The sequence below is a fragment of the Drosophila ananassae genome, chromosome 3R (genome assembly GCF_017639315.1).
Source record: "Drosophila ananassae strain 14024-0371.13 chromosome 3R, ASM1763931v2, whole genome shotgun sequence".
NCBI lineage: Eukaryota > Metazoa > Arthropoda > Insecta > Diptera > Drosophilidae > Drosophila > Drosophila ananassae.
The window spans coordinates 6,811,971-6,880,741 of record NC_057930.1 but is presented as its reverse complement, the minus strand read 5'-3'; the positions used below and the strand labels follow the sequence as shown (position 1 = coordinate 6,880,741).

General features: G+C 37.3%; 11 protein-coding genes and 1 long non-coding RNA gene across 14 annotated transcripts; 3 read left to right on the top strand and 9 right to left on the bottom strand.

Annotated features, from left to right (window-relative positions):
- Nucleotides 1-13,743: 13,743 nt before the first annotated feature.
- LOC6503302 (probable cytochrome P450 309a1) lies at nt 13,744-19,959 on the bottom strand. The gene is made up of 6 exons (XM_032453282.2): nt 19,696-19,959; nt 14,973-15,324; nt 14,499-14,918; nt 14,311-14,434; nt 13,988-14,251; nt 13,744-13,921 (listed from the first exon to the last, which is right to left on the bottom strand). The coding sequence occupies exons 1-6, from the start codon at nt 19,893-19,895 to the stop codon at nt 13,761-13,763; spliced, it is 1,521 nt and encodes a 506-aa protein (XP_032309173.1). The 5' UTR covers nt 19,896-19,959; the 3' UTR covers nt 13,744-13,760.
- Nucleotides 19,960-20,212: 253 nt separating this feature from the next.
- Nucleotides 20,213-34,592, bottom strand: LOC6503301 (probable cytochrome P450 309a2). Its single transcript, XM_001967535.4, has 7 exons — nt 34,513-34,592; nt 34,286-34,436; nt 33,872-34,220; nt 27,632-28,054; nt 27,444-27,567; nt 21,421-21,684; nt 20,213-21,348 (listed from the first exon to the last, which is right to left on the bottom strand). Coding segments are annotated over exons 1-7 (1,476 nt in total). The 5' UTR covers nt 34,514-34,592; the 3' UTR covers nt 20,213-21,184.
- A 554-nt stretch (nt 34,593-35,146) lies between these two features.
- Nucleotides 35,147-36,122, bottom strand: LOC6503300 (cell cycle checkpoint protein RAD1). The gene is made up of 2 exons (XM_001967534.4): nt 35,981-36,122; nt 35,147-35,890 (listed from the first exon to the last, which is right to left on the bottom strand). Exons 1-2 carry the CDS (start codon nt 36,077-36,079, stop codon nt 35,171-35,173), a joined length of 819 nt encoding a protein of 272 aa, XP_001967570.1. The 5' UTR covers nt 36,080-36,122; the 3' UTR covers nt 35,147-35,170.
- On the bottom strand, nt 36,089-36,837 carry LOC26513817. The gene is made up of 2 exons (XM_014903631.3): nt 36,578-36,837; nt 36,089-36,522 (listed from the first exon to the last, which is right to left on the bottom strand). Exons 1-2 carry the CDS (start codon nt 36,681-36,683, stop codon nt 36,089-36,091), a joined length of 540 nt encoding a protein of 179 aa, XP_014759117.1. The 5' UTR covers nt 36,684-36,837.
- Nucleotides 36,838-37,663: 826 nt separating this feature from the next.
- On the bottom strand, nt 37,664-39,469 carry LOC6503299 (protein insensitive). Its single transcript, XM_001967533.4, has 2 exons — nt 39,032-39,469; nt 37,664-38,968 (listed from the first exon to the last, which is right to left on the bottom strand). The coding sequence occupies exons 1-2, from the start codon at nt 39,038-39,040 to the stop codon at nt 37,889-37,891; spliced, it is 1,089 nt and encodes a 362-aa protein (XP_001967569.1). The 5' UTR covers nt 39,041-39,469; the 3' UTR covers nt 37,664-37,888.
- A 5,080-nt stretch (nt 39,470-44,549) lies between these two features.
- Nucleotides 44,550-46,066, top strand: LOC6503292 (early boundary activity protein 2). Its single transcript, XM_001967532.4, has one exon. The coding sequence runs from the start codon at nt 44,730-44,732 to the stop codon at nt 45,870-45,872; it is 1,143 nt and encodes a 380-aa protein (XP_001967568.1). The 5' UTR covers nt 44,550-44,729; the 3' UTR covers nt 45,873-46,066.
- Nucleotides 46,067-46,177: 111 nt separating this feature from the next.
- LOC6503298 (probable NADH dehydrogenase [ubiquinone] 1 alpha subcomplex subunit 12) lies at nt 46,178-47,181 on the bottom strand. The gene is made up of 5 exons (XM_001967531.4): nt 47,041-47,181; nt 46,885-46,980; nt 46,649-46,826; nt 46,509-46,593; nt 46,178-46,449 (listed from the first exon to the last, which is right to left on the bottom strand). The coding sequence occupies exons 2-5, from the start codon at nt 46,977-46,979 to the stop codon at nt 46,379-46,381; spliced, it is 429 nt and encodes a 142-aa protein (XP_001967567.1). The 5' UTR covers nt 46,980; nt 47,041-47,181; the 3' UTR covers nt 46,178-46,378.
- Nucleotides 47,182-47,330: 149 nt separating this feature from the next.
- Nucleotides 47,331-48,185, top strand: LOC6503293 (actin-related protein 2/3 complex subunit 5). The gene is made up of 2 exons (XM_001967530.4): nt 47,331-47,635; nt 47,694-48,185. Exons 1-2 carry the CDS (start codon nt 47,423-47,425, stop codon nt 47,934-47,936), a joined length of 456 nt encoding a protein of 151 aa, XP_001967566.1. The 5' UTR covers nt 47,331-47,422; the 3' UTR covers nt 47,937-48,185.
- A 538-nt stretch (nt 48,186-48,723) lies between these two features.
- LOC6503297 (dynamin-1-like protein) lies at nt 48,724-52,655 on the bottom strand. Of its 2 annotated transcripts, XM_001967529.4 has the most exons (8): nt 52,373-52,655; nt 51,414-51,558; nt 50,692-51,356; nt 49,941-50,392; nt 49,570-49,882; nt 49,277-49,505; nt 49,009-49,220; nt 48,724-48,943 (listed from the first exon to the last, which is right to left on the bottom strand). In XM_001967529.4, the coding sequence occupies exons 1-8, from the start codon at nt 52,472-52,474 to the stop codon at nt 48,887-48,889; spliced, it is 2,175 nt and encodes a 724-aa protein (XP_001967565.1). In that variant the 5' UTR covers nt 52,475-52,655; the 3' UTR covers nt 48,724-48,886. The 2 variants fall into 2 exon arrangements, with proteins under 2 accessions (XP_001967565.1, XP_014759115.1); XM_014903629.3 differs by lacking the exons at nt 50,692-51,356; nt 51,414-51,558; nt 52,373-52,655 and adding an exon at nt 50,468-50,506.
- Nucleotides 52,656-58,074: 5,419 nt separating this feature from the next.
- On the bottom strand, nt 58,075-58,792 carry LOC6503296. The gene is made up of 4 exons (XM_001967528.2): nt 58,733-58,792; nt 58,519-58,674; nt 58,291-58,458; nt 58,075-58,230 (listed from the first exon to the last, which is right to left on the bottom strand). The coding sequence occupies exons 1-4, from the start codon at nt 58,790-58,792 to the stop codon at nt 58,075-58,077; spliced, it is 540 nt and encodes a 179-aa protein (XP_001967564.2).
- A 6,344-nt stretch (nt 58,793-65,136) lies between these two features.
- On the bottom strand, nt 65,137-67,138 carry LOC116655424. The gene is made up of 3 exons (XR_004310517.2): nt 67,042-67,138; nt 65,668-65,819; nt 65,137-65,591 (listed from the first exon to the last, which is right to left on the bottom strand). It is a non-coding gene; the product is annotated as an uncharacterized LOC116655424 (long non-coding RNA).
- On the top strand, nt 65,904-67,237 carry LOC6503294. 2 transcript variants are annotated; one of them, XR_006507436.1, is made up of 4 exons: nt 65,904-66,008; nt 66,181-66,919; nt 66,980-67,045; nt 67,103-67,237. XR_006507436.1 is itself a non-coding variant. In XM_044716265.1 (3 exons), the coding sequence occupies exons 1-3, from the start codon at nt 65,982-65,984 to the stop codon at nt 66,991-66,993; spliced, it is 780 nt and encodes a 259-aa protein (XP_044572200.1). In that variant the 5' UTR covers nt 65,904-65,981; the 3' UTR covers nt 66,994-67,047. The 2 variants fall into 2 exon arrangements, 1 of the variants encoding a protein (XP_044572200.1); XM_044716265.1 differs by lacking the exon at nt 67,103-67,237 and having other exon boundaries at nt 66,980-67,047.
- The last annotated feature ends 1,534 nt before the right edge of the window (nt 67,238-68,771 follow it).

Genomic DNA, 68,771 nt, shown 5'->3' with positions numbered 1-68,771 from the left:
ATTATAATACCCTCTGCAAGGGTATAATTAAACCAAAGCAAGGTGATTAGAAACCCTGACCTCAAGATCCCAAAAGTAGGAGATGTTTCCCGGCCACATGGCCAGCAGTATACCCGTTAAAGTTAATAATTATAAACGTTAAACAAATTTTTGCAATTTGAAGCTATCATTGCCTTTAAAATTACCTCAAGTATGTATCGACTTTATATAAGCAACTATCGTAGAACAGTGGGGTTTGCTGCTAGTTGCTGAGGCTGTGGAAAAATGTAGATTTCCATAGCGACCTCGGACCTAGCCCCTGCGCCACCTTAGAGCGCTCGGTGCCTTTGAAAACTGTGGCAGCCGTAGCAACTTTACATCGAGCTGGCCGCGCGGCAAATGTAATTGTAATGTAAGCGGAAATAAGCCCGGCGAATACACGCTATGCTCTGTGGTCCGACTGAAGCTGAGGCAGGGGCTGATACTCTTGCTTTTGTTTTTGTTGCCGCTGATGATGGCGTCGCATTTTAATTAAAATTTATAAGCCTCGGTCGGGGATTTGGCAGCCGGCCTGTGAAGCAAGGAGGAACCCAAATGCCAGGCCGGGATCGCGAGGATACCAGTCGGCGCAGGATGGCGTGGCGTTTTAAGCTTTTAAGTTGCGGTGGATTTGCGAGGCTGCGAATCGGATTTAATGTGAAAATCAACTGCGGTTGGCATAAATTAAAAATCACCCCGCCCAGTGCAAACAAAATATGTATGGCACTCTGGTGGGGCGCATTATTTGTAATTAATTTGCCGTATTAGCTTGGTTTCCCCACTTCTTTTGAATGTACATGTTTCCATTGAAGCCAGGTGAAAAACAATCGGAAAAATTTCTCCACAATTTGCGCATTTGCGGCTTTGATTGGCAAATTAAATTAATTTTATTTAAACAGATACTCTTTTTTATTATTGTTGTACGTTTTAATAGCTATTGGCGTAATTGTTTTTGATCAAATGCTATTAATATTTTCAATCATTGTTATTTATTACTAGTAAAAATGAATCGAAAAAAAAAATTGAGGGAGAGCAAAATTATGGACAAATTAAGCACCTAACTAAACAAAAAAAAAATATATTTATATATCCCAATCAACATGAAATTAGATACGTTTATGGGTTTCTTTTATTTGAAAGATCTAAAAATCCGAAACCAAACTTTTTTATTTTATACGCTTGCAGAGAGTATTATAATTTTGGTCAAAAGTGTGCAACGCAGTGAAGGAAGACATCTTCGACCCTATAAAGTAGGGTCGAATATTGTTGATCTGGATCACCTCCTGAGTCGATATAAGCATATCCAGCAAATTTACCACGTGTGAAAAGTCTTAACCCTCTAACTTAAAAACACAACAACACAAAGTTATGGCATTTTCGATCAATCAGTTATATGGCAGCTATAAGATTTGTTTGCCTGCAAACAAAAGAAGAATGTGTGCAATGTTTCAACTTGACAGCTTTAAAACTGAGAGACTAATTTGCGTAGAAACAGACAGACCAACAGTCGGACAGACGGACATGCTCATATTAACTCAGGAGGTGATCCTGATCACGAATATATATACTTTATAGGGTCGCGGATGTCTCCTTCACTGTGTTGCACACTTTTGACCAAAATTATAATACCCTCTGCAAGGGATAAAAAGACAAGTACTAAGACTGTTTTTTATTTTTACAAAAGTGAATCTAATAGATCTTAACAAGTTTTATAATTGGTGCAAATATAAATTTTGGTTGACTTTTTGTTTTTAGAATATTCAAAAAAAAATTGGGCTGTCGCAAGCGACACAGACAGAAGTTACTTTTTCAAAAACCATTTCAAACGCTGATTTCAACGAAATCCGATGGACAATTTTTTTACAGTTCATTTCAAACGTCATTATTTAATTGATCTTAGTAATTCTTTTGTTTCACTTACAAATTTTTGGTAGTTTTTTTTAAATTCAATTTTACTCACTGTCGCACGCTTCCATCACACTTTTTATGTCATTTGAACTTTATAAATAATTAAAATTAATTAGAGCTAACCGTAATAAATATAGAAAATATACTTTTCAAGCTAAAAAAGTTTATATTTTTTATCAATTTCGAACGCGACAATGAAAGAAACTGCTACTCTGAACCGATACTCTGATAAGAAATTCGCAACATTTAGCAATAGCATACTTAGTCATTGGTTATCAGCCGACATTAAAAATAGTGAATATCAATGCATTTTAACTCTTTTCTCCGAAAATTATTTAAAACAAATCATGCCACTGAAATGTTCAAAACTGAACTTTCGCACTATTGCGACTTTGAATTCAAATATTTTAATTTGTTATAAGTAAATTTAAAATGTATTAAATTTAAATTATTCAAAATTTTTCCCTATTAAAATATGAGAAAGAAACATACTTTTATTGAATTTGAATTTTTTGGTTGTGGTTGACCTTTCTGGAGAATTACCCATATAAAATTATCATACGTTATTATGGATGTATTTTCGTTAATTTGGGAACAATAAATTGAAAATCATTTAATTTTAAATAATTCCTTATTTTTTTGAATACCCTCTTAACTGTGCTTTCCAACAGTACTTGTATAATCGAAAATAATCATCATTTCAGGCTACCATAAGATCCACCCACCTCCTAGCCACCTCCGTTGCCATTTCGTCCAGCCAGGAACTGTCCTTGTTCGGCTTATCGCAGGACCACACTCAGCTGTGGACGAATTCGGAGCCACAAACGGGGGGCCATTAATTGCCGCCTTTCGATTAGCCGGAATGATAGTTTGGGGACGAATGTACCAGGAATATTTGGTCAGGATTTCTGTTGCCGTTTGCCGAAGCTCTGTTTATTGATATTTTATGTTCCGCTTGGCGCTCCAATTGTACTAATTGCAATTTTAGGCACGTTCCCTGGCCATTTGCAGAAACATGAATTTGCCATTTAATTGTCCAAAAGCTGCACAAAATTGCAAAAAATACATTCAAATTTTGGCACATGTCCTACGATGTAGCGGATGAGGTGATTAAAAAAATTGAATTATAAATTTGTTGGCTGGCCGCAATTTAATTCCATCATGTAGGGCCAAATCAAAAGTGCTCCGAATCGACAAAATGGATTTTTGGTGTTAACCCAAAGTGCAGTTTGTTGTCAAGTTTTGTATAAATTTCTCAAAAGAGTATAAATTTTACAGTCACACGGCTGGCTTCAAAAAAAGGGAGGATGAGGGCTTCGACTTTTTGGGGCCTGCCTCGTGAAGTGTTGAGTTTATTACAGAGCCTGACTGGGGACTCGACCGGGCCCATTGGACTTCGCCAAGGATAAAGTGTCAAAATGGCAGCGCAGATAAAAATTTGTGCAAATTTTTCAATCACGGCGGCTGCAAATGCTAGCTAACGGGTGTGTGTCCGTAAATCCTGGGAACAGTGCTTTAGTCAAGCTTCCCCGACTTTCCAGGACCCTGGGCGCCCTCAGCTGCAACAAAAACAATAACTACGGGCCAACAACAATTGCAGCCTCACATGCCAGGAGGCAAAGTGAGTCGAAACCAAAGCCAAAGTTCAAACACAATTCCTCAAATATGCACAGGCATGTATAGTCTGGGCTTTAGGTTTGCAGATAGATTTCGAATGACACTGAGCGAAAATTAAAATGAATTTAATCTGACATGTAGTTGTTATTTTACTACTAAAATTTTAAGTGATTAATTTTATTTTTTTTCGAACAAAATATTAATAAAGGCAAAACAAAAAATTTATGGAAATAAAATTTAGTTTTAATTATGAATTTATTGAAAATAATTTTAATACATAGAAATATATTTGTTTCTGTAATACATAAAGCAGTCCGACAAGACTAAACTTTTATTTAGCAGCTGAAATAATTATATACTATGTTTTAAACAAAATTTTTAAATAAAAGGAAATATTGGTATCCATCATTGCCATTCTTGAGCTTAGAGAAGTTGTGAGGTTTTTCTTTTGCTTTATTGCTCTAATCAATATTTACATTTGTTTCTTTACAAGGTATTATGGTATCTTCCTTAAAGTTTGTACCTACTTTATAAAGCCTTACTTAAGATATATAGGTCTATAGCAAGTTCAGTTTAAAATTTCTGTCCTGTCAAAAGATTTTGTTCATCCTTGTCTTACTATCAGTGGTTCGTTAAAATTTATTATATTTTTTTGTTTACCCTCTTACACTATTTTTTTCTTTATGTAGGCATGCATTTGGCCGTAGGAACGCGTAAATGTGTTGGACGCGTTTCTCGTGCGTTGCTCAGAAGCTGCCTTGCACCTCCGGAATTGAATGGTCTCCGGCCACTCCCTTTCAAGCCGTAAAAGAAGATAAATGACAGAAGTGAGCCATATCAGACACAGCCAGAGAAGGCCAGCTTTGCATTTACCACTGCAAGGGGAGTAATAGAAGTGGTGGTATCCAGGCGGCGGCCAGCACAATTTGCCATCTTGAGGCTGCAGACGTCAGCCGTCATCGGCCGCCCCCGTTGCCATTAAGCAAGGTTCTTTGGTCAACTTTGCATTTGATTAAAAGCGGATAGCCGCCCCTGATGAATTGCACATGTGGCATCTCTTGCGCTTCCATTCTGACGTAGCCATTATCAGGCAAAGCCAGAGCAGACTTGCGAATACGTAGTACACGTACTCCCCAGAGTCCTTCGCTCCATCCGCGACAGGTCTAGGGCGCCCACAATCTCAGTGGGCAGAAAGAGGAAAAAATTAATTTAATATTCATATGACTGTGAAACGGCACAAAAGTCACAAAAACGAAACGGACAGAAAATGCTCGTTAAATAAACCAAAAAAGTTTAACAAGAAAATAACTGCGAGTGCATGAAATAAAAGCCAAAGCCGTACGTACGCTTCCCCAAGCCGAAAAAGAAAACACACTTTTTTGTGCTCGCAATGGAAGCCTACATATATCTAAATAATTGAAGACAGGGACTGGCAGTGTTTTTCTGCTAATGGTAATATTTATTTAAAAACTAGAGAATTCAGTTAAAATCTAGCCCGCTTCTCTTTGCTTATACAAACCGATCTGCGACTCCCAGAGAGTAATACCCCGTCAGTACGCCTTTAAAATTATTTCCCTAAATCTTTCGTACAGAAATATGACACAGAGCTACAAAGGTGTGTTTTAGTGCAGGAGGGTATGAAAGTAGGATTGCGCTCCCCCGCATAACGTCATACAAAGTAAACACTCTCGGCACTCGACTCTGACAGTGGGCATGAAAATTTATTGCTTTCGCCTTGAACCCCCGGAGTCGCATCCACTCCCCCACTCTCAGCCGGTCCGTGTACTACGGGCATCCGCCTGGCAGGCGTTGGAGTTTCAGTTCCGAACCCGAATTGGAGTCCGCGGCGCATTAAATTTTGGAGGCATGGCTTTGATATAAGTGGGAAATGCTGGCCATGGCATGGATCCTCTGCGAGCTGGAAAAGAATTGCAGTTGCAAATGAAAATACAGGCGAATAAACTGCAGGGAAACAATTTCGAGGACTTCCTGTCTTGTATTTTGTAGATTTATTCATTGGAATTGCACACAAAGGCAGAGATACCTCACATTGGTACTCAAACTTTTATATAATAGCATATAAAAGATTTATATCTAATTTCATTGTTTTCACATTGATTCTGTGGAATTTTTCCGTCTGATTTCAAAGGGAAAAGGGTATTATATTACATATATGTATGTATTTTCGTGTATACATAAATAATCCATATACCCTCATATGGCTACATACTCATATTTATTTTTTGGCAAAAGCTGCAAATTAAAAACCAACTGGCAAAAAAGTTAAGAAGTAAAGCAGCTTGTGTATCTGAGCAGGCCCTGAATTTTATGCTGCGCCACCGTTATTTTGGGTCCTTTTGGTCCTGGGACTCTGGTTTTTGTATATTTTTGTTGTTGTTGCGAATGTGTGATGTGATGACAGCTCTCCAGTGCTCATGACAAACTTCGGAAGGGTGTGAGCCTGTTTTTGCCTATGACAGCTCGTCCCGCGAGGTCCTTGTCAGTTTGCCAATAATATTTTCCTTATTGGGAAGGAACAGAAAGGGATGCATATTAATGCTTAATATTTATTCAAGTAAATAATGAATAAAATTTACTAAAAATACTTTTTGAACTTTTTGGATTATTTACATTATTTTATAGACAAATCAAAATGTTTGAGTAACACTTACTTACTTCATTTTACATATATATACATATAATATATATAGTATATGACATTCGTTGATGTTTTTCATCAAGTGCTGCAACCTCCTAGAACTTAATCAAATTGCGCTCCGTGTATTAACCAGTTACAACTTTTTCCCGACTAGATATAGTCTACTATCTATGTATGGGATTGTCTCTAATATCTTCTGACTGGCTCGCTTAAGGTCAAACAGAGCTTTTATTATCCATTCCAAGGACGACAAAACTTCATCTATACTCCCCAAATAGGATAAATCCCACACTACTGCATCCGTACGTATTTAATGATTGCGAAACAAATATTGACAAGGCCAGAGAGGGCATTGGACATCTTTTCTCTGGCCCTTCTTCTCGAGGAATTCCTTCAGTTGCTAGTGGCAAGTTGGCTCTTTTCAGACTTCATTTTAAATTAAAGGTTTCTTTAAACCATTTTTCCATTTTTTTTTAACCAACGAAATAATCAGCTTACTTTTTTGTTTTTGTTTTTTTATTATCTTACCTAACAAATAGGTCCAATAAAAGAAATTTTTTATAAATATTTTAATACATTTTTTTATAAAAATACATCCTCTATTTATTTTATCATCACTATCGGACAGTCCATAGAGAGACTTCTCCTACTTTTTCGGTCTGCCATATCCGATATCATGTTTCATGTTGACGCACTGGCAGAAAAGCTAAAATTATATTTAAAACGCCCCTTCCCTCACTTACTTCTCTATGTCCAGCCATTTTTTGGGCTTTCCTGGCTTTTTGGGAAGACGGCATGTTATTTACTTTTGTGGTCATTGTGCGCCAGCCTCAGAGGCCCAAAAGCCCCAAAGTTATAATTCTTTAAGTTTTTATCTTACAACACACACCCATACATTCTCAGGGGATTCGGAAGGGGGGAAGAGCGGTGAGAATTACAGCTGGTCTGGTGGGCCAGCTGCTCAAGTATGACAGAGATATGCCCGCTCAACCCACTATTTTTGCATATTAATGATTTATGATGTCAATGGGAGAAGGCAGCAAGAATTAACAGCGAGGCGTTGTCTATTTTCATTTAGAATCCGCTTAATTTTCATTTGCTTCTCTAATGAAAACATTGGACGCTGCCTCCTTTCAGAAGTGAAAAGTGAAAATTCTGTAAAGTAAAGGCGCCTGGCTTTTAGGAACACTTTCAATTTTAAGAATGAGTTGAAACCTACGGAACCTCCACTTTTGTTCTTCTTCAATTGGGTCTTGTGCTTACTCTTGGACGATTTATGGCCAAGCAACAAATTTGTTAAGCTAATGATGCCATTTTTCCTGCCCAAATTACATGGTCCGGCCCACCGGGCAGATCATTTCCCACCCATTTCCCAGAAACACACACAAAAAAAAAATCAAATCGCAGACAGAATGTGATGTGGCTCTCATAAGCAGGCTCTTCTCTTCGGAACTTCTACCACCAGCTCTTACGTCAAACACTATTGATATTGGGGCCGAAGAAGTTGTGGCGACTCAGCAAAAATATTTAATAGGGCTCACCGAGACAAGTACCTGCCATAAAAGAGGAAGATACTTTACCTGTGATGTTCCTTATCCGCTGTTTTGCCACGCTTGCCCGAGATGAGTAGTAACGCCGCACGTTGATGGCCAAGAACTTGGCCGAATTTCCGTTTAATTAGATGGCACGTTTGTCAAGACAAATCAGAGAGGGGCAATCAGGGAAAATCATCTGGGAGATCTGGGCCAACAGCGGCCACAGAAGAAATGCAGTGAAAGCAAACCAAAGTCTATTAAGCAAGGCAAAGCCAAAATGGCAACGAAGCTTCGATTTAATGCCAATAAACCGCGTTAGGGCACCAATATCCCCGTCGCCGTAATAGAACCAACCAGCAGGCACCCGATTCCAAGGGGTCTCGGGGGAGCAAAACCTCAGACCAAGCCCTGGAACGGGACTCCAAACAATGCCCAATAGGGGAAAACAGACAAAGGAAAAAAGAGTTATCTGGAAACTGAATGTGCAACATGCCAATGCACATGATGTGTTTAATGGTTATATTGTTGCTAATTCATTCCATTAGCCGCTTGCTGGACTGCATTTGTCTCTACCTCTTTGGTTGATTACACAAAGGAAAATTTAGTGCCTAGAGGTTGTGCTGTAATTGATTAAATAAAACTGTTTCAATATTTGTTACGTATGTTTTTTTTTTGCTCCGCTTTGTATTAAAACATAAATCTCTAAAAAAAGATATTCTTTCTTAGTTTAAGTGTGAGGTTAAGAGCTATAATAAGCATAATAAGAAGACTGCAATTGTTTATATGGACATTTAAGGAGGGCTCAATAAAAATTAATTTCAGATTCATTTAGGATACAAATATAAATTTGTATGATAAGAAAATAAATATATTTTATTTTCCAAAGGAAGCTGTCTTTAAACTTTTTTGATTTATTGACACGTTATGATCAAGTTATTAATAATAATATTCAATTAAAAATTTATCTCACTAAGAGAAAAGTCCTGCACAACTAAGGACACTATGACAAAAATCGACCTAAACATATTTATATAGCTTTTTGCCAAGTGTAACCGATTGTAAGGACCTGTTTTTGTATGTAACAGAGTGTCTGGGTGTCTGGTGGTTTGTTGCTATGTTTGTGGCCAAAGTGTTGCAATGCCGGCAGCTCCAACGAGCCAAACAGAAGACCATCCAGATCCGAAAGGCGACCCGCTGGCAAATGGAACGTGCACAAATTAATGTTACGTTGACGCAATGTTGGCAAGGCTCGAGTACCGTGACCCCCTGCCCTTGGCAGTTCGCTTTCCCCCTTACCCTGACCGGCCTAATATCACACCCACCCGTTTCAAATTTGGCACATTGGTTGCCAGGGTGTGCAGATTTGTCAAACGTGTTTCGGGCTGTTTTTGAGGAACAGGGCCGGGGCGGCGGCGGAGATATTTGAGTATCGGAGCTGATTGGAAATGCCATAGATTTTGGACCACTTACCCACGACCATTTGCAACACATTTTGCAATGGCTTAGCTTTTAGGGCCGGAAGAAATTAGCTTGTTTAAGTTACCAGTAAACAGGCTTTTCATGTAACGTTCACTTTAACTGGCAAGTTGATTGGTTTTCAGGAGTGTGTCACAAAGTGCTAAAAGCGCCTTTTTTAATTTTTAAATTATTTTTCTATGGAAACTGCTTATTTTTCTCTTAGAAAAAAGTAAAGTTCCATGAATTTTAATCTTGTAAGCAAATTAAGAAATAAATAATGTGTTAGGTGACACATTATTTTTCCATTAAAAGAATTGACCTTAAAAATCAGGTGGCTCCAGCTGGCCATAAAGAGATTTGAAAATTTCGGTTATAATGCCCCAAGTAGTGTCAACTTGTTAAATCCGTTCATGTATTTACAACTTTGGCGTCAAATACTCCCTCATACCATTCTGGCCATGGCTGCGGGAATTAAAAGGCCCCCCTCTTAAATGATTTAACCCAGAAAACCCCAAAACAGGGAGGCGCATTAAATTTGTTTAGTATCTGCACTAAAGTAAAAGCGACAGGGCATCAAGTCGCGCAAATGGTTATGGGCTCCCAACCTGGGCTAGACTTGGCCCTGCGCCTCCCCCTCCGCTTCATTCAGTTAACACATCGCAGTGGCGTAGTTGGCACTTTTCTATTTATTTGCCCATTAACGCTCATTTGCGGTTATCAGGTAAATTGGATAAAAGCCAACATAGCATGAAGCCGGGCATGGCAGCTTCTACTAAGCCCCGTTTCACGGTGTACCTGCGAAATACCCTGTTTTCACCGAGCTTGCCTCCAGCGTTCTTTCCGCGTCCTTGCCTCTTCTGGCACTGCTTATCTTCGAGTGTTGTTGCAACTAGAAATGAGGCCTTGCTTTGAATTCGGTTCCGCCCGTGTCGCACTCGAAAAAATCTACAAAATATTTGATTAGCTATAAAGATATTTAATAAAAAAACGAAGGGCAAATGTGACATATTGTATGTATGTCATTTTCGAATGTTATTTTCTCAATGTAAATCGTAACTATATATGTACGAATTTCCATTCTGTTTATTTCCTGCTTTACTTATTTCCTGCTTTAACTACCACAAAGTTGTGTATTATTCGAAACTTAGTTCATTCCATGTATTTAAAATATTTTATATAAATGTAATAAATAAAAGAAAACAAACCATGCGTATAGGTATTTTATTTGGACTTTTGTAAACCGTTGCGCCGTTCATTAACTTTTTAGGTCAGTTTTGATCCTGATTCCTAAGCCACACACTAATCTATCAAAATTATAATCGAATCCAAAAATTTGCGGTAGCAGCAAGGAGTCTTACTTTTTGGAGTGCCATCCGCAATTCGGTTAGACCAATAATGAAACGTTCAGAGCCTCCTTTGTGGGCAACATCGTATTTCTTATCCACAGGGGAATACAAATTTTTCCCTTCGACAAGCAAACTTTATGCAGTTGCAGGAAGGCAACGGTGGCGGATGAGAGAAAAATTTAAATGCGCCATATTGCAAGCTCAAATGAAATTTTGTGGCTTGTTGCAAAACAAAAAGCTGCAGCAAAAAAAAACCGATGTAAATAACGGTAAAAAAATGAAAAGATGGGCCAGTGCCTGAAACACAATACTCACGCACACGCGGCGGCATTGTGGCTGGGGATCGGTGTTGTCCTTTGTCGGTCGTCCTTCGCCCAATGCATGCGGTCGCTCAATATTAAAGTGCATAGTCTAAAGACTCAGTGGTGTACTTAAAAAAATAAAAAATAATTTTATTATTTAAAAATACACATTCCTAATCAAAATAATTGCATTCCTACAAGTTCTGAAATAACTATGGTTTCAGACACATTTGCAATTTTATTAAATATAAATAAACGATTTTACAGTATGAAATATCTGTGCAGTGTGAAAATAGAAATGAATTTATAAATTTTAAGTGTAGGAGACCAAGAAAAGAAACAAAAAGTGGGCGGATGAAAGCGGGAGTGTCAGTTGGTCCGCGGTCGGATTGCGCTAAATTAAATTTCGTCGCGGTTGCCCCAAAAGTCCAGTACACTTGCAACACCAAGCACTCACCAACACGAGCACAGACATACACTACTGGCCAAAATAATAAGTACACAGATATAATGTTTATTTGTTTCGATATAACTCGATTTTTATGCAATGCACACCCGTAAATTTTTTTATATTGATAAGTTACAATGTTACACAATTTATATCATATAAAAAAACCTCTTGACGAGGTAAATTTGCATGAAAAAAAAATATTCTTGTTCGGCACGTGCGAGAACAACAAAAAAAGAGCAGGCACGTGCCGAATAAGAATATTTTTTTTAATGCAAATTTGTACACCTATATAGCATATTTTCGTCACAAAAATTGATCTCAGATATTTCGCATGCAGGTTCGTCACCAGTACTTTACCTCGTCAAGAGGTTTATATGATATCGGTTGTTTTTTTGTATATATTGATTTTCAATTATATGAAATATAACACATAATATATAGAATATTAAAGTAACCTCTGGACAGGCGATTCACAGTTAGCAATACTTTAATTGTAAGTATAAACACCAAAACCATATTTTTTTAACTCCATAGATTTTGACATTCAAGAAGGTGGAATAATTAAAAACCTTTCCAAAGACGTAAAGAATTTTTTCGATAGCTTCAGTGGTTCTGAAGTTATACGTATTTTTAATTTACAAAGGTTTCGGAATTTGGTTAGTTAAAAAATGTTTATAAAAAATTTGCCAAAAATGTATTTAAAATCCAAAATTGTTTCATAGTTTTGGGAAACCAAATTGTTTTAACAAATTAACAGATGAGAGGCCAATCCTTATGAGAGTTTTACTATATAATAAATTATAAAAAAACAAGAAAGGAAAGCTAACTTTGGGCGGAGCCGAAGTTGATATACCCTTGCAGTTGTGCCATTTTCGATCGTTCAGTTATATGGCGGCTATTGGATTTTTGCCCAAAATGGAATCTGCACCGAGTCCCATCTTTCTAACTTAAAAAACACCAAAGTTATGCCAATTCCGATCGTTCTATGACAGCTATAGGATATAGTCGGCCGATCCTTATGAAGTTTTACGTAATATATTTTGGTCAAATATAACATGTGTGGAAAGTCTCAACCCTCTAAGTTAAAAAACACCAAAGTTATGGCATTTCCGATCAATCAGCTATATGGCAGCTATAGGATATAGTCGACCGATCCCAACCGTTCCGACTTATATACTACCTGCAATGAAAAGAAGGATGTGTGCAAAATTTCAACTCGATAGCTTTAAAACTGAGAGACTAGTTTTCGTAGAAACCGACAGACGGACAGACGGACATGCTCATATCGACTCAGGAGGTGATCCTGATCAAGAATATATATACTTTATAGGGTCGGAGATGTCGCCTTCACTGAGTTGCACACTTTTGACCAAAATTATAATACCCTCTGCAAGGGTATAAATATTGAAAACAGCTCCAAGCCGATCAAGAAACAGTTAGCCCAAAATCGTTTGGCATGATCTGGACCAGAGAGTTCAAAAAAGTGGAATTATGTCCTATGGAGCGACGAAACAAAAATAAATCTATTTGGTAACGACTCCAGAAAGAATGTACGACGACCCAAAGGAAAAGAATTCGACGCCCGGTACTCGATAGACCGTTAAACACGGAAGAGGAAACATTATGATTTAAGACTGTTTTTCTTGGCATGGAGTTGTCCCGATTCATCGGATTACCGATACTATGACCCGATTTGGGTATAAAAATATATTGTCTGACATAATCCTGAGGAAGACATGCCCTTGAGATGGGTCTTTCTACAGGACAACGACCCAAAACACACATCAAAGCTGGTCAAGGCTTGGTTCACCGAAAACAAGGTGGACATTATGAAGTGGCCAAGTCAAACTGCAGACTTAAACCCAATAGAAAACCTATTGGGAGAGCTTAATCGTCGGATTGCCACAAACACATTTCAAAATAAAGAAGAATTGCAGCAATTCGAAGAGAAGACAAGGCTTGGAGACGTTCCGTAAATTAAATGCCCAGCATGCCGAAACGGATAATAAAAGTTATACAAAATAAGGGGGGATTTACTGGGAATTAGCATAAGATTACTATAAAAAAAAGAATTGAGAAAATGTTTTTTATTTTTAAGTTAGAGGCTTTGAAGAATTTCTGTACTTATTTTTTTGACCAACCCTTTTTATGTTTTTTAGGTTTAATCTACAATAAATTCTACAGATTTCGTGAAATATTCTTATGTTAGGTATTTTTATAATCAACATTATGCCAGAAAACTAAAAGAAATTAGAATTGGTTCGTTACTGTAATAAAAAAAGATTTTTGTGACAGAGAAGAAATCTTATGAGCGTGTACTTATTATTTTGGCCAGCAGTGTACATGCTCAAACACAAATTACACTTGCGCCAAAATATATAAGTGAAAACCCAACAGCATCCTGCCTCCTAAAGCAATATCTGCAAACAGGACTCGTGCAACACTCCCGTAAATATGGTAACAAATTTATTTTTCCAGTTTTGTATATTTCAACATAACGTCACCATTGAGGAATATTCCCAATCCCGTGTCTGCTCCCAGGGACACCTTGTTCGTCTGTTCCACCAGATAGTTTGAGATTATGTTTAGTATAGCAGTTTTGACAGTCAGTTGTCCAACACGCATACCTACGATTTTTAATTGTTATTCATTGAAACTAATAATTAATGGTGCACTAATTATAAGAAACATACCCAAACAAATACGTGGACCATCGCCAAATGGCAGGAACATTCCACGTTTGTTGAAAACACCCGCGGCTCCATCCTCAAACCTCTTCGGCCGGAACTCGCTTGCCTCCGGGTAGAAGGCTTCGTCGTGATGGTACTGATAAGCGGGCACCAGAACACTTATGCCTGGTTCCAGGTTGAGGGTTTTTTCGTTTCCTAAATCTATCTCAACGGCCTTGGTGCAGATTCGCATGAAGAAACCGATAGGAGTTGTAAGGCGCAAAGATTCTGGAAAGAACGAAGTATTTCTAATTAATTGGGATCCTAACCAACCCGTAGCCACCTACCATTGAAGCATTGGTCCAGATATGGCAGGGCGTTAATCTGCTCGTAGCTTATAGTCTCGTTGAGGGCCAGGGCTTCCAAAATTTCCGAGCGCAACTTTTCCTGTTCTTCGGTATGCTCGCTGAGCTGAAGGAAGACACACCATTAATGGTAACACTGATCCGCATCCGTAATGATGAAATTCACTGACCGAATATAACATGTGATAGAGCACCGCTCCGGAAGTCTCGTATCCGTCCAGGTGGACCGTGAGAGCATGGCCCACAGAGTCGTGGATGGTGTTGCCGCGTTGCTGCAACTGGATCAGGTGGGAAAGGTAATCCGAGCGGCCTTCGCCGCTGCCACCTTGCCGCAGTTTTACTGCGTCCTGGGTCAATTTTAGGAAGAACTCATCCGTGGCCTTGGGAAAGAAACGCATTCCTAAAATTTTGCGAAGGAACGGCGCCACCAGGGACTTGTTAAACTTCATAACTGAGCTAAAAGCACTTGTAGTCCAGTCAGTGGAGGATTTCTGCAACACTCCCACCTCTCCAACTTTCCCACTCAGTGCGTTGGCGTCGATGCCCCAGATAAAGTCGGCCATGGTGGTGGCCGTGAAGCGATAGGCCAGCTAATACGAAAATACTTTATGTACTAATTTTTGTAGATTTTTTGTAATACTCACATCCCTGGTTTCGATTATGTCGCCCTTCTCCCGCCTAGCCCGCTCCATGTATTCGACCAGCCTTCGACCACTTTGCTCCCAAATGTTGAAGGCCATCCTCAGTCGGTTTGGCGTCAATCCAGCCCCGTTTTCAGTGCGCAGCCGCTTCCACTCATCGCCAGCGCTGAAGAACGGAGATCTCATAACATACTTGTCATGAGGATTGTGTCCCACAAAGCTGCTAGTTATCGTGTCCCGAAAGTGACTGAACTTGTCTACCAAGATCTCATGGGCCAGAGCTGGATCCAAAATCAGCAGTTGTGGTTGCCTGGTAATGAAGGTGCCCACAGCGCGGTGCTTTCCTTTGTACTTGCTGCAGGAACATACATATATATGTACATACATACGTATTCTTTCAATCTTAGGTATTTATATATGATTTTAATTTTGTCCAGGCATATTGGATTTATGAATAAATTTATATCACTGTGGACGGAAGTCCACGAGGTGACGACCTGCATGCCTAGGCGTGCGCGAGGAAACTCTATATATAGCCGAAGAATTAAAAATTTTCTGTAGGCAACCGATCTAAATGAATGATATACCAATCGAAAGGTATTGTTTCAATTAGATAATTTTTGTCGAAACATATTCCAAAAGTTATTTGGTTTGGGAGAAATTAGGGTGAAAGTAAAAAAATTGTTTATCACTAAAGTGGGGCTGGTGGACACATTTTAGTCCCCAGATAGAATATTTTATATTTTTATATATTCGCATTCTAGAGCTAAATACGCGTCGATTGGTACCTCAATCGACCCGATCCAACATTTCATTCAGAAGTTATTCGAAAAATTCAATTTTTTCTTCTTCTTCAAAATGAAGCCAGTTTGCGTCGGTTTGTCGGTTTGTCTGTTTGCACTATTTTTATCTTAAAAATCCTGAAAAAAATTGGAAAATGTTTGTTACTATCATATGAGCAACTATTGTTCTACAACTTTTTGAAATACCTTAAGCTTACGTCAAAAAATTAAAAAAACTTTGTTAATGAAAAAAATGCATAACTTTATAATTAAGAAAGATATTCAAAAGAGCTTTACACCGTTGAAAGGGGTTTTTAAATATCTATTTCACTTTCTTTGGGACCAAACGTCTATATAGTACACAAAAAAAAATACACTGAAAATAAACTTTTTTTTTTAAGAAAAAAAATTATTTTTCAAAATTTAGTCGACTGACCCTTTTTTTTTTTTGCACGTGTAGATAGCTTTTGAGATGACGCAACTTTTGACATATCGCTCATATCTGGCAAAATCCGTTAACTCAAGATATAGTCCTGTAAGTGCAGCTACCCATTTTGTGCAGCCTCCTGTGAAGCTTGCATTTACTTATACATGTGTGTGTATTTGATTGGCAACTTTGCTTTTTGGAGTCTGCATATATTTGGTCTATACCCTAAAAAATATGGAGTATATCTTTTCAGATTTTAGATAATTTATTTAAAAATAAAATCCAAATAAAAAAGGGCTTAAAAAAGTAAAACGTAAACATTGACTCAAGTTGGACTCGAACCCAGGCCCTCCGTGTTAGGAACCACGACGCTCTCCACTCAGCTATCCTCGAACTTTGTTGCTTAATGGCAACTTTTGATGTAATTCTACTTTGTGTTTCAGTGTCTCATGTCTTAATGAGAAGACTCAGAAGATTGGTACTTCAACCGACCCGGTCCGACATTTCTTTCAGAAGTTATTCAAGAAATTCGATTTTTACAGTTTTTTTAAAATTAAGCCAGTGGGTTTGTTTGTCTATATTTTTTTCTTTGCAATACTGAATAAAATTGGAGATTTTTGTTAATGTCATATGACTCATATGATATGAGCAATTATTGTTCTACAACTTTTTGAAAAAGCTGTAAAAATCTAATTTCTTGAATAACTTCTGAAAGAAATGTCGGACGGGTCGGTTGAGGTACCAATCTTGAGGTCCCAAAGAAAAACAAGAAAAGAAAGCTAACTTCGGGCGAAGCCGAAGTTGATATATCCTTGCAGTTGTGCCATTTCCGATCGTTCAGTTATATGGCGGCTATTGGATATAGTTGGCCGATCCCTATGAAATTTGGCCACTAAGATTATTTTGCCCAAAATGGAATCTGTACCAAGTCCCATCTTTCTAACTTAAAAAACACCAAAGTTATGCCAATTCGGATCGTTCTATGATAGCTATAGGATATAGTCGGCCCATCCTTATGAAAGTTTGTACATAAGATATTTTCAAATATTTCAAAAATAAAATCCAAATAAAAAAGGGCTTAAAAAGTAAAACGTAAACATTGACTCAACTAGGATTAGAACTCAGGCCCTCCCGTATTAGAAACTCTCCACTCGGCTAATCTCGAACTTTTTTGCTTGATGGGAAATTTTGATGTAATTCTGCTGTATGTTTCAGTGTCTCATGTCTTAATGAGAAGAATGCAAAATTTTATGAGTAGAACGCTTGCATATGCCCCTACTGCATATGCATATGCCCCTACTGAGCATATAATGCATATAAATAAATGCAGCCACCACCGTTTTGGGCCAAATCATGGATTAAAAGCTAAAAAAAAACCAGGCAATACTTTTCTAATATTTATTATTTTATATCGCACACCCAAAATAAATTGTTACATTCAACAATTGGTTTAACTAGAAAAACTGGAAAAACGTAATTTCCATTTTTTTTTAATTTTTTATCTTTGCGCATTTTTTTTAGATATAATACATGTTTATTATATGATTGATCGGATATGCCATAAATTTTTTTTTTGTTATAAGTTAGAAGGAAGGAACTTAGTACAGATTGCATTTTGGGCAATCTTATCCGATTTGCAAAATTTTATTAGGATAATTGGCTTAACTTTGTTGTTTTTGAAGCTAGAATGATGGGACTTTTTATGGTTTCCGTTTTGGGCAATCTAATCCTATGTTCATAATTATCGGCCAACTATATCCTATACCTGCCATATAACTGAACGATCGGAAATGGCACAACCTTTCTATTTTTAAAGATGCTTGGGGTGTTTCCAATATTTTTATTAGAAATTTTGTTGATGGTGAAATTCTCATAAGGATCGGACAACTATATAGGATCCGATATATATAATAATAATATAAGCTTCTGCTTAACTGCAAGGGTATTTCAACTTCGGCTCCGCTTGAAGTTAGCTTTCCTTTTTTGTTTTTTTTTTATAATTTATTATATAGTGGAACTCTCATAAGGATAGGCCTCTCATCTGTTAATTTGTTAAAAAAAATTGGTTTCCCACAACTACGAAAAAATGTTGGATCTTAAATACATTTTTGGGCAAATTTTTAATTAAAATTTTTAAACTAACCAAATTCCAAAACCTTTGTAAATTAAAAATACGTATAACTTCAGAGCCACTGAAGCTATCGAAAAATTCTTTACGTCTTTGGAAAGGTTTTTAAATTTTCCACCTTCTTGAATTTCAAAATCTATAGAGTTAAAAAAAAAAGAGTTTTGATGTTTATCCTTACAATTAAAGTATTGCTAACTGTGTGAATCGCCTGTCCAGAGGTTACTTCCATATATATATATTCTATATATTATGCGTTCTGTTTTAAATAATTGAAGATCAATATATACAAAAAAACAACTGATATCATATAAAAAAACCTCTTGACGAGGTAAAGTACCGGTGACGAACCTGCATGCGAAACCCAAAATATCTGATATCAATTTTAGTGACGATAATATGCTATATAGGTGTACAAAATTGCATATAAAAAATATTCTTGTTCGGCACGTGCAAGAAAAACAAAAAACAAATCAGTCACGTGCCGAACAAGAATATTTTTTATATGCAATTTTGTACACCTATATAGCATATTATCGTCACTAAAATTGATATCAGATATTTTGGGTTTCGCATGCAGGTTCGTCACCGGTACTTTACCTCGTCAAGAGGTTTTTTTATATGATACATCTTTAATGGTAGTCAGGGTAGTTCAGTTCCCAAGTCAGAAAAATTTTAAGATAAAACCAACGATTTCACGCCCAGTTTAATGTTTTTTATTTTGATTTCCCCTTGCTTATCATTTGATGAATACTTAAGACATCTTATGAAATAAATAGTACTTATTGCAATAAAAATAAAACTAAAATAAAAATAATTATTTTTTTATCAAACAATAAAAGTCAGAAAAAATAAGAGACTTAAAAAAAAGAGTTAAATAAACGATCAAACAAAAAAAATGAAAACTATGATATGTGATATAAAACCTTTTTTATAGTTTTAATTTAAATAAAGAATTTTCGTTCTCAAAATCGAACTTAAAGGAAAACAATTCGTACTTAAATGAAAAATATTTTTTTTTAAATTAAGTTAAGTTGTTCTTGCCGACGTCTATGTGTATTCTTACTTGGTTAAAGTAAGAAATTTTTTGTTTTTCTCTGAGCGTTGTTTTATGAGTTATTTTAAGTACTCAAATTACTTACACTATTTAAACACTATTTAAATAAAATAAATATTTAAATTTAAAAAATTACGTCGGAAATGCATAGATAATGATTCAATAAGGAAAATTGTATATGTTATTTCTAGCTCTTTTTTGAATACTATAACTTAATGATTTTTGATTTAAAATATCCCTTTTAAAAACTAATAAATTATACAATTTTAGAGTATATATGTATAAAAACTTGCAGATGATGAAGTGAACGACGAAGTAAAACATTGGACACTTACTCGTAAACATCCTGAACGTCTAGAATGAAACTGCGGCTCTTGTTAACTAGGATACCAGGATAGGTTCCAAAAATAGAAAGAGGTTTTGCGCTCAAAACTCCCCGCTTTTCCCAGTATTTGTGTGACCAAGTCAAGTAGAAGTAGACAACGGCGAAGAAAAAGTGAATAAAGGCCACAAGCAAAGCTACTGCAGTCCACATGGTTGGTCAGAAGTGATCGATGAATCCCGCAGCAGGTTCACTTAGCTACTGTCAGTAAGTGTGCTTGGTAAGACCTATTAAAGCTCTCATGAGAATAAAAATATAAGTATGTATGTACATACATGCACCTCTCTCATAATAATCTTTACTTTACACGAGTATAATCTATTTTAAAAGTTTTTAATTTACGTTCAACTCTCGATTGTGATAAGATTCTATTTAGTTGATGGCGTTGTTTGTTGGAGATGTAAGTTATTGCGGTTGTGCTCCCCGAGCAATCGACTTACTTATCATTTATGTTTTTTATTCCACTTAGAGCGATATTTATTTCCGAAAATAATATTGGTATTTCATCAGGGATCGTAATTTAAATGTTTATAAGTACTATTATAACAGACAATATATGTACATACATATGTATGCACATACAATTAAAATATTAAATGGGAAAGCAAGATGCGCTTAATTGCGACAACTCACGCATATTTTTATACCCTTGCAGAAGGTATTATAATTTTGGTCAAAAGTATGCAACGCAGTGAAGGAGACATCTCCGACCCTATAAAGTATATATTTTTGATCAGGATCACCTCCTGAGTCGATATAAGCATGTCCGTCTGTCTGTTTCTACGCAAACTAGTTTGAGAGCTATCGAGTTGAAACTTTGCACACATCCTGCTTTTGTTTGCAGGCAGTATATAAGTCGGTACGGCCGGGATCGGTCGACTATATCCTATAGCTGCCATATAACTGATTGATCGGAAATGCCATCACTTTGTTGTTTTTCAACTTAGAGGGTTGGGACTTTCCACACATGTTATATTTGACAAACATATATTATTTACAAAATTTCATAAGGGTCGGCCGACTATATCCTATAGCTGTCATAGAACGATCGGAATTGGCATTACTTTGGTGTTTTTTAAGTTAGAAAGATGGGACTTGGTACAGATTCTATTTTGGGAAAAAAAACCTATTGGCTGAATTTCATAAGGATCGGCCGACTATATCATATAGCTGCCATATAATTGAAAGATCGGATTTGGCATAACTTTTGTGTCTTTTAAGCTAGAGTGATGGGACTACGAAGTCTATGTTGGGCATTAGAATTGAACCTGCCAAATTTCATAAGGATCGGCCGACTATATCCTATAGACGACATATAACTGAACGATCGGAAATGGAACAACCTTAACGCAAGGGTATATCAACTTCGGCTCCGCCCGAAGTTAGCTTTCCTGTCTTGTTATATATAACATAGATCTTTGTATGTACATTATTGCGGATTCTCATTGGAAAACTCGACGATATTCCAGATTAATATCCCCCTGCAGTAAAACGCCGAAGCCTGAATCACCCTTGGGGATTAAACGCTCTGATCTCCGCACCACTTCAAAGTCGCACATAATATAAAACAGTGCAGATTTTAATGTCAACAGAGCCAGACGAATTCCTAGAAAGGTTTAAAAAATTATGGTTTTCATATTAAGGAATATATTTTATATAGTATCAAAATAATATTTACCCATACAAACACGGGGCCCATCACTAAAGGGCAGGAATATTCCTTTTCGCATAAGCTCCTGATAAGCGCTGTTATCAAAACGTTCTGGCCTGAAGACTTCGGGGTCTCGAAAATATTGTCTGTCATGATGGAACTGATAATTGGGTATCATGATCGTCATTCCCTTCTCCACTCTGACATTTTTGGTCTCGCTGAGCTTTATATCCGTGGGAGTTGTGCAGACTTTCGTGTATTGTGGTACGATGCTACTTAGTCGAAGGGATTCTAATAATAAATAAAAAATTATCAATCAATTTAAATCAAGAAAGGAAGCGTATCCGAAGTTGAAGCCGAAACCTTGCAGTTAAGGGACCGATTAATTTAAAAGATATATGTACATACATATATCGAAGAGGATGGTTATGAGAATTTCAGGGCGCACTTCCGTCTATGCACTACGCGTATTTTGGGGTGCGTTTTTTGGAAAATAAAATACTTAGTGGGTCAAAATTAAAATGTAATTTTTATACCCTTGCAGAGGATATTATAATTTTGGTCAAAAGTGCGTTGCAGTGAAGGAGACATCTCCGTCCCTATAAAGTATATATTTTTGATCAGGATCACCTCCTGAGTGGATATAAGCATGTCCGTCTGTCTGTCGGTTTCTACGCAACTAGTCTCTCAGTTTTAAAGCTATTGAGTTAAAACTTTGCACGCATCCTTATTTTCCTTGCAGGTAGTATATAAGTCGGAACGGCCGGGATCGGTCGACTATGTCCTATCGGAATTGGCATAACTTTGGTGTTTTTTTAAGTTAGAAAGGTGGGAATTGGCACAGATTCCATTTTCAGCAAAGTAATCTGATTTGCCAAATTTTACTATATCCTATAGCTGCCATATAACTGAACGATCGGAAATGGCACAACCTTGCTATTTTTAAAGATGCCTGGGGTTGTTACAAACATTTTTATTAGAAAATTGATTCGATGATGAAATTTTGATAAGTAGCGGCCAAGTATATACGATCCGATATATATATATAATAATATAAGCGGCTACCCAACTGCAAGGGTATTTAAACTTCGGCTCCGCCAGCTTTAGCTTTTCTTTGTTGTTTTAAATTTTTTTACACAAATCTGATTTGGTGCTTCGGTGCTTTTTGAAAGTTTATCCGAATTTTATTATCAATCGATTTGTTTAAACACTGAACTGATTTTTATGCCAAAAACAGTTTCTGTAAAAAGACCGAAGCTACTATAGGCTTCGACCGTTCAGTTATATGGCAGTTATGGGATATACTAAGACGATCCTAATTCAATTTTTTAGATCGTATTAATTGTCGCAAAATAAAATCCATAGAAAATATTTTTTTACCGTTATAACGTTAATGTTAGCTTAATATGTATCTATTATTTAAAATGTATTAGGAAAATCTACCGACTTTTATAACAATGCTAAAAAAAATGTTTTCTCCCAGCTCCCAGCTTTATTTTTAAGAAGCATGTATGCTTGAAAGCATTGTGATAAAGCCTAACGGTATATTTGCTTAATACATTTTAAAAAATAGATATTGAACTTGCATAAAAGCGTATAACGGTAAAAAAAATTTTTCCCAATATGTAATTATAATGCCGTGAAATATGCCAAAACGGCCGTTTTTTGGACATTTGAATGTGTATATAAAGAGAAATCTTATGACTTAAAAGATGGCATAGATATTTTGTGTATAATTAATGCCCCTTAACCGAAAACAATCAAAAAAGTAACATAAACAACGATTTTGTTAAATTTTGTCGCACAGTGTAATATTTCACAAGCTTGTAATCCGGATCATTTTCTTTGAACTTTTACTTTATCAATTTTTTCGCACATTTTATTTGATTTACACAAAATATAGAGGTGGTCAACTATGATATGTCATTGAGAAGCTTAAGCTGAAAATTATCGAAAGGCGCCACGATCGAATGACAACGTTGTAAAAAATATTTTTTTTTTTGCAAATATCGAGTGGCAAAACGCACGCGAGTTAAATTTTAATTTTCAACACGAACACGCGTGCCACGACGAAAACACGACCCCATGCCCACCTCTATTTTAAACCGAAAGACTAGTTCGCGTAGATCAGGCAAACAGACGGACATGCTAAATCGGGTCAAATGGTGATGATGAAATATATACTTAAAAGGTAGGAAATGTCTCCTTCACTGCGTTGCACACTTATGACCACAACACCCTTGCAGAGGGAATTGCAAGGTTACATAGTTTTTGATCAATATTTATATATATAATATATATAAATATATATTATATATAATATATATATATATATTATATACATATATGAACCGAAAGATACCTTTCAACGGAGGTAAGCTAAAATAGTTTTACGATTATACGAAACCGTAAAGAGATGTTTCATTATAATGATTCATTATCACTGTGGACGGAAGTCCACGAGGTGACGACCTGCATGCCTAGGCGTGCGCGAGGAAACTCTATATATAGCCGAAGAATTAAAAATTTTCTGTAGGCAACCGATCTAAATGAATGATATACCAATCGAAAGGTATTGTTTCAATTAGATAATTTTTGTCGAAACATATTCCAAAAGTTATTTGGTTTGGGAGAAATTAGGGTGAAAGTAAAAAAATTTTTTATCACCAAACTGATGGACACATTTTAGTCCCCAGATAGAATATTTTTATATATTCGCATTCTAGAGCTAAATACGCGTCGATTGGTACCTCAATCGACCCGATCCGACATTTCATTCAGAAGTTATTCGAAAAATTTGATTTTTTCTTCTTCTTCAAAATGAAGCCAGTTGTCGGTTTGTCTGTTTGCACTATTTTTATCTTAAAAATCCTGAAAAAAATTGGAAAATGTTTGTTACTATCATATGAGCAACTATTGTTCTACAACTTTTTGAAATACCTTAAGCTTACGTCAAAAAATTAAAAAAACTTTGTTAATGAAAAAATTCATAACTTTATAATTAAGAAAGATATTAAAAAGAGCTTTACACCGTTGAAATGGTTTTTTAAATATCAATTTCACTTTCTTTGAGACCACATATAGTACACAAAAAAAAATACTCTGAAAATAAACTTTTTTTTTAAGAAAAAAAATTATTTTTCAAAATTTGGTCGACTGATCCTTTTTATATTGCACGTGGAGATAGCTTTTGAGATGACGCAACTTTTGATATATCGCTCATATCTGGCAAAATCCGTTAACTCAAGATATAGCACTTTAAAGCAGCTACCCATTTTGTGCAGCCTCCTGTGAAGCTTGCATTTACTTATACAATGTGTGTGTATTTGATTGGCAACTTTGCTTTTTGGAGTCTGCATATATTTGGTCTATACCCTAAAAAATGGAGTATATCTTTTCAGATTTTAGTTTATATATTTAAAAATAAAATCCAAATAAAAAAGGGCTTGAAAAGTAAACATTGACTCAACTTGGACTCGAACCCAGGCCCTCCGTATTAGAAACCACGACGCTCTCCACTCAGCTAACCTCGAACTTTGTTGCATGATGGCAACTTTTGATGTAATTCTACTTTGTGTTGCAGTGTCCCATGTCTTAATGAGAAGACTCACAAGATTGGTACTTCAACCGACCCGGTCCGACATTTCTTTCAGAAGTTATTCAAGAAATTCGATTTTTACAGTTCTTTCAAAATGAAGCCAGTGGGTCTGTTTGTCTATATTTTTATCTTTGCAATACTGAATAAAATTGGAGATTTTTGTTGTCATATGACTCATATGATATGAGCAATTATTGTTCTACAACTTTAAAAAAAAGCTTTTAAAATCTAATTTCTTGAATAACTTCTGAAAGAAATGTCGGACGGGTCGGTTGAGGTACCAATCTTGAGGTCCCAAAGAAAAACAAGAAAGGAAAGCTAACTTCGGGCGAAGCCGAAGTTGATATACCCTTGCAGTTGTGCCATTTCCGATCGTTCAGTTATATGGCGGCTATTGGATATAGTTGGCCGATACCTATGAAATTTGGCCAATAAGATTATTTTGCCCAAAATGGAATCTGTACCAAGTCCCATCTTTCTAACTTAAAAAACACCAAAGTTATGCCAATTCCGATCGTTCTATGACAGCTATAGGATATAGTCGGCCCATCCTTATGAAAGTTTGTACATAAGATATTTTCAAATATTTCAAAAATAAAATCGAAATAAAAAAGGGCTTAAAAAGTAAAACGTAAATGTTGACTCAACTAGGATTAGAACTCAGGCCCTCCCGTGTTAGAAACCACAACGCTCTCCACTCGGCTAATCTCGAACTTTGTTGCTTGATGGCAAATTTTGATGTAATTCTGCTTTGTGTTTCAGTGTCTCATGTCTTAATAAGAATGCAAATTATGAGTAGAACGCTTTATATGCATATGCCCCCACTGAGCATATAATGCATATAAATAAAACTCTGATTTACTTAAATTACAGCCACCACCGTTTTGGGCCAAATCATGAGTTAAAAGCTAAAAAAAAACCAGGCAATACTGTTCTAATATTTATTATTTTATATCGCACACCCAAAATAAATTGTTACATTCAACAATTGGTTTAACTAGAAAAACTGGAAAAACGTAATTTCCAGTTTTTTTAACTTTTTATCTTTGCGCATTTATTTTAGATATAATACATGTTTATTATATGATTGATCGGATATGCCATAACTTTGTTTTTTTTATAAGTTAGAAGGATGGGACTTAGTACAGATTGCATTTTGGGAAATCGTATCCGATTTGCAAAATTTTATTAGGATAATTGGCTTAACTTTGTTGTTTTTGAAGCTAGAATGATGGGACTATCTATGGTTTCCGTTTTGGGCAATCTAATCCTATGTTTCACAAGAATCGGCCAACTATATCCTATACTTGCCATATAACTGAACGATCGGAAATGGCACAACCTTTCTATTTTTAAAGATGCTTGGGGCTGTTTCCAATATTTTTATTAGAAATTTTGTTGATGGTGAAAGTCTCATAAGGATCGGACAACTATATAGGATCCGATATATATAATAATAATATAAGCTTCTGCTTAACTGCAAGGGTATATAAACTTCGGCTCCGCCCGAAGTTAGCTTTCCTTTCTTGTTTTTTTATAATTTATTATATAGTGGAACTCTCATAAGGATAGGCCTCTCATCTGTTAATTTGTTTAAATAATTTGGTTTCCCACAACTACGAAACAATTTTGGATTTTAAATACATTTTTGGGCAAATTTTTAATTAAAATTTTTAAACCAACCAAATTCCAAAACCTTTGTAAATTAAAAATACGTATAACTTCAGAGACTCTGAAGCTATTGAAAAATTCTTTACGTCTTTGGAAAGGTTTTTAATTATTCCACCTTCTTGAATGTCAAAATCTATAGAGTTAAAAAAAAAAAAGAGTTTTGATGTTTATCCTTACAATTAAAGTATTGCTAACTGTGTGAATCGCCTGTCCAGAGGTTACTTCCATATATATATATTCTATATATTATGCGTTCTGTTTTAAATAATTGAAGATCAATATATACAAAAAAAACAACTGATATCATATAAAAAACCTCTTGACGAGGTAAAGTACCGGTGACGAACCTGCATGCGAAACCCAAAATATCTGATATCAATTTTAGTGACGAAAATATGCTATATAGGTGTATAAAAATGCATATAAAAAATATTCTTGTTCGGCACGTGCAAGAAAAACTAAAAAAAAAAATCTGTCACGTGCCGAACAAGAATATTTTTTATATGCAATTTTGTACACCTATATAGCATATTATCGTCACTAAAATTGATATCAGATATTTTGGGTTTCGCATGCAGGTTCGTCACCGGTACTTCACCTCGTCAAGAGGTTTTTTATATGATAATGATTATAATAATGAAACCGAATGCCTAAGCTTGCGCGAAGAGACACTATATATAGACAAATAATTAAAACTTGTTGTGTCCGATATTCTTTCCCATTGTTTCCACCCAACTTTAAATAAAATTAATTTAAATATTAAATTTAGCAAAGAACTAACCATAGACAACTTGCTCCAGATAAGGTAGGGCACATAATTTGTCAAAGTCAATGCTTCTTTCTGCATCGACGCTAGAAAGGAGTTCCGTGCGTAGTTTTTTTTGAGCTGCAGGACTTTCCGCCAACTAAAGGGTACATTAAATAGAAATGGAATATTAAGTATTATCGAAAGTCAATGCAATCACATACGTAATACAGGGCATGCAGGAGGGCTGTTCCGGTGGTGTCGTAACCATCCAGCAGTACCGTTAAAGCGTGACCCACGAGATCATCGTGAGTAGCCTGCTTCTGCTCCCTAAGTTGGAGTAAATGAGAAAGATAATCCGTTCGGCTGGAGTTTTCACTGCCTTTCAGCCGCATTTCTATTGACTCCTTGGTCAAGTTTGAGAAAAACTCGTCCGTGTCCTTGGGGAAGAAGCGGAACTGCAGTAGCAGGCGAATAGCTGGAGCTACTATCGTGGCCATGAACCACGAAATCATGTAGAAGGCGTAGCTCGTCCACTTGGTGGCCATCTCTTGAATCTTGTTTGGCTGCTTGGGCCGGGAAAGGGTGCCGGCATCGATGCCCCAAATAAAGTCAGCCATCACTTGAGCCGTATAACGAAAACACAGCTGTAGGAAAACATTTATAATTTTTTCAATTGAATTTTATAATTGTAATTTTCGTAAATTACTTAAATATTTCTCGAAAATTCCTCTTACATTAACACAGAAAAATACACGAAAAATAAAAAAATGTTAAATAACAGCAAAAAATTCCACGCATAATTTCACCTGCTCCATAACCTTAGGCTCCCCTGAACCATAGCACAAAACAAACATAGGTTCCATTACCCACAGCTTCCGCGGTTCACCCATTGGAAGAAATTTATCATATTTTACCATATATTGAATTATCTGAGACTGTTTCTAATTAAAAACAAATCTCTCAAAAACTGGTTTAGTAAAGCTTTACAGATTTTGTAGATCTGAGATTTCAACGTTGGATGAGTATTCCAAAGATATGATAACTTCTAGATACCATTTTTTTGTTTTTGTTGATATACATACATTTTAAAAATTATATGTACTAAAACAATGATGGTCAAAGCAATTACACGCCCTACATAATTCAATATATAGTAAAATTTGATCAATTTCTTCTCTTAGGTGTACCACTGTAGGTGACCCATGTTTGTTCTGGCTTCGGAGGAAACGAATTTGAAACTTTCGGCCTGTGTAATTGTTAAAGTAATAATGGAGCTAGAGGCAACAACATTCAAAAATAAATTCTATGTTTGCTCTAATTTCTAATTTTTATACTATCTAGATACTTTTAAGTTTATAATGAAAACATACATAACTCATTCGATCTAAAACAAAAAAAACGGCTATAGTCGAGTTCCCCGACTATATGACACCCGGTATTCATTTTTCCACCCAAACTACACTTTTTAAAGTATTGATTTTTAAACGAAATATTTTTGTTGTTTTCTTTTGTATGATTTCGAATAAACAACTTAATCAAGGCAATGGGAAATGTGAATAAAAAGTCTATAACTACTCTAAAAATTCCGATCTAAAAAGTCCGATTTGGCTAAATTTTATTTTGAAAAAGACAAGCTAGTATTGAAATCAGATTGTAAATGTGTCTGTTCAAGCATTGAACACGATAAAAATTCCAAACATAGAATGTAGGAGATCGGACCCATGTGAATAAGTGATTAACAGCATGGTTTGAAAGACGATCTCCTGCAGTCTAACCAAATGTTTATGTGGTGCACTTGAGGCACTTAAGAAAGGGTCACATAGCATGTCAGCGAGCAGTCCGTTGATAAGTAGTTTTAAATAGATTTAAGATTTTCATGTATCTTTCTTGTAAGAGAAGTGTGTGAAATAAAAACAGTTTTAAAACGAAACTCATTGGAGTATCACGACCATTTTCGGGGCTCCTCTTAACATTTGGTCCATCGAGACACCCTGACGTTTTCCCCCCTGTGGTAAGAGACTCAGGTTTAAAAAACTGGCACCTAGAAGTGGCTGCAGAAAAATTAAAAATTCTCAGCCCAAGGTAGCTAAAAAATAAGGCTGCGATCTGAGTAAAAAAAGAGCTCAGTTTAAAAATCGTAGTCCTCTGTTGTTTCCCCCCAAGAGGTAAGGAACACAGAGAATAAAATAATATAAATGCCAATGAGCATAATCGAATAGAAAGGAAATACAAAAATTAATAAATATTTCCTTCTATCGTGTGTTTTCTGGAACGACACCAGAATAATAAAAATATATATAAAAATTAAAATATAAAAATTTTGTGTTGGCGTATCCGAGGCCCTACATCGGAAAAGTTTAAAACAAGAGTAAACGTGTAAAAGTTTAAAAAGAAGTAAATTGTGGACAAACAAACTTAAAAACATAAAAAAAAAAAAATAAAACATCAGCATAAGCAACATCAACAGAAACGGCGACACCAACATCAACAGAAAATAAGCACCCCAAGCAGAAGCAACATCCGAGCAACATCAGGAGCAATATCGGCCGAAACAAGTCATCCACGCAGAAGCAACATCCGCAGCGACACCAAGGTTAACAGCAACATCAGCCAGCAGCAGTGACAACACCCCAAGAAGAAGCAGCATCAACAGCGCAGCGACAACAAACAACAGCAGAAAATATATTGATCGGCAAGTTTGGTCTTTTAGTTTATAACTTAAATATAATTTTAATTATTTTATTTTAATTAATTAAAAAAAAAAAAAGAAATCCAATATGTCGACAAAAGAAAAAATCGCGATAATAGAAGACCAGGTGCGTCTCACCCGGCAAGTAGATGCGCTTCTCGCAAAAAATTCTTATGTAGAAGAAGATAGGGAATCACTTAAGAACATCGAGCTTAGAGCCTGCACGAACCATAATCATTTGGTTCAACTTGGTGCTGTAGAGCACGAATATTTTACTAAAAAACATTTCGATAGCATGCTATCAAAATTCAAGTCCGCTAAGGAAAAAATTAAAAATATTATTGGCCAGGATGAGCTATTTTCTAGGCTTGAGGGTGCCTTAAAGAATCTCGAGGATTACCTCGAGCAAACTTATATCGAAATCCAGGAAAGGAAAGCTGAAACCTTTCCAATAAGAATTAAAAAATTAAAAATGTTTCTCAGCAGAGTAGAAACAGTGTCCGATCTTATAAATATTGAAGGGCTAAATAATAAATATATGCCCAAAATAATAGAGCTCAGAGAAGATGTGGAAATACACATTGAGCTCATGAACAATAAAATCGAAGTGGGTCGATTAGAAAAGGTAGAAGGTAGTAATCCTAAAATGGACGAACTACCTACCCTACCAAAAATTGAGGTTCCCAGTTTCTTTGGAAACTCCAAAGATTGGGACCATTTTTATGAGTTATTTAAGGAACTTGTGCATTCAAGAATGGATTTAAGTCCATCATTGAAGCTAAGCTACCTTAAAAGTGCTCTAAAAGGGGAAGCACGAAATGTGGTCTCCCATTTATTGCTTGGCTCAGGCAATAATTATGATGCAGCCTGGGAGTTGCTCATAAAAAGGTATGAAAATAATAGAAAGATATTTTCAGACCAATTAAATCGCCTGATTGAGCTTCCAAAAATAAATTTGGACTCATATAGGCATTTAAAAAATACAATTGATTCTATAAATGAATCAATTTATATGATGCGTCTTAAAGCAAATCTGACCGAAGAATCAGATTGCATTTTTGCGCATATTATTTTAAAGAAATTTTCTATTGAGGCTCTGCAACAATATGAGGGCCAAGTTAAAAAGTCAAATGACATTCAAAATTTGAAAGATGTCATAGAATTTTTAGATCAACGGCTTAGTTCGTTGACATCAGTTGGAAATGAATTACCAACTAGAAAAATAGTACAAAAAAATAACATAAATAGCCAAACTTGTCCGATGTGCAAAATGCCCGGGCATCAAATAATTAATTGCTATAAATTTAAAGCACTAAGTCCACAGGAAAAATCAAATATAGTGAAAAGATTGAATGTGTGTTATAGATGTTTAAAGCACAGTTCAAACACAAAATGTACAAGCGAGCTAGTATGCTCGTATTGCCAAAAAGTACACCATAGCATGTTGCATTTTAAAAAAGAGAATGTTAATACATGCATGACCTCTGAACCAGCGTTGTTGGCAACGGCGTATGTTCAGATTAAAGGTCAAGATGGTGAATTCGGGAAATTTAGAGCATTGATTGACAATGGGTCACAAAGCACTCTAATTTCAGAAGAAGCGGCACAAAAACTTAAGTTGCCAAAAATAAAAGCGCACACTCAATTAAATGGAGTTTCAGCAACAGGCGCTTGTGTTTCAAATCACAAATTAAAATTGACAATCAAGAATAATTCCAAATATTCAAAAGAAGTGAGCACAAACGCAATTGTTTTGCCAAAATTAATGAAAAGTCTTCCCACAAATAAAATTTTTATAAATAAGTCGGATTGGAAAGGATTCTATTTAGCGGATCGCAATTTCGACAAACCTGGTCGAATTGACCTGGTAATTGGTGCGGATTTATATCCACAAATTTTGCTGCCGGAGATAACCAAAAAGGGTATGCTTCTTGGGCAAAAAACTATCTTTGGATGGACAGTGTCAGGACGCACGAAATCCAGGGGTAGTAATTCAATCGTAGCAACCAGTATCGTGCTTAAACAAATGGACCGATATTGGGAGGTAGAAAAAAAAGTCAGCAATGACTTAGAAACAAAAATAGATGAAACTAATTTCAAAAAATATACTAAAAAAGATGATAGTTGCCATCCATCGTGGTGGCCTCTACCAAAGGTTGAAGAAGTCCATAAAGGAAAGGACGAAAAAGTCCGAGGTAGGCTTAAGGAGCAAGAGAAATTGGTAACCAGACCATTAAATAAGATATGCCCCCTAGCTAGTGTAAATGATCTAGATGACGCAGAAGCACGTCAAAGTAGATCCAACCCGCCCAAAGTCAAGAATATAGGAGAAATAAACTCCTTATATAGGAGAAATAAACGAGATTCCGAGAATTGCTTGGGACCCTCTAAAGCCTCCTGTTATGAACCATACAGCAGAAATAGCTCACCTGGCCAAACAAATAGAAGACTTGAAAGCACAAAATTTAGAATTAAAAAATATCAACTTTCATCATGTGTCAGGTCATAGCTCGTTAATTTTAATAATTATAATCATAACTGTATTGATTATATCCTATGTAAGAAAACTTAAGTCGAGAAGACAATTGATGGCTATAGCATTGCCAACCCCAATACCCAATGTTTAAAAAAAAAAATGTTTATTTTATATGATTATTGTATAATGTAATGGTTTTATACATATGATTAAGTGATCAATCAAATAAAAAAGAAAAAATATTAATATTATTAATATAATATAATGTAATATTAATAAAAAAAAAAATATTACAGTCCACTAAAATATCGAATGAAAAAAGTTTTCAAGATGTCCACTAAAATATCGAATGAAAAAAGTTTTCAAGATGTCTACTAAAATCAAAAAAAAAAAAATTAAAAATATATATAATATTACAGTCCACTAAGAAATCCACTAACAAAAATAATAATTAATTTAAAAATGTAAACACAAATCTAGCACTTTTGTGGCCCCTTGCAGGATGTTCAAACATTAAGTTGAACATGGGAGCTAATAAAATAACTTAAACAATGTTAAACTATTTAAAAATATGTAATAGAATGATATAATTAACAACATATTGTTATCGAATAATCATAATAATAATATTTTTTAATATTGAAAAAATAAATTTGTAAATTTAATACAAAAGCGGAAATACACATATACATATATAGTCCGCTATCTAGCGTTATCAATGGACAATATAATGAATTTAATATATATAAAATGTACACCTTTTTTGTGGCCCTTTGCAGAATGTTCAAGCATTGAACACGATAAAAATTCCAAACATAGAATGTAGGAGATCGGACCCATGTGAATAAGTGATTAACAGCATGGTTTGAAAGACGATCTCCTGCAGTCTAACCAAATGTTTATGTGGTGCACTTGAGGCACTTAAGAAAGGGTCACATAGCATGTCAGCGAGCAGTCCGTTGATAAGTAGTTTTAAATAGATTTAAGATTTTCATGTATCTTTCTTGTAAGAGAAGTGTGTGAAATAAAAACAGTTTTAAAACAGAACTCATTGGAGTAACACTTATTTGAAGGGCTCCTCTTAACAGTGTCTCTTATTTTTCTACATTTTCGGTGTGGGATCGGAGATGATGATAAGATGGCACCTTCTGCGAGGGTATACCAATAAAGTTGAATTTTTCGACAATAAGAGGCCACAACAATGGTTTTGTAGAAATAAATTGTATTTTAAAACAGTTTACATATTAAGAAAAATAAAAAAATAAATACGTACAAAACATTTATGTATAAACTCACATCTCTCGTCTCAAGGATATTGTTGTGATCCACCTGCTGGGCGATGTAGTAGATCAGCATTTTCCCGCCTTGCTTCCAAATGGCATAGGCGTGTTTAAGGCGAACACCCGAAAGGCCAGCTTGGGCCTCGGAGCGAAGCCTTCGCCAAGATTCGCCAGAGGCCCAAAACGGGTTGAGGCGGGCGTACTTGTCCTGTTTAGCATGCCTTATGTACGAGCTGGTCAGCGAATCCTTGAAACATCGATAATTTCCAACAAGAACGTCGTGAGCCAGCTCCGGATCAAGTATTAGGATCTGAGGTTGGCGCGTCACAAAAACACCTACAGCTCGATGTTTCCCTTTGTACTTGCTGTGGGTGTCGCTTTGAAGTTACCAAAAAAAATGTACACTACGTGCAAAGTGAAAGCAACTCACTCGTAGATTTTCTGGATATCAATAACCAAGTTGCTTTTTCGGGTAAGCAGACCAGGATACGTGCCGAGCACTGTAAGCGGTCGAGCCGTGGTCAGTCCCCGTTTGCTCCAGTACTTGTGGTTCCAGGTCAGGTACAGGTAAATAGGTAGCACTAGCAGGTGGAGAATGACGAGAAACAGTGAAAGCAATATGTACATGTTTCCGCGATCCGCGCTAAAGCAGCTTACTCCTCTGCTTGTCGTCTTGAACTGCAAGCCCAGATGAAAAATCCCTCTGCCGCCAGCATCCGATGGAGAATGTGCGTGATAGTCCAATTCAAATAAATGTGCCGACTTACCGTGTATATTTTTAAATTATCAGCACTGAAAGATTTAGTTGTCTACAACGACAAGCCAATGCACTAGCATCGATCGTCGGAAATTTCCTACCCTTCGAAGCCAACTAATCATAGAAACAAATTATAAAATCTGCTAAGCGATCTGAAAGCGTAAAAGTTTTATTTTATCAATATATTTATTTAAAATGATGCGTATACAAAAATATCGTACCCCGGAATATTTTATATACACATTTAAATAAGTGATGCCTAAAAATATCTGGTTTCTTTAATGCATCATTTAAAACGTTCCAGATTCAAATGTAATTGATAACCTTAGGGCCTTTTGAACATGACAAATTTTTATTGAAACGTAATATTCAGGGTAGTATTATATACAGATGGGAAGGATTTTAACAACAAGTGCAGTTATATTCAATTCCGAAAAGGATATTCCTATTCGCATACGGCTTCACTTGAGTAGGGATATCAGACATTGCGCATCTATGGCGCTATTGTGGCTATACGACTAAAAATGTTTCAAATAGTATTGTACATAATTCTGTTCTTTATTCGGTATTAAGCAATGGAATGATGTAAAACTGCACAAAGATCTCCTCCTGACCGTCACCCTGCATAACCAGGTGAAGCTCTAGCAGACCAATGGAATTCGTTTTAATAGCGACTTTGGTGGCTGACTGCATCGCCTTGTTTGTAAGCCTAATATGATGACTTTTATATCGAGCTTTTACTGTGTTCTTGCAGTTAAACATCATCATCATGGGACTGGTCTTGGCCACCTCAACACTAAAAACCGCTTGCATAATTCCTACGGTAGTGATTTTAAAATGTGGCCTATCCGGTGACGTAATAAACTCGAATTCCTCCGCAGACTTCTCTAATTCGTGAAATACCTTGGAGAGGTTAGATCCACGTACGAAAATAACGTTTAGATCCGGACCCTTTAATTCCAAATCGTAGTCAATTGGCTCTTCGCAATCCATTGTTTGGATTGCACACTCAGTGCTAACGTCCTCATCGTCGTACGGGTATAGTATTATCTTCAGTGGGCTACCCTGGTCGCAGTACATTATCCTCAAACTGCAGTCGGCTGATCCAAAGAGATTGAGGCACTCCGATAACACGTTCATCTTTAGACCAAAACTTTGGAAATCTTGTACGTAAAACTCCTTGAAGGCAGCTGGCGGCATGAACAGAGTGGCCTGGATGGACTTTCCCTGCTCAACAGTGATGCGCAAGCCATCGTCAGAAACATGAAGCATACCATACTGTGAGAAAGAATTATTATAAGATGTAGTAACTAATAAAATACAAAGTAGTTTTTTAGTTTCTAAAAAACGTAGGTGTTATATTCTTACATCATTAAAGCAGATGGACTTAATGGCTTGGTTAAAGATTTTGACATGATCCACACGACCGACGAACTTATAATCGCCATAGGGCGAAGGATTATCCATACTGGTGTACTAGTCCTCAAATATAGAAAGGTAAATCTCTCGAAATTCCGCCGGATAAAGAATCTTTTCGTTAACTTTCTGGTCACTTAGTTTGAGTAACTGTTGCAAGCGTAATCCCAGAACGTGCTGGCATGTGTAGGACTGCCTACTGACCTCGTTCCAACCGGCTAATTCAAACTCTTGGCTAGTAGGTATGTCCGGGTAAAGTAGTCCTGTGGGCAGCTGAAGAACATAACTCTGGAAGAAATCGCACTTGCAATAATTGATCTTTGGCAGTAACCGAAAGTATTCTGTTCCCTTGTAGAGCTCTACCACGCACTGATTTTGTCTGTGTTTGGCATAATAATATGTAAATCTATACACGTCCAACAGTTGAAGTGTACGTCTCACCAACTCTTCTCCAAGCAAGACACTTAAATCGTAAAAAAATTGACTCCGGGTTTCTATAATACATTAATTCATGTTAGAATGTTAGACGGGGGTGTTTGTTTAATGTACCTTTGGTTGGAGTAGTAATTGCCACTTTCCTTTGAAGATTGTCAAAGATTTGATCCACAAGTTGGGGCAAAAAGCAGTTGGTAATTTTTTCCGGTTGGTTATCCATTCAGTGCATATTTAACACAATTTACCACAATTAATAAACATAATAATTTTTAAGAGCGCCAAAAAGCTGTTTTGACGCCATCAGCTGATTTGGTGCCAGGTCTGGCAACCTTCCTATGACTGGTATATTTTCTGGAGAACCTAGAACTATCGCATAAAATGCTGCTACTTCTAAATTAAAAGTGAAATGTTAATTTATAACAATCCCAATTCAAATCAAAGAATTTAAATCTTGCGATATTATAATCTCTCAAGGACACGTTAGTAAAAATAATAGATGGACATATTGTTAATTAGGCAGGCCCGATGAGAGGGGGGGTCAGCCGGGTAATTTTCCCGGGGCCCGCAAAAGGGGCCCGGCAGCGGGGTCTAATTTTTTTTTTCGAAAATTTAGATGGCCAAAATTGAGAAAGAAATCTATGAATGTTTAATTAGAATGAATAAATATTGAAAATGATCGCTGCAGTGTAATTTAAATGAGAGACGAAAACGAAAAAGGGCCCGTGAGGAATCCATACCCCGGGGCCCGACATGGCTCTCGACGGCCCTGTAATTAGGAAGTATATTTAAAATACATATATAGACTAAATATCGAGGCTAAAATTTCCCCACTATCAAAAATTTCTCCCAAACCGCAAGTTTTTTTTTCAATTGTTTGGATAATAATGATATAATTAAAACAATACTTCTCGATTTGTGTTTTACTCATTCAGATCGGGGAAAATTTTCGACTTTATACAAATAGTAGCCGCCTCGCGAATACCAAGGTATGAGGTTATTTACTTACGTGGCGTGATGTCCACAGTGATATCGTTTAATTTAATTAACATTCCGCTGGTTTAATTTAATTAATATTCCACTGGTAAGGGTGTTTCGATCCTTTAATGACATAGACTCAACTCAACAATTTTAATTTTACATGAATTAAAAATTTTGTAACCAAACAAAAATTTTTCCCAATACTAATGAACTAGTAAGAAATCAAAAGTAATATAACACTTTTATTGGTTCGGATTGGAAAAGCTTCTTCCGAGATCTTCAAACTCTACATTTCATTTCGATGTACATAGTTTATAATCCTATTATACTGTTTATATTAAGATATATTTTTAATGAATTTTCTTATTTTTTGGTTCACAAGTGTCTAGGTTAAAATAATATTTAATTAAATAAAAATACAATTAATATCAATAATAGGACTAAATTCTATATCATGTTCTCTTTTTCGTGTTTGACCCCACTGCTCCTCCGCTTCCCGTTCTGGATTTTCATCATCTTGTTCTCATCTGCACATTTTGTTGTGATGGCATTACGCACCTCCTTCTCGGTGGCATTGCACTTGTGAGTTACTGCAAAGATGATGTCCTGGATCTTAAGAGGATCCAGCATCTGTTTTAGCGGCTTATGCTGATCCTTAAATGCGGGAGACGGTTTTCCGGTCATTGAGTGAGTGGCCAAGGTTTCCCGATCAAATATCGATACCAAAAGTTTTCGAGTTGCAAGTGAGGAAACCGACCAATTGATGTTCTCGAACACAACGGCGGGCACACAAGTGTTATTCGGCCCTATGGAAACCATTACATTTTCCATGGGTTTGCTGAGATCCGTAAGGCTGCCGTTATGGACTTTTCTGTTAGCCAGGGGTTTTGCGGGCAATTTAATGTTTTGACGCGGTTTTTCTTCATTGGTATCACACACTTGAATCTCCTGAAGTTTACGCCGCTTTATGAACTGCAATGGTGTGGAGTTGTGCTCCCTTTTTACAGAACCATTCTGATTAGGTTGCTGTTGATTTTCCTCCAAGCATATCTCCAGACGATCGGAATCCGCCGAGGTGCTGAGGCTGTTCAAACTTTCCGCCGCCAATCGAATCTCTATTGCGTCAGCGTCATTGGTAGATGATATAATCTTGTAGTCAACCGTAGTGGTATTGGGAATAACGGGTGCACATATCACCGAGCTGGGCGGGGTCAGGATCTGAGGATTTGAAACCGTGGGCGGTGTGGGAGGCGACGTGTCCGTTATCAACGAGGATCCATGCTGCATCCTGGCGGATGTTGCATGAATCTGTGACAATAGGTCTGTGTGCTGCTGTAGTTTAGCCTCCAAGTAGCGTACCTTTTCACGAAGTGTTCGGTTCTCGGCTTCCACATTTGTATCCACCGAAGAAATGGTCTTGAGCAGCTCAAAATCATCGCTGCTGGTTTGGGACCACGCATTTAAATACAAGGGTCTGCTCCACTTCGGATCTCCGTGACCTGTGGCGCTCACAATACGTTCAAAGTTCTAAGTAATTTCGAGAAGAGTTTATAAATTCAGAATTTCTGTTATTGAAAATAATACACTTACATTATCCATGTTGAATCCTTGGAGGGTCAGCGTCAACTGTGCCGTAAATTTGGCGGCACAATGCGAAAAGCGGCCTGCAGTAGGGGTAGTTTTTCTTCGGCTCCTACCAGTCCGTCGACTCCTGCGGCTTCTCCAAAAGAAACAATGGAATCCAATACAATTGCTACCTGGAATCCATTTACACACACACTGACACCCAAAGTGCAAGCATTTGCAGGGAGATTCCCATGACTCTCTCTGCCCTTCTATCTTTTACAATCCGTTTCTCTCGCTTTTCAGGTAAGGGGATGCAGTCCTGTTTAGAGTATGCTTATATTTCCAACTAGCCCAGCTGCCTTTTCCTTGCTCCCATTTATTCCTCGTCTATTTCCACCTTTACGAGTTTGTTTTGCGCGGGAACCAGAATTTGTTGTTGTCGGAGAATTCGCAGAGTAGTCGAGTGTTGCAAATATGTACTTACATATATTGACATCACGTTACTATCGACGGAGTCACGATTTCCTTATAAAATTGTAAATTGTATTTTAGATGTATTTACATATGTGTTACTTAATTAGATAAATATTCATTTATGTATCATATATGTATGCTTATTTTACTTATTATGTTCTAGCAGTACATATTAATTTTATTCAGTTTCATTTTATCTCTATTAGATAGGAATTTATGTTTATAAATTAAATTTGCATGAAAGTTTGTATTCAAGAATATTCTCCAACGTTTCTTTTTACAGTTTCCTGGTATCTCTTTTATATAGGAATCTATGTTTATGTATTAAATTTTCATGAAAGTTTGTTTGTTTCTTTTTTGTATAAAATAGAAAAAAATTAAAATTATACATAAATTGTTATTATGAAATAAGAAATTGCCGAAATACCGTACAACCTTAATCATGCATTGTTTTTCTCTGATCGGAGAAAAACCTTTTACTCGGAAATTTTCACGCAATGGTCCTTATGATCCCTAGAACACGTCAACTGGAATTCTAACAAGCAAATGGTTATTTTAATATAATTTTATTATTATACCCTTGCAGAGGGTATTATAATTTTGGTCAAAAGTGTGCAACGCAGTGAAGGAGACATCTCCGACCCTATAAAGTATATATATTCTTGATCAGGATCACCTCCTGAGTCGATATGAGCATGTCCGTCTGTCCGTCTGTCCGTCTGTCCGTTTCTACGCAAACTAGTCTCTCAGTTTTAAAGCTATCGAGTTGAAACTTTGCACACACCCTTCTTTCCTTTGCAGGCAGTATATAAGTCGGAACGGCCGGGATCGGTCGACTATATCCTATAGCTCCCATATAACTGATTGATCGGAAATGCCATAACTTTGGTGTTTTTTAAGTTAGAGTTAAGTTTTTTTAGGTTGGAACTTTCCACACATGTTATATTTGACCAAAAAATCTTGTGTGCAAAATTTCATAAGGATCGGCCGACTATATCCTATAGCTGTCATAGAACGATCGAAATTGGCATAACTTTGATGTTTTTTAAGTTAGAAAGATGGGATTTGGTACAGATTACTCTTTTGGCAAAATAAATCGATATGCCAAATTTCATAAGGATCGGCCAACTATATACGATCTGCTACATATCTAATAATATAAGATGCGTGGCGCCACCTAGCGGACTGCGACTGAACTGCAAGGGTATATAAACTTCGGCTCCGCTCGAAGTTAGCTTTCCTTTCTTGTTTTTTTTTTAAGTTTTATTATTTATATGTTTTAAGTTTTTGGAAAAAACATTTTATTTAATATTTTAACTAAGGGTAGGTTAACTATCCCTGCCTTTAATCAAAATTTTATTAACTATAACTTATTCGATTATAATAATTAGCAGGCACATAATTGGTTGAATGATTTGAATTCCGATTGATGGTTTTAATCACTGTGGACGGAAGTCCACGAGGTGACGACCTGCATGCCTAGGCGTGCGCGAGGAAACTCTATATATAGCCGAAGAATTAAAAATTTTCTGTAGGCAACCGATCTAAATGAATGATATACCAATCGAAAGGTATTGTTTCAATTAGATAATTTTTGTCGAAACATATTCCAAAAGTTATTTGGTTTGGGAGAAATTAGGGTGAAAGTAAAAAAATTTTTTATCACTAAAGTGGGGCTGGTGGACACATTTTAGTCCCCAGATAGAATATTTTTATATATTCGCATTCTAGAGCTAAATACGCGTCGATTGGTACCTCAATCGACCCGATCCAACATTTCATTCAGAAGTTATTCGAAAAATTCAATTTTTTCTTCTTCTTCAAAATGAAGCCAGTTTGCGTCGGTTTGTCGGTTTGTCTGTTTGCACTATTTTTATCTTAAAAATCCTGAAAAAAATTGGAAAATGTTTGTTACTATCATATGAGCAACTATTGTTCTACAACTTTTTGAAATACCTTAAGCTTACGTCAAAAAATTAAAAAAACTTTGTTAATGAAAAAATGCATAACTTTATAATTAAGAAAGATATTAAAAAGAGCTTTACACCGTTGAAAGGGGTTTTTAAATATCTATTTCACTTTCTTTGGGACCAAACGTCTATATAGTACACAAAAAAAAATACACTGAAAATAAACTTTTTTTTTAAGAAAAAAAATTATTTTTCAAAATTTAGTCGACTGACCCTTTTTTTTTTTTGCACGTGTAGATAGCTTTTGAGATGACGCAACTTTTGACATATCGCTCATATCTGGCAAAATCCGTTAACTCAAGATATAGTCCTGTAAGTGCAGCTACCCATTTTGTGCAGCCTCCTGTGAAGCTTGCATTTACTTATACATGTGTGTTTATTTGATTGGCAACTTTGCTTTTTGGAGTCTGCATATATTTGGTCTATACCCTAAAAAATATGGAGTATATCTTTTCAGATTTTAGATAATTTATTTAAAAATAAAATCCAAATAAAAAAGGGCTTAAAAAAGTAAAACGTAAACATTGACTCAAGTTGGACTCGAACCCAGGCCCTCCGTGTTAGGAACCACGACGCTCTCCACTCAGCTATCCTCGAACTTTGTTGCTTAATGGCAACTTTTGATGTAATTCTACTTTGTGTTTCAGTGTCTCATGTCTTAATGAGAAGACTCAGAAGATTGGTACTTCAACCGACCCGGTCCGACATTTCTTTCAGAAGTTATTCAAGAAATTCGATTTTTACAGTTTTTTTAAAATTAAGCCAGTGGGTTTGTTTGTCTATATTTTTTTCTTTGCAATACTGAATAAAATTGGAGATTTTTGTTAATGTCATATGACTCATATGATATGAGCAATTATTGTTCTACAACTTTTTGAAAAAGCTGTAAAAATCTAATTTCTTGAATAACTTCTGAAAGAAATGTCGGACGGGTCGGTTGAGGTACCAATCTTGAGGTCCCAAAGAAAAACAAGAAAAGAAAGCTAACTTCGGGCGAAGCCGAAGTTGATATATCCTTGCAGTTGTGCCATTTCCGATCGTTCAGTTATATGGCGGCTATTGGATATAGTTGGCCGATCCCTATGAAATTTGGCCAATAAGATTATTTTGCCCAAAATGGAATCTGTACCAAGTCCCATCTTTCTAACTTAAAAAACACCAAAGTTATGCCAATTCCGATCGTTCTATGATAGCTATAGGATATAGTCGGCCCATCCTTATGAAAGTTTGTACATAAGATATTTTCAAATATTTCAAAAATAAAATCCAAATAAAAAAGGGCTTAAAAAGTAAAACGTAAACATTGACTCAACTAGGATTAGAACTCAGGCCCTCCCGTATTAGAAACTCTCCACTCGGCTAATCTCGAACTTTTTTGCTTGATGGGAAATTTTGATGTAATTCTGCTGTATGTTTCAGTGTCTCATGTCTTAATGAGAAGAATGCAAAATTTTATGAGTAGAACGCTTGCATATGCCCCTACTGCATATGCATATGCCCCTACTGAGCATATAATGCATATAAATAAATGCAGCCACCACCGTTTTGGGCCAAATCATGGATTAAAAGCTAAAAAAAAACCAGGCAAACCAACTCCGCCAATACTTTTCTAATATTTATTATTTTATATCGCACACCCAAAATAAATTGTTACATTCAACAATTGGTTTAACTAGAAAAACTGGAAAAACGTAATTTCCATTTTTTTTTTAATTTTTTATCTTTGCGCATTTTTTTTTAGATATAATACATGTTTATTATATGATTGATCGGATATGCCATAAATTTTTTTTTTGTTATAAGTTAGAAGGAAGGAACTTAGTACAGATTGCATTTTGGGCAATCTTATCCGATTTGCAAAATTTTATTAGGATAATTGGCTTAACTTTGTTGTTTTTGAAGCTAGAATGATGGGACTTTTTATGGTTTCCGTTTTGGGCAATCTAATCCTATGTTCATAAGAATCGGCCAACTATATCCTATACCTGCCATATAACTGAACGATCGGAAATGGCACAACCTTTCTATTTTTAAAGATGCTTGGGGTGTTTCCAATATTTTTATTAGAAATTTTGTTGATGGTGAAATTCTCATAAGGATCGGACAACTATATAGGATCCGATATATATAATAATAATATAAGCTTCTGCTTAACTGCAAGGGTATTTCAACTTCGGCTCCGCTTGAAGTTAGCTTTCCTTTTTTGTTTTTTTTTTATAATTTATTATATAGTGGAACTCTCATAAGGATAGGCCTCTCATCTGTTAATTTGTTAAAAAAAATTGGTTTCCCACAACTACGAAAAAATGTTGGATCTTAAATACATTTTTGGGCAAATTTTTAATTAAAATTTTTAAACTAACCAAATTCCAAAACCTTTGTAAATTAAAAATACGTATAACTTCAGAGCCACTGAAGCTATAGAAAAATTCTTTACGTCTTTGGAAAGGTTTTTAAATTTTCCACCTTCTTGAATTTCAAAATCTATAGAGTTAAAAAAAAAAGAGTTTTGATGTTTATCCTTACAATTAAAGTATTGCTAACTGTGTGAATCGCCTGTCCAGAGGTTACTTCCATATATATATATTCTATATATTATGCGTTCTGTTTTAAATAATTGAAGATCAATATATACAAAAAAACAACTGATATCATATAAAAAAACCTCTTGACGAGGTAAAGTACCGGTGACGAACCTGCATGCGAAACCCAAAATATCTGATATCAATTTTAGTGACGATAATATGCTATATAGGTGTACAAAATTGCATATAAAAAATATTCTTGTTCGGCACGTGCAAGAAAAACAAAAAACAAATCAGTCACGTGCCGAACAAGAATATTTTTTATATGCAATTTTGTACACCTATATAGCATATTATCGTCACTAAAATTGATATCAGATATTTTGGGTTTCGCATGCAGGTTCGTCACCGGTACTTTACCTCGTCAAGAGGTTTTTTTTATATGATCATTAACAGTATAATAATAACTAAAATGGCGTTTTCAAATTATTTGGAAAAATAAAAGATTTTTAGGAATAAAATTCAAATTTAAGTGACTTGGTGTCCTCGGCAACTCTGTGGATCTTCAGGTAGGCTGCCATCTGGCACAGGAATTACCGTTAATCCGAGCTCATAAAAGATCATTCCAGAGAGGCTTCAACTAACGAAAAAAAAATATACATAAGTACATACATTCGCAACTACATTCGCGTATCCAGCTGTCAAAAATAACCCACCTTTTCACTACCTGTTGCTAAATCCTCGACTTGAAAAATGGCTGCCGGATTTAATTTCTACGAAAGTGATTCTTTTAACCCAACAAATAGCGAGACTCCTGAACTTTGCATGTCAGTCGTCAGGAAATCGGAGCCGCACACTTTTCACCCGCAGACTGCGATTCAACCTACCGTGCAGTTTTCGCATCCTTACCATCAGTACTTAAGCCAATTTGCGCCCAACTTTGTGCCCTACTACTATCGCCTGCTAACGCGGCCCATTGTCAAGCAGGAGGAGATGGACATCGAGAACTATATGAACTTCGAACTGGCCGCCCAGCAGACGGTGATGCGCCAGCGGAGCTTTAAGCCCTTGGGACAGCTCCAAATCCAGCCATTGATGCAACCACCGTTGGAAAGGAATCCTGTTAAAATTCAGCGTGCAAGAGAAGTCTCGCGAAATTCTCCCCCTGTACCCCAAAGGCGCATAATTAACGCTCAAATTGTGGCCATAGCCACACCTTCAGGTGGCATACAGGAAGTGAAGCCGTCAGTGAAACCTTTGCCTCCCGTGGAAGAGTCCGTCAAACAGCAAGTAGCCAAAATCCAGAGGAGTCAGCATCATTACGAAGAACTCTTTGGGCGACTTACCTCCATGTTGAGAACCTTAAATCAGCGGTATGATAACGATTACGAGGAGGTGCCCGCACCACCATTAAAGAGGCCGCGTCACATGTCCACCAGTTCTGCAGAATCGCAACTCCAAGATAACACCAATGTCTCGGACGCATCCTCTGACAGCGAAAGGCAATACCCGCATCGGGTACAAAGAGCTGACGGCAGCGCTTTTTACGTGCTAGGACCTAATGGTACGCAAATTACTGCAAACCAATACGGTGATGTTTTCTGGACGAATGCACCGGTGGCCACCAGGTGTCTCTTGAGCGCTGTATTCAGCAGTGATGAGCTTGCTACGCACACGCTCACAGGAAAGCCTTCTCCAGCGTTTTATGGTCGTGAAAGACCACCCAAGCTTCAATTGGATCAAGGAAAAGTGGAGGACATTGTGCTAAGTGTAAAAAGTCGCACGGGTGGGAAGGAACGTATAATCCGGGCCACCATTACAACCAAGTGCGCCGACACGGCTAAGAAATACAAGCGACGTGCGAAAAAGGCCCAGAAAGTCAAGGAAGAATACTAAGAAGCTGGATATAATCCTGCTAGATAATCTAAGACAAAATAAGTTAAATGTTTTCCAGGATCTCGACGACGTGCTAGAAAAAAGCGCTGAAACCTAATGTATTTTAATACGGGCACGTAATGTTTATTTTCCAATAAAATGTAGTGGTTCATTCACTGTGAAAACTGAAACTAATAAAGCACTTTCGCACTAAATTCTAAAATGTATTATTTTTTTGTCAAAGAAAAATGTGTTGGGACTTTGTCAAAGAAATGGCTAGGAAGTCTTGATTGGTCGGTGGATGAAATCGGAAATCTCATAGCTAATCAGGGCAGAAAAATTAGAGTATATTTATTTAATCATTATATAACATTCCATTTTAATGAAGGAATTGTTTTGAACGAACAGAAGTTTATTGCCCTTAAAGGAGGTACATTTGCATGTAAACGAAGTTGAATTTATTAACACAATTACGTGCATTCTCCAATCGAATCCATTGTAAATTTAAAATTATGAAGCTATACACATTACTCCTTCTTCGCTTTGGGATCCCAAGCTTCAATTTTGTTGGGCGTGGTGGAGTATGGATAGTATGCATCTGTAATTTAACAATAAATAAATGTACCTTTTAGATATTAATTTCGTTTATATTATTACCCTTGGTGCCGGAAAGATTCTCACTGTGGTCCGCAATCCACTTGTACGTGGGACGGCAACCATCCCGGATAGGCGGAAGATCGGTCTGGAAGTAACGGTTATTTTTAGGGATATTGAGCAATTAGAAGGAAAATACCAACTTTGTAATGCATCCAGCCGTACCATTCGGCGGGGATTTGGGAACCGTCATAGTCCATATTTACATGAGGTGCAAACTCGATCCAACGATTCCGTCCATAGAAGTAGTACGGGTTCTCAAAGTACTTGTTGCCGTACTTGTCGATGCCCACCAGCGTTCCAATCTTTAGATCATCGTTCCTTACAAATTTAGTTTTCTTTAGGAATCGAAGCAACCTTATATAAGAAGGAGACTCACCTATATAGCTTTAGATACGTCTGCTTAAGTCCACCGGCCTCTCTGATGATTTGAAAAAGCTTGCTCACCCGGTTGATGCCGAAAAACTTTGCCATGCTGTTGGATAGTGTAAATATTAGCTTAAATTTATACTAATTTCGGCTTCATTGTACTTACTTGTTTGTTCCACAAAAACAAAGTCAATCAGTTGAGTGACCAGAGTGTGGGAAAATACTAAGTGGGTGACTATACTGCCGCACTTAAATACTAAATAAATATGATATTACAGATGAAATAATATCGAAGGCATTTTTAAAACATTTAAATCAAAAACGTTTTATTTTGTAGTAAGATTTGTCAAATGAATAACCAACTGTAAAAAATGTTTTTTTATGCTTTTTTTTTTTTTTAAATACTTGGGGTAATTAATATATACGTATATATGTATTAAATATATATATATATTTGGTATTATTGAAATGAGCGGGCACACTGCCGGCTCTATCTTCTTCGTGAATCATTTTATTGGGTGGCAGAAAGAAAAAATCTTAAAAGAAACATGGCCAAAAACACATCCAGCAACGCTTTCCGCAAGATTGACGTAGACCAATACAACGAGGATAACTTTCGGGAGGACGACGGTGTGGACAGCGCTGCCGCAGGGCCAGACGAGAGCGAGATCACAACATTGCTTACGCAGGGGAAGTCTGTGGAGGCTCTGCTCAGTGCGCTCCAGAACGCCCCACTGCGCTGTAAGAACCAAAATGTGAAGGTACCTAGGAACTATTAAAAAAGTTAAAAAAGTCTTTTAATCAATCGCATTCTTTCAGGACCACGCCCTTAACATAACTCTGCGAGTGTTGCTCTCTATTAAGTCGACGCAAATCGACCAAGCCATTGACACTGTGGACCAGAACGACTTGATCGATGTGCTTATGAAGTATATCTATCGCGGATTCGAGATTCCTTCGGAGGGTTCCAGTGGACACCTGCTTCAGTGGCATGAGAAGGCCTTCGCCAAGGGAGGTGTTGGCTGCATCGTGAGAGTCCTGTCGGACACGAACCGTGCCTAGACGGGGCACCTCAATCAAAGGCTGTCATTGTTTCCCCATCCCCCTGTCTTTAGTCCCTTCGCGTCGTGGAGCATTTATGAATGCCGGCTTGGCGCTGTGGAGACCAATTCCTTCTGCCAATTGTCGATTTTCCGGGCAATGATCTGAGCGCCTCTTCAGTCAAATAGTCGGAATAATACAAATGACAAAGTTTTCCAAATTAGATCTTAACTGGTATTCAAGTATTAAAGTTTTTATTACGAAATATGATTAGCCAGGCAGTTTGAACTTTTCAATTTCCCGGTTTATCTTAATTTATGGAATATCTATTTTAAACTGTTCATCAGAAACTAATGCTTTAACTTACATACTTTCGATTGACGAAGATTAATCTAAAAATTCAAAGTTTCTTCCCACGACAGTCTAGATTATTTTTAGATTGTACTTAAAATTGAACTCCAATTGATTGGCGTACCGGTTGGCGTATTGATTAATGGATATCTTATCTTTAAACTTTAATAACACTTACCCTTCCTTAGTTCTGACATACTACTTCGTCCTCGTACTTTACGTATGTGTACTTGATCAGTGGCTCGTCGTCATTTGTTTGCCTCAAGATTTGTTTTTATACAAAAGACCAATTTTGTTTGTTTGAATCAACCTTTCAGCTTTTATTTGACTATTCAATGTGTAATAAGTGCGTTGAGTAACCTAAATAAAAACCAACCTACATGATTATGAAGCACTAGAGCTCAATGAAAGAAAATGCCAGGCGACTCCAAATACTCTGTAATGATAGGCCCAAAAGTGGTGGTTTGCATGCAACTTGATGATATTTTAGTGCTTGGGTAGGAAAACATTTAACAAAGTAGGAGAATTTCGCTTCAAACGCGTCTTCAATAAATAGTTTTTATGTTGCTTATATGTGGGGATTATTAAGTCGAAACTGATTCCGTAAAACTTTGCCCAGTCTACCACATGTGAGTCTCGCGGATTTCGCTGATAATGTGGTTCGCTCGCGTCAGAGCCTAAAAAATGTGTACATCGGTTAACGATTATTGAAAAATTCATTTTTTCATTTCAATAGACTAACCTTTAGCATGTCAGCGGCCTCTTTTCGGCGCACTGCAATATGGTCAGACTCATTTAGGAGCGTTTCAGCCCTGTCCGACTTATAGAGATGGGTAACCAGTTCGCTTTGCAAGTTGTCCTTAACGTAGTTAACCAAGAAATGCATTATGGCCTTTGGTACCGAATCTTGAATGGATTTTCTCACAATGTAGAAATACGATTTGATCAGACGCTCTAAAAAGAAAAGTATATTAATTTCCACGTAAGTTAGAATTCAATGATCATCTAACCGATGACATCGCAGTCCTTTTGCTCCTTGTCAGTTAGCCGGCGAGGGTTGTGGTTTGCCGGCACATCCGGAAGCAAATTGACTGGCTTCACTGGACTAACAATATTGTTGTGAACTGGCGTGTTGCTGGCCGAGTTTTCAATGCTGTCTGGTCGAATTGGAGCTGGTGGTAGAATATTGGACAGCCAGGTGCTAGCAGTCGATGCCGTCGAGTTCTCTCCAATATGATTCTAGCAATTTGAGAACAAAAATATGGTTTCTAATAGGACTTTATAAATATAGAATTTCATTCACCTGCTCGTGTGCATCATTTTGTTGGTTGGTTTGCAGCTGCTGTTGTTGCGAGGCCGAAACCTGTGGCGACATATGGTTGCGTGGTGTGTTAGCCCTTCGTTGGCTTCCTAGATTCATTTGCGAGTAGGGATCATTGTCAGTTTTCAGCAAACTTGGCACAAGTGCAGCATCCTTGTGGAAGTCGGGGTGCTTGGTGTTGATGTAGGCCAGTTCGATGGCCACAATGTTTTCCACCATCACATTGGTCGCTGGGAGCCGCCGCCGCAACAGTTGCGTGACGACATCCACAATTTTTTCATGCAGTTTTGGGAAGCTGAAATTAGGAGTGAAAATTAATAGTCACACAATCAAATTGAGTGGCTGTTACTTGCCGCATCATCTCCTGTTGCACTTCGTTGCCGCAATGCTGCACAATGCGCTGCATCTCCTCATGGATTAGTTCCACACAACGCAAGGAGGGCTCCTCAAGGCGTCGGATTTGTCGTTTCACCAGAAGCTCGAAGGATACTTCCGGAACAAAGAGAGCCGGCCGGGGACCTGTCGCATTCCTAATGGCCGTTAGTATATCCATTTTGCTTAGGCCCGCCAGCGGGTGAATGGAGTCCAGAGTGCGGCCAAAGGTCTCGTGAAATATGTAACAGATTCGGGCGCCACCGCACAGCTCTGTGGTTTCGATATTCCTCGCCGTACCCTCGATAGTGGAGCAGTATGCGCTGGCGAACTTGGTGATGATTTGCAACAGCGTCTGACTCTTGTCCGAAACATCCTCGCCATAGGAGTTTAGCAGCGATTGGAACTGCGTGGACATTATGTTTACACGGGTCTGCAAAAAGTGGAAATCACAGGTTATTAAGTACGTACGGTATATAAGTACGTCTAAAGCGTAAAAGAAACCAACATTGTAATCGATCCTGATTTCCATTTAAGAAAATATAATACTCGTTATCAATTTTTGATTATTTTGACGATTTCTATTATAGAAATTCTGTCACGAGGTTTGTTTATTTTTTTGGTTTGAAAGTTTCAGGAGCTTGATTTGTTTGAGAAAACATTCAAGTCACGCTTTAGGTGGCAAAGGTCGCTTAGGTGGCAAATACTTCAAATACTCCTCGTCCTACTCACCTTCAAATCTGGCAGACAGTCCCGGATGTGGTGCATCAGCAGCCGATTGAGAGTTTTGGCCAGGTAGGGTGTGCCGTTCCGAGTGGCTAGAGTGGGGTACTTCCTTTGCAGGAAGGCGGCCTCATCCTTCATCTGCTCATCGATGTGCTTTTGGTCCATAATGTCTTTTTGCGAGCGGTTCATCACGCCGATGATGCCTAGCTTGACAGGAATAACTCGGCCGCAGAGTATGTCTATGGCATCAGTACCGGCGTCCATCAGGTCCAGCTTGGTGACCACCGCCAGGGTGCGGCGACCGTCAGGATCCACGTCTTTGGCCAGCTTTAACGCCTCGCTGGTGGCCATGTCCGTATTGGCCGCCGTCACGGCCAATATTATTGAATTGGGGTTTTCAATGTACTTGAGCACCAAGTCTTTTATCTGCGCCTCGATGTCTTCCGGCTGATCACCCACGGGCACCTTAGTGATGCCTGGCAGGTCCACCAGCGTCAAGTTTACCACATTTGTGGAGAATATCTTTAGGTTTATGGGTTCGGGGCAGATTCCTTTGTTGTTGCCAGCAGCACGTTCCGTTTCGTTTTCGATTTCCTGACGAATCTCGTCGAAGTCCGTGTAGCACTTCTTGGAGTGGAGAAAACGTCCCCACTCCTCGGCATTGGAGGTGCCTATAAGTGGGACTCTATTAGGATCAATTCATTGTTGTTGTGGATGAGAGAACTTACCGTTTTCGGCAGAGCGGTTCTCGCGATCATCGAGGGGGCAGTAGATCAGTTGCAATACTAGGGGACGGCGGGTGACGATTCCGGTTCCACGCGGAAGAAAGGAGCGTCCTACCACGCTTTCGATGACGGAACTCTTGCCGGAGCTCTGTAAATAGTAGGTGTAAAAAACGCAATGAGTCTCAAATCAGAGCTGATAGGAGCCAATGCCCAGATAAAGAACTTCTTAAGCATGTGCAACTAGGAAATACTTTTAAGTCAGCAGATTAGCTGTGGTTATCTGGTACGGGCGGGGTTCTTCACAACTCACTACTTTTTATTGTGAAGTCACATTTGGAATTGGTCGCTAAACATAAAATGTGTGTTTATTTCCATTTTAATTCAAATGTGTGATACATGTTTATTATAATGAAAATATGTATATTTAACTTATAATTGTTGCAGGGTAGCCTAATATGCGTATAGGTCTTAGGGGGGGTTGACTGTGATTACAAGGGGCTCTCACTTTTCGTCACAACGAATTATTTTAGAGATCCAATCAAAGTACAATTAAAGCCGCGATCAAAACAAATACAGTGACAACTAATGTTTGTTATATAAAGATGTGTGTCATATTGTGTGTGCAGGAATGTGTCACAGCAGCTGGTTTTTTTTGTGTATAGAACACAGTGAGTATTGATTTTCCAAGGGGGGAACATTCCAACATTTATAAAAATAATTATGTAAATAAAAAACACTTGGCTTCATTCAGTCTGTTCCCTTAATAAGTTTTATTTGAAAACAGGAGCAAAAACATAAATAATAAAATGCCGGCAAAAACGCATCGGGTTATATAATTTTGCGGGCGTCTCAGAGACTGTCGAGGAAAAGTAAACTTATCCGAATCTTTTGAGCTCATTGGGGGACTTCCTTTTATGGGAATGGCGCAAATTTTTGAGCTTAGTTTTCTTCCATTCGCTTACCTGACTGCCGAGAACAACAATTTGGGGCAACTGTATTGAGTCGGAGCCCACCGTGTTGAAGACATCCTGCAACTTATTTATAACTGGAATTAGAGCCTCCATTTTGTGTGTCCCGGGTGCTAGAGGTGCTGCTGAACGCGTTCGACTCGATTCGCTGTTTATTCCTCGCACATTAAGGCTGTTTTATTGTTTTTTTTTTTGGTTGACGCGAGTATCTAAATAAAATTTGCAATTTCCAGGGCTGCACTGCGAATTTAGTCTAAGATGGCGGGATGCCACATGGTCGAAATTTGTTTGCCGCTTGAGCCCAATAAATTTCTGTTATCGGCCATACCTAAACTTGAATGGTTGGGCAACCCCTGAAAAGCTCTCGGGAAACAGTAGCTGATTTTCAAATATTAAGCTTTTCTAACATTCTAATGACTACTCTCTGTTATTAATGTGTCTTTTTATAGTTTTGTATGTATTTTTTACTCTAAGTACCTTTATTTTAAACACTAGGAAATGAGTTTATAAAAAATTTAACTCATTTAATGCATTAAATTGTATAAAAAAAATAAAATTATAATATATTATTGATGTTATGAGAACCAGAAAGCTACTGGGAAAACTGGGAATGAATGAAACTTTAACACGAGTAATTTTTCATACCACCGTGATGCAGCTGGTGGGGAAAAAATTCAATTTGCCAAAGTCAGGACGAGGAATTTCAATGAAACCTCAATGCTCGATTGAAAAATTTAACAAAGTGGCAGGCAACAATAGATTTCTCCGTTCCACTGGCCCGTCAATAGTTATCCTTGTTCGTTTTATGGATTTTATTTTTTGGCTTTGGCTTGACAAACAGAATGTGCTGTTGTGATGTTGAATGTACGAGTATGTGTACGTATGTACATATGTGGGCCTGGACCATTGTGCAAACTTAATGATATGGGCCGAAAACCAGCCCCACCCACGCACTCACACAACTTTATATACATCACAATGCATTGTTGGTAGCATCTCGATATATTCATCCATGGCAATAGATAACAAGAGTAAAAGTTTAGTTCTAGAACCGAAATCTAAGTACTCTTCTTCACATCCTCCAAAGGGGTTTCTAAAACTCGATTGAACATTCAACACTTTCTCACATGTCTTTTCTTAAATCTTTTTATGTGACTTTCAAAGAGGCAATTCTTGTTACAATCCCTGTTTTGTATGATTGATTGTCAAGTTACTTTTCAAATAATTAATTGGAAAAAAAGTCTATATTAAATCTCCTACGCATTATCATTATCTTTAAAAACTTATTTCGAAAATCAATCAAAAAACTCTTTCAAACCACAATTTTTCGAACATCTCTTATAAGGTTTGTCTATAAAGCTGACTTATTTAAATTTAACAAAGTCATACTTAAAATGATTCCAAATCGTTTGAGTTATGCTGCTGTCCCATGGAGTTTTCATATTCTTTTACCCTTATCCAACCCCCTGGGTCTCTGAGACTACAATGTAAATGAAATATTTTTGAAAATTTTAAGGAATAAACAAGTGTTTTACTCATACAAATTCTATGTTTTTTTCTATAGAACCTGTTAGCTTAACTCGAGCTAAATGTAATTGAAGCTTTCACTTAATTTTTTCTCTTATATCTAAAAAATTTAATTTATAGAAAAATATCTAATATATTTCTCTAATCATTTCTAACTAGGGCATTTATAAATATTTGAAAAAGACAGTAATATATTTTGTTATTAAACATACTTGGTTATTGGCAACATAAAGTGTTAAACTCGGCTGTGACCAGTTCAAAAGCGAAGTAGTCCAGTGTCCCCTGCCAATTTCTATTCCCTCCGCAAGAGTATAAAAAGCCAGGAGGACTTTTTAGGGGAGGGGCAGCAGCCAAGTGGTCAGAGCTAGTCGACAAACAAAATGCCAAGGAAAAGGGACAATCTGGGGGCTGCCTCAAGTGCCTTGGATTTGCATGTGGCCCGAAGGGGAGGGTCATGGTTGCTACATGAATTGGATGCTCCCATATCCTGCCGGGAACAGTGGCAGTGTGGGTGTATGTTTTCGGGGAGATACCGGGCTCATCTGTCGCTTTTATCGGTTTATATGAATGCTCGAGGATGCTTGTCGCCCAATACACTAAGCATTCAAAATTCGATAGTGGCCCAAATGGACCAGAATATTAGATGTATAGTAGCTCCCACTCAGTTTTGCATCATTATCATCTGCTCTATTTGACAACAATTCGCATTGTACATCCCCCAGTCAGCTTCTTTCGGCTTTCCCTGGCACACCGCTGGTAATTGAATAGAAAATGACAATGGAAATTGAATCGAAGTATTTTTTATAATTTGCCAATGCTAAGCTTTCGGTTTAATGGATTGTGAAGGTTTTCGAAGCCTTGTATTTCAAAGCTGTTTTTTAGATTTGGATTACAACTTATATCTTTTATAATGGATAGCAAGGTTATAATCTCATCGATTAGTAGTTCTTATCTATATAATTTAATCCATGAGTCAAGAAACTACTCTTTTTTCGTCAGAAAAGGGCACAAAAATTGGTTTTAAAAGGTAAGTTTATTTCTGGGAGTTTTTATACGATCTCGTAAAGTGGAGAATAAATCCTCTCCGACCCATAAAGAATACATATGATCCAGAGCAGTACAAACAGACGCTTCTAAATTGCCATGTCCGACCGTTCGTCTGTCAAAGTTTGTGTCAAATTTTTGTCACGCCGCTTCCGCTTCAAAAATTTAATCCTGCTGTATCGCCAGTTCAGGAGAGTAAGCTGCAAAAGTTTTGAAGCCGATCTATTCCATCGATCAGTTTTCATAAGTAATTCAACTAAATCAGACTATTTTTCAAGTTTATTCTACTACCGTCCTTCCTTTATTTAATTTAAGCCATATTAAATGAATCCAAATTAGTTAAGGTGGCAATTAAACTAAACAATGACTTTTAGATTTTCACATTTTACCTACGACTCTGTCTCCAGAAGGAATTCCTTCACTGTTCAAAGTTGTTCCATTTCAAAAGTCTCACTTAATTTTTGACAAAGCTGCAGATAGAACATTATTTTGTTTAAAATTCCCTTATTCATGAGACCGACACCAAAACTAAGCTTAATTATTCCACTTGGACTTCCGAGTAATCCCATTTTTTGGCCCCTAGCAAGTGGAGTTCTTTTGCATTTTCATAGATGAACTTTTCGGCTTCCAATTAACAAATTTGGCCAGCAACTTGCCAGGACACCTCGACTGGGAGGTGTGTGTATAAATATTTTAGAATTTCTTTCGTTAAATTGGCATTGTTGGACCGAGCAACTTTCCATCCTGGCCTGACAACTTGCCGAAATGTGCGGCATACGAAACTTCTTGTCTTGACAGTTATTGCCTCAGACAGGACCAAGACAGACAGAAGAGCTCTAGCCCGCCTAGCCCAAAATCCTCCCGAGGGGGCGGAATATTAATTTGATAATTTTACGGTTGAATGCAAATTCGGTGTCAGAGTCCTTTGCTCTCTAATTGACTGACGAATATTTAAAATATGAATATCAGATGAGGACGAAGTTCAACAATTGTCTGCTGGCTCCGCTTGCTTTTTTTCCTTTACGCTCTTGCCAAGTTGGATTAATTATGGAAATACTGGAGCTGAAGCTGAAGCGTCTTTTATCCCGGTGGGGTATTAATCATGTGAAAGTAATTTTGCCCATTTGCATGCGTTGCAGAAACGATAATCTTCATCCATCATTTTCAAGTGTTTCCGCAGGATTATAGGGCTGCAGCGATGCAAGGATCTGCAGGGTCAGGCATCAACTGGATGATGCGTCGCCTTGTCGTATCCTTTCCGGGCGAGTGTGTATGTGGGGAATCCCCTCATTATCCTGCGTCGTGTTGTCGTCAATTATTCTTGTTCTACAGACTGCCAGCAGCTGGCAGAACTTTGCATTTAGTTGATGAGCTTCTCCCATTTCCCGGCTGCCATTTTTGGCCAATCCAGCTCCGCTCCATCTCGTCCTGGCTTGGTCTTTTGTGCCTCGGCTTTCATCTTTTGGCTGACTGCCAGTTGATCAATGGGTCTTTCCATGGTGTTGCCATGCAATTACGAATTTATATTGCGTATACGCCATGTGGAAGCGACAGGGGAAGTGCCCCTACGACATCGCTCTCTCTCTCCTGCTTGCCTGCAGCAATAATGAACCATGAGAAGCTCCTCGAATGCCTGGTCTGTGGCCTGACTTGAGCACGGCTTGCAATGAAAGCCAAATAATTTCCGATTGATACTGCCAAAGTAAATTATGGCCCGCCCTTGAAAGGGAGTGTGTTTGCGGTATTTATTTTGTGGAAACTAAAATTTTTCACTAAAAGTAGTATAGGTATAAATAAAATGCTTCTTTCATTATTAATATGTAAATTGTAATGCCAATAGATTTATATTTTCTTTTCTCATTACTACGCATTAGCATTAGTGAGCCCATTAAGTAGCCGCAGAAAGTCGCAGTCTTATGGCAATTATCAAGTTTGGTAACATACCAGAGTCCAGTGCTCAGGGCTCGACTGCCTTTCCCGAATTTCGACAGGAAGATGGGGAACAGTTTAGCAGATGTCGTCGCTTTTGGCTCACAACTCGTTGGCCATTAATTTGCCTGAGAATGCGGCGGCTGCCAGATGTTGGCCAAAAGTGCGAAAGTATCGCGCATACGAGCATCCGTTTATTTATTTTTTGGAAAGCCGCTCTATGTTTAATTGGATTTGTAGCTAGGCAGAATTAGAACGCTCTGGGGGAACTGGTGGTGCAAGGATTATGTATATTTTAATATTCTCGAGCTGGATTTCAACACATGAAAAATTTATAACTCTTACAATAATTTTCCCATTTTAATTCTTCAACAAATAAATTCTATTGTTAGCCAGGAATAAACAGTTTTCAAATATAAGTCTTCAATGCTCTTGTTTTAACAATTTTCACAAATTAGAAAGTTTTTTGAAGTGCATCTTCTAGGCGACAAAAAGCAAGTGCAAATTTCACTTGAACTGATAATTTCACTCAATTTGTGTGCGCTGATGAGCAAAGTTTTCCCATTTGCAAGGGAGTACGTGTGCCACCTCCGCTGGCCCCGGCTTTTCCGACCCACCAGTCTCTACCTCGAAACCCTCAACTCCCAGCCCCCAACCACCAATGCAAGTTTTCATCTTTTCGTTCTCCTTCATCTACTGATGCTCCTCCTGAGATGATTTCTTTTTGGAGACGATGTCGCTGACTTGAAGGTGCCAATTAGGGATTTCCGCCTCAATTACTTTCGCGAGCACACGAAAACCAAGTTTGTATGATTTTCGCATGACAGACTCGGGGCTTACCCCCAGTCCCGCCCAGGGAGTGCCTGCTTCTTTGCCCGGAGCACCCACTTCCTTCAAAATGTAATTGCACAGAGGGCGCCCCCAAAGTGAGGGCTGTGCGTGATAAAAAAGTCTCATTTGCATTTTACATCTCATCTGGAGGTGGAAAAAGCTGAAATAGTTCATGTGGCTTTCCAAGAACGAGTTTCTAGCTCATTGATTGGTTCGCCGAGCACGTTAATGTGATTGAAAATACGTTTGTGATGGAATATTTAAACTATCCGGAAGTGAAATGTCTAATGGTTGAATCAATTATTTCTAATGAGGGAGATCATTTAAATTGTAAAACAAAATCTTATTACAGTTTATAATACATTTTATGACAAAGTTCCATAAATTTTTATTACAAAAGTACGAGCTCTGGACCGAAACCAAGTGGTCTCGAAGAGATAATCCCCTTCTGGGAAGGGCAGAATTTTTGTCATACGGTGGTTCATTATTTCTATGGAAAGTTTGTCCATTATGAGGTCGTGCTTAAATGAAATAGTTTTTTTTTTTTTAATTTTTATTAGAATTTATATTAGTATACTCACATTAAAGGGGCACGAGTGATTGAGATTCGAAAAGCTCTGATATGATTCGAAAACGAAGTTCGCCACTGGGTTCGATTTTCGGTTGTTAATGAATTTGCAAAAGTCAACTGTTATGTTATAGAGAAACGGCTTGTATCCATTGTACCTTTTCCACATCACCAAGTTGATCTGATATGCAAGTAAAAAGTATTAAAAAAAATACTTGCATTTGTGCCTCATTTCGATTACCAATATTTTAGTTATGGGCAGTTGGTAAAGTTGCAGTTTGGCCGATAAGTATTTGTAACTGCGATTCACCGACTTCAAAAAGCAGTATTCAAATTCCCCGAATTTTTTGTCAAATGAAGTGCAGTTTACGTTTGTAAACTCGAATCGACAGCCCGCCTAATTAGTGAATCAAGTAACGTTTTTTTTAACAGGCTTTTTAAATATTTAATCTTACTTCCAGGGGAAATTTTGCAACTGCAACTAGGAGCATCACAAAATAGAGTCTGGAGCACATCTTGGATTGCCGATTCGGTAAAAAACACTGACATCGATCGCAATAAATGTATTGTACACCCATCATTTTCAATTTAAAATAGCTTAGAATTATTTTTGGTAATTACCATGTCGATGGTCAATTTTTTAAGATATAAATTGTATAATAATTGTACTAGCCTCACAGTTGGAAATATTGGACTTGGGTAATACTCTCATACTCTCAGTATTAGGTTTGGAGATGATATCTGATATGTTTTGAAACATTTATTTATAATTATTATCTCATTTATAACACCAAAAAGGTAAACAATTTTAATGGGTAATGACACTTTTTTTCTCTCCATACGAGATAAAATATGTTAGTATGTTGTTTTAAAGATAGAATATTTACATAGACAGAATATTTGCTTGATTTCGTCTCAAATTCACGTCACGTCCTTGTTAGCTGACAAACGAATAGACTAGTTTTTTGTTTATGTTACGTGTACCAATATTACAGGGGTAATGTAGATCCAGAAACTGTCAGTGTCGTCCTCCCAAAGTGGCAATCTCCCCGAAAAATAACATAAATTTTTTATTGTGAGGAAACTTTATTCTAATTAATTGGACTTAATTTAATTTTAAATTGATCTATTTTTTCTAAAAAATATCGAAAGAATAACTTAAAACTGAAACAATATCTAAAAAAGGCGATAATGGAAGTACATAAGTATAGATATGGGAGTATATGTTTCGGTTAGATCCTAACACACCTTTAGTTTCTTTATTAAGTTCATCAGTCCTTAAATTCAATGGTTCAATCCAAACCTGCCAAGTTAAACTTTGACTAATTAATGGAACTTAGTCTATTATGGCAGGTTACCAATATATCTCGAAGAAGCATACATTGTACTCAAATTTAATTATATTCGAGTGACCCAGGAGGCCTATGTAACCAGTATCTAGAGCCTCGGATCCGTTGGCTCCTCCGTTTCCAAACACATCAAGCTGAGAGCCTTTCAAATCAAAATCAATATCGGGCTAACGACAAAGGACACCTTTTGTCAAGTCATTCCAAAAGGCCTGCAAACCGAGCCGAGCACTTAACAATATTGCATTGCAACCGAAGCTCAGGCGGTGTGGTTAGATCGAAGGAATTATTTGTTGGCTGGGAGGACGAACCAAAGTGTGTGACGATTTGGGATTGAACTCTTAGTCTGTTGGTCCTTCGTCCGCAACCCTACTCTTCCTTCCTACTCGTCATCCTCCTGCTTAAGTGTAATTAAATACACCCGCGTCCTCCTCCGCTAAGGATTGCTTCTCATCAAATGGATTGATTTATGATGATGCCTCCGCCGTCCGACGAGGCATGACATAATAAATCGCTATGTCCTGGATCCCTTGCCGGCTCCCTTGCAATGACAACCATGGATCCCCGGCACACATGAGCCACGGCCAGATTCGGAAATTAATTTGCCAAAACTTTTGCCAGCTCAACTCTCAAATCTCGCATCTCACATTTCGCATTCTATGCGCAGTATTTATATTTATTATTTAATTTCGCTCGTTGCTGTGTACTTTGGCGCATTTTCATGCTCGACTGCTGCTGCCTTTTCTTGTGTTGACGGCAAAGTTTAATTTTTATTGTTGTTTGACTTTGTTAAATGATTTTTATTGCCTTTCTTCGGAAGCCGCCGGGCCATACGGTCCATGGGTCGGGCGGACGACCAGGGGAAAGCCTTTGTAGGAATTTAATAAAACTGCTGTGACCATATTGCCGGGAAAACAGTGCACAAAGCTCCGATTTCTTCTTTCGTCAGCGGACATCTGGACGACCACCCAACCAGCCCATCAAGAGCCTTTCCTTCGTGTCCTCATTGCGCTTGAATTTATTCGAGTCCCCCGTCGAGATTGACGGTTCGTCTTGAGCTATGAGAGTCATTTGATTGCAATGTACGTACTTACGGTTTGAAAAATACCACGCCCAGCCGACCTCCAGTTATGAGCAACTTGTGGAAGCTCTGAAAGGCAGTCCTGGTGGAAAACCACAACAAAGTGAGCCTAGGTATGCTCTCGTCCCATAAAAGTTTACTTATAAGGTGCAAATTGTTGTCTTTCTGAAGAATGTATTCACAACTAAAAAAATAAATATACACTCCGTTTATTCCATGAGCATATACTGAATCAAGAATTCACAGAATCCAAAACATAAATGTAGCATTCAATTATTTTCTTTCAATATAAGTAATAACTAATAATAGGCAATAATAGTATATTTACAACTAAATAGTATTAATAGTAAGTATTCAAGTTTCTAGTATTTATTTTAATTAATTAAAAAGGGTTTTTCTATAAATATGTGTATCAAGTGTAGTGTATCTTGAATGACACCCCAGACTCCATCAGCCAAAACACTTGGCGTCACCGCAGAAATGTACTTCTCAAGTCTGCGGGCCTCCTCAAAGGAGTTTGAAAGGGTACGCAGAATATTTAATTAAATATGAGAAGTTGGACGGGTTCCTGCGAGCTTTGATCTTTCTTGCTTCAAATAATTGACTAAAATGTGGTTTTTCCCAAAAATTATTTCAAACGTCTTAAAAGGTGCAACTTTTTATCTCATGTGGCCTGGGATATCCGGGACCATTAATTTGTCTATACACCAACGCGCCACGGGAATGATTAATTGCACATTTGTGGAATCCAAATAGAGTCTTTGTCAAATGAATTGCATAATCATTTGTCAATTACAAGCTGTCAGGTAGCTGGCAGTCGGAGCGATGTAGTTCGATGCTGAATCCAAAAAATTGGAACGGGTCATAAAAGGCTGGAAAGCGCACGATGTTCGGACTAGAAGGAACATCTTCCATGGACGTGATGCATTTGTTTAAACTCGATTGTTATGGATGTTTGCACTAGTGAGCGGTATATCTTTTTCAATGCCTGCGTCAGCCTGCGCTCCTCGTCTGCGGCGTTGCCGTCCCATTTACCCGGCGATTGTCCTGAGAAGGACATTGTACACATTGCGTCACTGCGAGAGATACGCCCATTGTTCGGTAAAACAAAGCCAAGCTCTGCGACATTGTGCCTTTTCTGAACCTTTTGCTTTGCTTCAGCTCTGGCCTCATAGTTTTAATCTCACTAATGGCAGTGGCAGCCGAACGCAAAAACAAAAAATAAAAAGTGCAACTGTTACTAAACCCGGGGGCGCAGGGCTCCAAGTCGATGGTTCCAAAGGCCGCGTGCTTATGTCAGGAAGGTCCTTTGCTGCACACGACAATCTGAGTACACCACCCTCAGAGAAATTCAAAAGACAAAGCACCAAAAGACAGCAACCATATTAAAAAAAATTTTATTTTTCAAGTGAAAGCTTTATTTTATGAGGAATATATTATTCATAAAATATTATGAGTATAATTTTAATGGATAACAATAGCAAAGTAAGACCCAAAAGTTACCTTTGGTCATTAACACATTAGTTATTAAAAACACACTTTAATTAATTCTGTATAACTCTTACACCTCTTAGTATACGATCGATAAGCAAGACTTTAGCAAAAACACAACCCACTTTTTCCGATGTCGGATAGGATCGAGGTGCGCGCCCGAATAAAAAGCTTACAAGTATATGCCAAGACGTTGCCGCACTTCTAGCTAAATAGGCGTCTATGATTCACAAAAAAACACGCTTCAAGTACGTACAGGACTTTGTGTTCCCAACGAAAGAGGAGAACCAAAAGCTTCCCATCTCAAGATCGGCTCATGAGAACCCAAGGGCCCACGGGTCGTATGGGAGATAATACATAATGTTAGGAACCCGGTTAAATGTAGATTGTGCGCAGCACTTATTAGTTAACACGACTTTGATTTTTTTTTGTGAATAAATGCCCTAAATTCTATTCCGTTTTATGAAAAAAAATAACGCAAGCTTTTTTAATTATTTATTGTAATTTGTAGCCACTCCTAAAAATGTCAAGGCGATTGGTCAATTCGTTATTTAGATATCTTAATAGCCAAAACGCGTTTGCAAGTTTATAAATGCCTTGCCGTTTTAATGAATTTCTTTGCATTTATACATATGCTCGATTTCAAAACGGCATAACCCCCTTAAGTGTAAATAACAATAACAAATAATTTAAATTTCAGCACATAATGCTAGAAATATTAATCAGTTTAAGTATTCTCACTTGAATATGAAGTAACTGTGAGTATTTTTCCATATGGTACTCCATATGGTATGGAGTATGGGAAATTATAATATTTCCAGCATGGTGACCGAAAGTTAAAAAGAACGAAAATATATTCCAATATCTATCTTTGCTGGTCCAATAGAAATGTATCAAATGATTTTTCATAATCAAATAATTGGGTCCCATAAATAAACGAGCCTTGTTCCTGCTATTTGGCTTCGGTCGCCAGGTGAACTCGTCCTATTTGGATGTAATTAAGTTTGTTCGGTCGGCGTCATAACGCATTTCGAGCAGGATGGGGGAGGTCTGCTGGCTTGTTTATGGCTGTTGCTGTTTTCGATTTAACTGGGGCCAGGATGCCCCTCAAAGGCCTCCGGTGCAGCAGCACCCATATTCCCTCTAGTTGTCGCGCTGGTTGCCTCCGCTGTTCAACACGGCCACAATGGAATGGCTTCACTGTACAGGAAAGAGGATAGACAGGCTGGGCCAGAGGCAGGGCAGGAGGAGGCTCCGGGAAATGGGCTAGCGGAGCTTTACAATTTACACATTAATTATGAGCAGACATGTGTTGTAGGCGTTTTGGCTAGGATCCCGAGTCGTGCGGCGCGGTAACAGGTGCCTTGGTTCCGACTACCTTTGCCCCTTTGGCTACAGTCAAAAAAATAAAATTACTGGGTACACGGGGTTGTTACTGGGTAACAAATTAATATAATTATATTTAAAATTAAATTACTTCGTTTTAAAATGCCAATTTAGTGATGTAAATATAAACTAATCGGTTCCATAATAAAAAGAAAATAATGTTATAAATAGGCAGTTTATAAATGACTTCCGACTCATTTCGGGCATAAATAGCTCAGAATAATTGGTATTCAAGAGAGAGAGCAATTTCTACATTTGAATGTAGATTAATTTTGATTCATGAAAATTAAACATTAATTTTGTGTCTAATTCGAAAAAAACAAAAAAAGTAATGCAAGCAAGTTCTTCCAGTGTAAAAAGTATGCAAATTCAGGCTGGGCAAAATATGCCCCTGGCTGGGTTTTATGGCAGCGAATTAATGAACGCAGCCAACGAGGCAGGCAGCAGCAACAGCAACGAAAACAACAACAAGAACAATACCGGGAAGGGTCATTATTTTGGCCGTGTCCCTGCTCCGACTCCTCCAGATCCTGCGCCTTCTGCAACTCCTGCGCTCCAATGCAACGGCGCTCGGTTACCGGTCAGCTTGTGGCTCCGGAAAGTACTTGCTTTGCCGCGCCTACGAGCCCATGCACCCACCGCCCACTTCCTCCTGTGCAATAATAGGAATAATTTATCACCCGGCCCGGACTAAAATTATGCATGGACTCAATTGTGCGTGAAATTAAATTTTAAGCGCAAACACGACGACTTGTCGACTCGCCTCCTGTTTACTTCAATAATTTGGCTAATTCCTCATGTGAGCCATCGGGCAGGTCGGCCAGGGCGGCCCGCAAATCACCAAACCCAAGTCTTTAATTGAAAATATTTCGCATTCCTTGGCGCAACCACTAATGACACAAAATGCATATGGTTTGCATTGGTTTCCCGACTGATTAGAGGTGGCTTGGGTGCAACAGTTTAGGCTTTAAGCCTTAAGTTTGCTGGTAAATATTTAATGAAAATTATTATTCATCGCACTCAATGTTTTGGTTTATCTTCAGAAAGTCATAGTTTAAAATATTTTAATAGTCTTAAGAGTGATTACATAATTTTATTATAAAAAGTTATACTGTATATGGTCAATCGTTGCAATCATTTTTACAATACATTGTATACATTGCATGCATAAATTGCACATATTAATATTTTTCAAAAAAGTGGTTCTGAAATATAGTATGATATTCTTACTATAATATTACAATCTCTAACGTGAATATTTGTGTGAGATGTCAGAGGCATGGCAGACACGAAATACCAAACTCTTCCATTGCATTTTTGTCGCAAAAGTAGCTTTGATTGCTTTAAAAATAATTTATTGAGTCAATTGACTTTTGCAGTGGAGTCTTTGCAAATAAACGCACTGCAATCGAACTTACAATCACCACAGGGAGCACCGCCCCACCCCCTGTGTGCGGTGGGACACACAGATACTCACCCACACAACGGCGCAGTTGATTTGATTGTGTTGACTCTGCAGAGAGGAGGAAATAAACTTAAGTGCAGCGATGGGTTCCTGAGTTTTCAGATTCGGTTCCATTTGAAATTTATTGCGGCCGGAGTTCGTTCACATGGCATTGAGTTTAACTCACATTGAATCGAATGGGGAAACTAGTAGGAGTAATGTGCCGCAAGAGGAATATAAATATGAGTAAAATAGTGAGCCCTGAACAAGTTCTTCCTTTCGAATCAAACCGAAATAGCTAACAAGAAACAAAGCCCATTAAGATAATCCCCGCACATTAGTAGAAAGCCGATCAATCAGTTATATGGCAGCTATATAGTTGACCGATCCCGGCCGTTCCTCACTTTTGACCAAAATTATAATACCCTCTGCAAGGGTATAAAAGTATAGAACATAAAATAGATTTATTTACTTACAGCTTTTAGATATACAATTTGCAAGTCCCCTTTTAACGTGGAGAACGCAATCGAAAATATTTTCCATTTATACAACTCCTTTGGGGCATTCTGTAAAAAAATAATAATCAAGAAATATGTACATATGTAGGAAGAAGAAAGGAAACATTTTTCAAAAAGTACTTACTTGCATATCTTTAAGATGGAATTCGTCGAATGCAAAAAAAAAGGGCTCCGCCAAGTCTGCAAATAACTTGAAATTACTGGTGAACAGGCAATATCCCTGTTCCAGAATGTCTTCTTTATTTTTCATCCAGGCATCAAATGCATGGGTGAATCCTATTTGAAAATTATTCAATTCGCGTAAATAATTCATGTTGTTAGTGGTGAGAAATGTTGCAAATGATATTGCCACATAATTTTCGGTATCGCGTGTGGTAAGTTTCACCCACATGGTAAGTTTCGCAACAAGCAGCAGCGTCGTTTGAAGCAACAAATTTTATGATGTTTTCTCAAAATACAATTGGTGTAAGTTTATAATTTTAATTTACATTTCCGATATATATATATATCCGATCCGATATATATATGTATATAATAATATAAGCTGCCACTGCAAGGGTATGTACATATATCAACTTCGGCTCCCGAAGTTAGCTTTCCTCATTAGTATGATACATTTTTAAATTACATTTTTCAGAATTTCTACTTTATTTCTTCCAACGAGGAAATGTTAAAAACGATTCGTGAGGAAATCATTAAGAATGGGTCATCAAAAAACGTGCCCCGCCCCCCGGATTCCGCGGATGCATCGGCTCCAGAAGTGGCCAAAAAGAGGCAAGAAGTGGCCAAAAAGAGGCAAGAAGTGGCCAAAAAGAGGCCAGAAGTTTCGCCGGAGAGGATCGCGGTAACTCCTCGGAGGTCGCCCAGTCCCCTTGGAGAATTAAGTAATGTAATGAGTCCTTTGCCGAATCTTCCGAGCCCCCCCCGTGCAGTGGAGGATAATTTAATTAATTTATCGGCCACGCCTCCTCGCAAAAGAAGGAGGTTCCACCCCACAATTTTTTGGAAGCCGGAATCGCACAAGGACGGCAGTGGTCGAGAGTGGACCACATTAAAATATCAATGCGAAATTTGTTTTAAAATTTGCCAAAAACCGAAGGCATATGAGAACCACATAATGTTGTGCAAAAATGATTGCAAAACAGTGGCTTGCAAGTGGTGCCCCTATGTCCAAAAGTCCTCCAATTTGGGAAATCACTGGAAGAGGTGCATAGGGGGGAAAAAATTGTATATCCCCATTGGGGAACAATTGAAGCAGCGGAAAATGTGGTCCGAAATGAAGGACACGTCGGGATCGAAATCGCAAGTGGAAAGTGTGGCCTCCACCCAAGATTTTGGATTTTCGGAAACGATGCAGTTCGTCTTCAATTCCATTGGTAAGTAATTTTTCGACATTCATATATGTATACATTTTAATTTATTTCTTTTATCAACAGATGAAGACTTTTGAAAAAATATTGCCCACGGAGAAGTTACTTCCTTTCGTGTTTTATTTTACCTCTGTAAGTTTAAAGCTGAATTATAATATTCGAAATGCTAATATAATTGATTTCTTCCAGCGCTGAAAACCCGATCCAGCTTTCACATAATCCTGCCCAGCTTCGACATTAATCTTGTCCAGCTTCGACATTAATCTTGTCCAAGCTTCGACATAATCTTGTCCAGCTTACAACAACTATTTTACAGAATTTCCCTGGTTATTATTATCTGCATATACATACATATATTATCTGTACATATATATATATATATATATATATATATATTTTGATTTTCGTTTTAGTGTTGAAAATTTCTCAAATTAAGCTGTTGAAAGTGTTGAAAATTTCTCAAATTAAGCTGTTGAAAGTGTTGAAAATTTCTCAAATTAAGCTGCTGGAAAAATAAATTTTTTTTACCACAGTCTGTCTTTTAACAGCCTCCTAACAGACTGGCTAACAGTGTCGCTCTTATTCAGCGCTTGATTTCTGAACTCACCACCAGGTCTTTTCATAATGATAGCCTTGTGGCTCCGCGGCAGGCATAACTACAAAGGGCTATCGCTTTGTGGTCGTGTGGACTGTATCTCGGTCGCCTCCTCATTTCAGGGTTGTGCGTATAAGGTATAAGAGTTTGATAGGATTGATATGATTTACAAATAATCATATCTGAGAGCATTCGGGGGTGACGCATGATCATGTGTATGTATGTATTAAAGTTCCTCACTCTAAGATATAAAAATATTTTTAAGTAGTTAAATTCGTAGAAAAGCAACTCACAAAAAAGAAAAGGACACCAGAATTTATGGATGAGATCGGAATATAAATACCACAAAATATTTGTGTAATAATTTTATTTATTGGCGTATGGTTGCGGGAAGATGAAAAATGTGTATCAATCCACAGGCAAAGGACACTGCCCATGCAGTGTGTATTTTATAGTTTGGTTGCCGTTTTTCTAGTTGCAGGGAGTTTTTCAAAGGATTGCTGAGAACATTGTTGCTTTTGTTTTTCGCCCAAAATCCATGCCATAAATAATGCGATATTGAATATAGAAATGGTTTCTTGCAAAACAAGTGTAAATCATTCTTTTGGTTCGTAGCCATTTGGATTAAGAAAAATCATTTTGAAAATTGATTCCCGGGTGAACTTCCGAAAAGCACCCACGCCCGATTTTTATTATCAATAAATGTTGCTATTATTGAGGAAAACATTTTATATAAAGTCAGCCAATTATGTATAAAGTTGTTTTTAACTTTTTAAAGTTAAAAATGTCATTTCACTAATTTTCCCGGAATCAGCACCCCAATATAAGACTATTGAGAATATTCGAAAAAGATCGTGCGTGGGTGTTTTTCAGAAGTTTATTCTGGATTCCCTATCCCGTCCACCATTTTATAATTTAACAACATCAATTTGGCAGAAAAGACCCGAACTTTGTTGTTTCAGTTGCGATAATTTGTATGTCGTCTCTTTCACCCATGGCGCTTGTGTCCTCCCATGGTCATGGCTTAATTAATTTATTTAATTACACTCACATTTGCATTCATTTTTGAACAGCCGGCCATGCGCCATTGTGCGGTACTCCCGACTGTTTATGTTTCTCTGAAAATGAATAAAGTTGAATGAAAATATCAGCGAATTATATGTCTGCCCGTATTTTTCTCCCCCCAATGCTGGTGAATGGGAAAATCAATTAGGCAATTAAATTGTGTGGAAATAATCATGCATTTGTTTCAAATTAATTGCG

Excerpts from the sequence above, each read along its gene's own strand:
- LOC6503297 (XM_001967529.4), bottom strand. The coding sequence starts at position 52,474 with ATGGAGGCTCTAATTCCAGTTATAAATAAGTTGCAGGATGTCTTCAAC. Across the intron at positions 49,883-49,940 it reads GTGCAACAGGAGATGATGCG|CTTCCCAAAACTGCATGAAA; the intron begins GCAAGTAACAGC and ends TCCTAATTTCAG. Across the intron at positions 49,221-49,276 it reads AAAGGACTGCGATGTCATCG|AGCGTCTGATCAAATCGTAT; the intron begins GTTAGATGATCA and ends TTTTCTTTTTAG.
- LOC6503302 (XM_032453282.2), bottom strand. The coding sequence starts at position 19,895 with ATGTGGACTGCAGTAGCTTTGCTTGTGGCCTTTATTCACTTTTTCTTC. Across the intron at positions 14,252-14,310 it reads TCTGGACCAATGCTTCAATG|AATCTTTGCGCCTTACAACT; the intron begins GTAGGTGGCTAC and ends CGTTCTTTCCAG. Across the intron at positions 13,922-13,987 it reads TGGTCCACGTATTTGTTTGG|GTATGCGTGTTGGACAACTG; the intron begins GTATGTTTCTTA and ends TAAAAATCGTAG.
- LOC6503294 (XM_044716265.1), top strand. The coding sequence starts at position 65,982 with ATGATGTTTTCTCAAAATACAATTGGT. Across the intron at positions 66,009-66,180 it reads TTTCTCAAAATACAATTGGT|AATTTCTACTTTATTTCTTC; the intron begins GTAAGTTTATAA and ends TACATTTTTCAG.
- LOC6503292 (XM_001967532.4), top strand. The coding sequence starts at position 44,730 with ATGGCTGCCGGATTTAATTTCTACGAAAGTGATTCTTTTAACCCAACA.
- LOC6503293 (XM_001967530.4), top strand. The coding sequence starts at position 47,423 with ATGGCCAAAAACACATCCAGCAACGCTTTCCGCAAGATTGACGTAGAC. Across the intron at positions 47,636-47,693 it reads GTAAGAACCAAAATGTGAAG|GACCACGCCCTTAACATAAC; the intron begins GTACCTAGGAAC and ends GCATTCTTTCAG.
- LOC6503298 (XM_001967531.4), bottom strand. The coding sequence starts at position 46,979 with ATGGCAAAGTTTTTCGGCATCAACCGGGTGAGCAAGCTTTTTCAAATC. Across the intron at positions 46,594-46,648 it reads ACGGCTGGATGCATTACAAA|ACCGATCTTCCGCCTATCCG; the intron begins GTTGGTATTTTC and ends CGTTACTTCCAG. Across the intron at positions 46,450-46,508 it reads GAATCTTTCCGGCACCAAGG|ATGCATACTATCCATACTCC; the intron begins GTAATAATATAA and ends GTTAAATTACAG.
- LOC6503296 (XM_001967528.2), bottom strand. The coding sequence starts at position 58,792 with ATGTGCTCCAGACTCTATTTTGTGATGCTCCTAGTTGCAGTTGCAAAA. Across the intron at positions 58,459-58,518 it reads TGCCCATAACTAAAATATTG|ATCAACTTGGTGATGTGGAA; the intron begins GTAATCGAAATG and ends CTTGCATATCAG. Across the intron at positions 58,231-58,290 it reads ATCACTCGTGCCCCTTTAAT|CACGACCTCATAATGGACAA; the intron begins GTGAGTATACTA and ends ATTTCATTTAAG.
- LOC26513817 (XM_014903631.3), bottom strand. The coding sequence starts at position 36,683 with ATGGATAACCAACCGGAAAAAATTACCAACTGCTTTTTGCCCCAACTT. Across the intron at positions 36,523-36,577 it reads AATTACTACTCCAACCAAAG|AAACCCGGAGTCAATTTTTT; the intron begins GTACATTAAACA and ends AATGTATTATAG.
- LOC6503301 (XM_001967535.4), bottom strand. Across the intron at positions 34,221-34,285 it reads GATATCCAGAAAATCTACGA|CAAGTACAAAGGGAAACATC; the intron begins GTGAGTTGCTTT and ends CGACACCCACAG. Across the intron at positions 21,349-21,420 it reads TGGGCCCCGTGTTTGTATGG|GAATTCGTCTGGCTCTGTTG; the intron begins GTAAATATTATT and ends AAACCTTTCTAG.
- LOC6503300 (XM_001967534.4), bottom strand. The coding sequence starts at position 36,079 with ATGGATAATCCTTCGCCCTATGGCGATTATAAGTTCGTCGGTCGTGTG. Across the intron at positions 35,891-35,980 it reads AGTCCATCTGCTTTAATGAT|TATGGTATGCTTCATGTTTC; the intron begins GTAAGAATATAA and ends TCTTTCTCACAG.